This window comes from Zosterops lateralis (assembly GCF_965231275.1).
Source record: "Zosterops lateralis genome assembly, chromosome: 6".
Taxonomy (NCBI): Eukaryota; Metazoa; Chordata; class Aves; order Passeriformes; family Zosteropidae; genus Zosterops; species Zosterops lateralis.
Window position 1 is genome coordinate 2,692,823 of NC_139761.1, and position 60,948 is coordinate 2,753,770.

The 60,948-nt window shown below is 49.0% G+C and overlaps 1 protein-coding gene across 4 annotated transcripts; it reads right to left on the reverse strand.

The window, feature by feature from the left end:
• Positions 1 to 3,144: 3,144 nt before the first annotated feature.
• On the reverse strand, positions 3,145 to 54,482 carry FERMT2 (FERM domain containing kindlin 2). Of its 4 annotated transcripts, XM_083862943.1 has the most exons (18): positions 54,340 to 54,482; positions 52,968 to 53,033; positions 51,449 to 51,617; positions 33,308 to 33,541; positions 23,020 to 23,154; positions 19,411 to 19,443; positions 18,734 to 18,959; positions 18,506 to 18,608; positions 17,928 to 18,035; positions 16,161 to 16,295; positions 14,503 to 14,552; positions 12,224 to 12,348; positions 10,740 to 10,846; positions 10,172 to 10,393; positions 7,799 to 7,819; positions 7,220 to 7,344; positions 6,486 to 6,627; positions 3,145 to 4,568 (listed from the first exon to the last, which is right to left on the reverse strand). In XM_083862943.1, exons 2-18 carry the CDS (start codon positions 53,028 to 53,030, stop codon positions 4,395 to 4,397), a joined length of 2,172 nt encoding a protein of 723 aa, XP_083719069.1. In that variant the 5' UTR covers positions 53,031 to 53,033; positions 54,340 to 54,482; the 3' UTR covers positions 3,145 to 4,394. The 4 variants fall into 4 exon arrangements, with proteins under 4 accessions (XP_083719069.1, XP_083719071.1, XP_083719070.1 ...); XM_083862945.1 differs by lacking the exon at positions 19,411 to 19,443 and having other exon boundaries at positions 54,340 to 54,481; XM_083862944.1 differs by lacking the exon at positions 7,799 to 7,819 and having other exon boundaries at positions 54,340 to 54,481.
• Between the last annotated feature and the right edge of the window lie 6,466 nt (positions 54,483 to 60,948).

A 60,948-nucleotide genomic window follows, 5' to 3' on the forward strand; every position in this document is an offset into this window, starting at 1 on the left:
GACAAGGCATTGCAAGGTCAGATAAAGCTCTCGCATCCCCTCTTGGTGCAGCACCGGGAATTTGGGAGATGATTTTACCCACAATCAGGGCAGTGCTGCTGACCACCCAGGAGCCCCTTCCCGGCCTGCAGGCTGGAAAGTCTCCAGTGTGCTTCCCGAGACACTGCAGTGACTCATCCGCCTTGGGTTTACTATGGATTCATTTAAGGAGCTTTTCTTCAGCCCCTGCTCACCACAGGAAAGCCCCTGGGGCGGGCGGGAGGGATGGGAGGGCTTTTGGGAACCAACATGTCCTGGGTATAGGGAATAACCCAACTCCTTTTGGAGTGCTCCGGGGTCAGTTTGTGTCCGGGAATCGCAGTCATGGAATGTTTTGGGTTGGAATGGAGCTTAAACATCATCTCCTTCCAACCCACCCCCTGCCATGGGCAAGGACACTTTCCACTATCCCAGCTTGCTTCAGGCCCCATCCACGCAGCCTTGAAAATTCCCAAGGATGGGAAACCAGCAGCTTCCCCAAATGTCCCTTTTCCATCAATTCCTGTCGGCAGGATGTCTCCATACCCAGCTCTCACCCCTTCCCTGCTGCAGGGACAGCTCTGCTGGGGAGATATTTCTTTTATTTCTGTGTTTTTAAAATATCTGTGCGTCTGCAAACCTCTCCCGCATCCAAAACTCCGCCGATCCTGCTCCTGCATTCGCCCATCTGCACGATATTAAATTACTTGGGGTTTTAAACGCTGTAGGAATCCCAGCCGACCCCCCAGGCCATGCCTGCCTCACACAGGCATCCAAACCCCCCTCTGCATTCGGAAAAGCGCATTTTCAGCCTGGCAGCCGGTTTGCATCAGTACCTTGCCAAAAAGTGATTTATTTTTTCCTTTTCCCCTCCTCAAGGTCCTGGAGCGGGGTCAAGCAAAAGGGAGGGACATCGTCCCCCTGGCCCTGCTGCTGTTGGAGGGCTGGAGTTGTCCCATTTTCAGGAATCTCTGCCACTTATTTTGTTAAACCGAGGTTAGAGCAGCCCCGTTGGTTTTAAATCTCCCTCCCCATCGTGTCTTTATCACTGGAAGTTGGAAATAATTCCTCTTTCCCAAGCACAGCCCCCGGGTTGTGGATGCCAGGCGGTCACAGCTTTTCCTCCCCGAGGCTGAGTCACCCCAGGGGCTGGGGACACCCACGGGCTGGCTCCTCCTGGGTTTTGCTTTGGGTTTTAATTTGAATTACCCAAAAGAGACAACCACAGAGAGATTTCCCTCTGTCAGCAAAATCAATCTCTGTGTCTTCTTCCACCCAGTGCTGGAGCTGCAGGATCTGGGATTGCCTGTGCCTTGTCTTGCCAAGACCTCCCTCATCCTCTGCTGTTGGTTTTAATGCCCCAACACCCCAAACCCACCTGGCCTGTGATTTCCACATCCCTGGAAACCCTCTGTGCCCACCACATCCTGGTTTTCCTTTGGCTCAGGATCATGGAGCAAACAACCACAAACCTCTTTGTCCTCGCTGCTGCCTGTCCCTGAGGTGGATCATCCTTCCCTTCCCGTGGGCTCCAGCTCTCACCATTTCCCTCCTTAATCCCTTTTCCAGTGTGTTCCTCACGCCTCCTCCTCACCCCTGTCCATCCTCAGCATGTGGCCATTCCCATCTCTGCCCTATTTGAGCTGATGTTCCTCCAGATTTTAGGAAAACCACGTAATTTTATTTTTAATCCTGCTCCACTCCAACATCTCATTACCACTTGCATCCCTTCATCCAAGGAGAAATGAAGTTTTCCTCTAGGAAAGATCCTGGAAAAGCCAGCAGGCTCCTTTGGATCACCCTGTGGCCTCTTCCCTGTTTCCTGCAGCTCCAGCCCCACTTCCCACCCGGCTTGTCCCAGCTCCCACCCTCGGGGGGCCTTGTGGGGAAGGGCTGTGGTTGACAGCAGCCTCTGCCTTCCCATGGCCCTTCCCCGACCTCCTCTCTGCTTTTCTGCTCAGCGTTTCCTGCCTCATCACCTCCCCCAGCTGCACATCCAGGCCGAGCCCTGCCTGGGGACGGACGGATGGACCGAGGCCACTTGATCCATCTTTTCACCTCCCCATCCTGCCTAACCTCAGGCTGAGCAGTAGAAGGTCAATATTTTTCAGGGAGCCATCCCCATCACACTCACACCCAGCTTTTGGAGCTGTTCCAGCTGTTCCTGGTGCTGCCTGCCAGGAGTGTGCTCACCTCCCTGCGCTCGCGTGTCGGAGCTGCCCGGACTTGCGGCATCCCCAAGAATGAGCCCATGGCCTTGGGGCAGGATTGGGAACATCCCTGGCATGTCCTGGGTGCTGCTCCACCCTGGCTGTGCTCTTTTTGGAGTGGGAGGAATGGCCCAGCCCCACCAGGCCACCCCTTATCCTTGGATTTTATGGGGCAAGGGTGCAGCCCGTCCTGGGGCATGGGGTGTGAAAGGATCAGTGCAGAAATGGGGAGGTGAATTTGTGCCAGGGGAGGCTTACATTGGATATTAGGGGAAATTCCTTGATGGAAAGGATGGTCAGGCACTGGAATAGGCTGCCCAGGGTGGCAGTGGAGTCACTGGAGGGATGTAAAAGCTGTGGGGAGGATGTGGGGACATAGTTTAGTGGTGGGTTTGGCTGAGATCCTGTGATTCCCTGAATCCCTGGGCTGCTTCCCACTGCCTGGGAGTGGGAAGTGGGATCTAAAGGAGACTCAAAGGGGACCTTCAGGAGAGCTGGAGAGGGACTTTGGACAAGGGCCTGGAGGGACAGGACACAGGGAATGGCTTCCCACTGCCAGAGGACAGGGATGGCTGGGAGATTGGGAAGGAATTCCTGGCTGTGAGGGTGGGGAGGCCCTGGCACAGGGTGCCCAGAGAAGCTGTGGCTCCTCTGTGCTCCAGGCCAGGCTGGACAGAGCTTGGAGCACCCTGGGACAGTGAAAAGTGTCCCTCCCCTTGGCACTTAGAGATGATCTCTAAGGATCCTTCCAACCCAAACCAGAATTTTATAACTTTTTTGGTGGCATTTCTTTCAGCAAATAAAGCAGCAGGAGGGAGCCCAAGGCAGGCATGGGATGCCCCCATCCTACAGGAATTGTTCATGGCCTTCCCACAGCACAGTTAGACCCCAAAAACCAGGAGTGGCAGCTGAATGTTTAAATAAAAGATTTGACTTTTATTTAAAATAAAATGTATTTGAACATAGTCTTGATAGCACGGACTACGGGAACGCAACACTGGTTATTCCTTGGCATTAGGTGGGCACGGGATCCCTCCTCATTAGTGTTAATGTGGGAATGGCTTCATGAACCTGGCAGTCCTGGCCCCAGGGATCAGTTACTGAGGGTGTTGTGGCACAGCTCTGGAATCCCCTTTAACTTAAATCAACATTTACCGGACTGAAATTGGTATTTTTTGTGTTTTTTTTAATTCCTTGGTTTGTCCCCGTACCCCTTCCAGACATCCTACAGTTAACTGCTGATCTATGCAATATCCTAGCTGGCTTGTGAGACTAGTTACAAAAAACTGTACAACTTTATAAAATTTGTGGTTTTTTACATTAGTTACACAAAAAAACCTTTACTTCATAAACCTTTTACTTCATATCATAATGAAAAAATTTGCATATCAGAGGCAGAACAGTGACTATGCTGGTGAATACTAAAAAGTGTCATAATACAATACGGTGTACAAATAAAATTAAAAACAAAACAAAAAAAAAGAAGACAATATAAATGATTATCAAAAGGCAAGTTAAACAAATAAAACCAAGCTATAACAGACTAACAGAAGATAATCTTCGAGGCCACACAAAACTATCCTCAAAGTCATTTCAGGCACCTTCAGAGTCCTGGTGTAGTGTGAGAGGAGAGATGGCAGCTCTGCTCGGGAGCAGGACGACTTCAAACAGGTCAAATGTACAGAATAAAAACACAAAAAAAAAAAAAAAGGAAATAGAACACTCATGCATTAAACATGATAAATAGACTTCATATAGGTTAGCCCTGGATGGCTTTGCAAGAAGATGGCTTAGAGTTCTCTTCAAAAATTGGCTTTTTAAAGTCAGTTAAATCTTTATCCTGATCTGCCCATCGGAGTTTGGATCTGTGGGTCACCCTGCCCAGACACAGTCTGGTTATAGCAAATTAACAGAAGTGCTCGTTAGTGCACACAGATTAAATGCAAAAAAAAAAAAAAAAAAAAGAAAAAAAAAAAAGAAAAAAAAAAAAAAAGAAAAAAAAAAAGAAAAAAAAAAAACCCCAACCAAAAATCCAATTATTAAAAAAAAAAAAGATATATTTCAAGCTTACTTTATTAAGCAGCATTATCTCAAAGGACAGCTTTGGAAAGTTAAACATGAATATGGCCGTGGGGGGTTTTCCTGTGGGGGCGAGGCTGGCGGGGCTCACACCCAGCCACTGGTCAGTTTGTAGAACATCTCCTCGTCCAGGCTCTCGTTCTGGTCCTTGGCCCTCGTGGACAGGAAGATGTAGCCCCCGATGAACTCGTGCACCACCTTGCAATCCACCTCGGTGCAGATGAACGACACCCGCACCTCGTCCGCGAACTCCACCGTCACCTGCGGGGCACACACGGCTCAGCCCCGCCCTGCCCTTCCCCAGGGAAAGGCTCCTGCCCTTCTCCCTCATCTTTCTGAGTGTTTGGATGGTTTTTTTCAGTGCCCAAGCAAAATTATGTGGTGCCAATGTAGGAGTGAGCCCAGAAGAGGCTCCAAGGGCTGGATTTCCTCTGCTCTGGGAGGGCTGGAGGTGCTCACCTGGAGAGGAGAAGCTCCAGGGAGAGCTCAGAGCCCCTGGCAGGACCTAAAGGCGCTCCAGGAGAGCTGGAGAGGGACTGGGGACAAGGGATGGAGGGACAGGACTCAGGGAATGGCTTCCCACTGCCAGAGGGCAGGGTTTAGTGGGATATTGAGAAGGAATTCCTGGCTGTGAGGGTGGGCAGGCCCTGGCACAGGGTGCCCAGAGAAGCTGTGGCTGTCCCTGGATCCTTGGCAGTGTCCAAGGCCAAGTTGGACAGGGCTTGGAGCAGCCTGGGACAATGGAAGCTGTCCCTGCCCATGGCAGGGGTAGAATGAGTTGATCTTTAAGTTCTCTCCCAACCCAAACCATTCCAGGATTCTGTGAATGGTGATTTGGCCTTGAGGATCCTTATGAGCTCCTTGCCCCTTTAAATATCCTATGACTCTTATTCAAATATTTAGATACTGAAGTACCTTTTCTTGCCTTTTTATTGTTTTCTATTTATTTATCCATCCATTTATTTATTTAAATTACCATTACCCCTTGTACTCCCCCATGACTCAGAAACAATCCCCCAGTGTGTTTCCACCTCTCCATGGTGAGCACCTGGCCACACTTTCCCTGCTTCCAGAGAAAAAGAGATTGGGCACAGACCTGTTGAAATCTGGGCTTTCTTTCCACTTTTCCCTGGTTTTCTAAGTTGAATTTTGTCCACAGAAATACTTTATGGGGGCTGGGGGAGCTCATTCTGGAGTGACTGAACAAACCATTCATTTATTGATGCTCTTTCTCTTTTTGTCCACCCCGTCACTGACAGCTCTGCAGGAGGGATGGGATTCCCAGCAGAGTATCCAAGCTGGATAATTGGGATATCAGGGCTTGCAACTGAGTCAAAACAATGACTCTGAGGCAGAGGGGGAAACTAAATAACTTTTCCAGCAACTCTTAATGAGCTGCACACTGCAGGGGAACAGCCCTCATGTATCCCTGGCAATTTAAATTGGGTGTTCTGCCAAAAAGGAGCCCAAAATTTTGTGCATCCAAATATAACAGCACAGGAAAAACCCATCTCAGAGCCTGGGGAAGTAACTACTCAGGTTTTTTTTTTTTTTTTGCTATTTACATGAAAGTCTGAGTTGTATAGCAAATGAAAGGAATTTTAGTATGGATAAGGCCCTGTATATTTGTGTTATGGGTTAGGATGGAGCATCAGGGCTGAGGTTTTAGTTCATTTAGTTGTGTGGGGTTCAGAGAATGGAGAAAATAATTCCTGGCTACATGAGAGAAAGATTCAGGGTTTTATGAGAGAAAGATTCAGGGTTTTTTCTTAAGGGTCACACACAACTCCACCAAGTGCCTAAAGGGACTCCAGGAGAGCTGGAAAGGGACTTGGGACAAAGGATGGAGGGACAGGACACAGGGAATGGCCTCCCACTGCCAGAGGGCAGGGATAGATGGGATATTGGGAACTGGGAATTCTTCCCTGTGAGGGGGGAGAGACCCTGGCACAGACAAGCTGTGGCTGCCCCTGGATCCCTGGAAGTGTCCAAGGCCAGGTTGGACAGGGCTTGAAGCAACCTGGGACAGTGAAAAGTGTCCCTGCCATGGCAGGGGGTTGGAACAAGATGAGCTTTAAGGTTCCTTCCAACCAAAACCATTTGGGATTCCAGGACTCTGGGAGTGGTGCCTCACTGACAGGAGCAGGGGGAGAGGACGGGGGTCAGACACCATCTCACCATTTTGATCTCCCAGTTCACGTTCCACTGTTTCATGTTGCTGAAGCGCCAGGTCTTGACGGCGTCGCCCGTGCTGGCGTCCATGCGGATCAGCCGGTTGTAGGCGATGCCGATCAGCTCATCCTTCTTCCCACCCTGGAACCTGGCAGAGGGATTGACAGAAACAAGCCTGTGAGACACAGAAACCTGGCAGCTGGCTTGACTTGTAAAATCATTTTTACAAATCTTTAGAAACTCATGTTTTTAATTTCAGATACAGCGCGACTTCCCCAGCCAAGGACGTGCACAGGATGGTCTTCTCCATGGGAAGGGGTTGGAATGAGATGATCTTTGAGGTCCTTTCCAACCCAACCCAACCCAACTCAAACCAACACAACCCAACCCAATCCAACCCAGCCCAACCCAACCCAACCCAACCCAACCCAACCCAACCCAACCCAACCCAACTCAATCCAATGCAACCCAATCCAACTCAATCTAATCCAATCCAACTCAATGAAACCAAATCCAATTCAACCCAACCCAACACAACCCAATCCAACACAACCCAACCCAATCCAACTCAATCCAATCCAACCCAACCCAACCCAATCCAACCCAACTCAACCCAATGCAATCCAACAAAATCCAACACAATCCAACACAATCCAACCCAACCCAAGATGATTCCAAGATATTTAACACACTCCCTGTATCCACCATGGAAACTCCCCCAACCCCTCAGTCCCACCCACCTTGCATTGAAGTGCGTGATGCCGAACTCCGGCAGCGACTGCCAGGCTTGGATAAAGCGCATCTTGGCCTCGATGAGGCTCATCTGGGCCACGTTCTGGTGAGCCTCCAGGATGCGCGCCGTGATCTGCGGGCGGCGAGACACAGCAGGGTCAGGGGACAGGGGACCTCGGTGCCACCTCCGTGTCACGCACATGGGAGTGGCTCCGAGTGCGGATAATCAATAGCTCCTCCCCTGAGGTTTTATTTCAGCTCTGAGCTGCTCGGAGCCCACATGGAGCTTCCCATCTCCAGATAACAGAAAAGCAAACACAGCTCAGAGCTGTCTGGAGGCAAAGAGCCACTCATGCTCTTGGGGAACTTTAAGGATGTGAGTGAACAACAAGGCAAATTTCTGGTGTAGGGTTTCTATTTTCACCCCAAAAATCACTGGGGACTGTTATAAAAACCAACCAGGGCATGATTGTCACAGGGGAGGATGCAGGTTTTGTTAGTGCTTTCATTGCTGCTCTCTAAACCAAAGGGGTTCTAGATTAAGTTTATTTTAAGTTTATCTTAATTTTATTGTTGCTGTCACTTACCAAGTCTCTTACATAGCCTGGCTGAAGATGGCAAGGCGAAATGAAAAAAAAAAAAAAAAAGAGAAGGAGGCAGAAAGAAAAAAAAGCAATCAGAAATATGGCAATAAAGCAAAGAAAAAGTGTAAATTAACTGCAAACCAAAGTTCAAGCAAAAAAAAAAAAAAAAAAAAAAAACCCAAACCAAAACAAACCACATGCACAATTCCTTAGGTGGAAAAGCAGCCAAAGGGAATGTGAGCAGGGACAAGCGAGCAGAGATTGGCCACTCATGCCGGCCCTGCTGGAGCACTGGAGTGATCCCAGCTGGGCCCTGGTGTTGTGGAGAGATGGTTTTGGTCCTGAGATGGTTTAGGATGGATTTCAGGAAAAGGTTCCTCCCCCAGAGGGTGCTGGGCACTGCCCAGGCTCCCCAGGGAATGGGCACAGCCCCAAGGCTGCCAGAGCTCCAGGAGTGTTTGGACAGCACTGCCAGGGATGACCAGGGTGGGACTGTTGGGGTGTCTGTGCAGGGCCTGGACCTGGACTCTGATCCTTGTGGATCCCTTCCCACTCAGGATATCCTGTGATCCTGTGGTCCTGCTGGGGGGTGAAGGGGAGGGTGAAGCTGCCACTTCAGAGGTGGGTTCATGTTCTCACTTCCTTCTCCATGTCTCTACACAAACCCAAGGCCACTCTCTGGCTGGGGAAGCTCGAGAGGAAGCTCAGGAGCTCACTCTGAGCTCAGCAGATCCTTCTACTTGGGATATGTGGGGAAATGATTGGGATTCTGTTTCCAGGGAAATATTATATTATTTGGATAAAATATTATATATATTGGAATAACAAGCATATGAAAGGAATATCAGTTGCGCTTCCCAGGGAAATGTCTGCCCTTGCTGGCTCTGACACCAAACTCTGGCAGGGCATCTGAGAGCTCTGAAAATCCTTATTTTGGGTTGGTTTTTGTTTATTTAAGATTTAGTGCTTCCAATCTCAACCTGCCAACCCTACACTGCTGCATGTGGAGACAAACATCACCCCAGTGGGTCTGGGGCCGGTGAGGACCCAGAGGCTCCATAAATCCACAGCCAATTCCCATTCTAGTACCTCCTGTGGGCTGCACAGCCTCCTCCTCCCCCTCCTCCTTCCCTGTGCCGAGGCCACTAAAGGACCCTTGCGGTCGAATTCCTGACATTCCTGCAGCCTCCATCCCTCATTCCTCTCAGCAAACATCCTCTGCTGCTCCAAGCTTTGCTTCTGGCCACCAAGGAAAATCCTAAATCCACTGCTGAGCTGATGGCTATGAGGGCCCTGGTGTCCACACCATGGCCACATCCTGACTGGGATCATCCCCATCGTTCCCATCCCTGCCATTCCACGGATTTTATTTTTATAACCAGGATACCTGCACAGTAAGCAAGTTTTCCAGGCTAATATTTTTCCAGGTGCCTCACTTTTACCAGAAACTTAGAAAGTATTTTATATATATAAATATATGTATCTATATATATGTTAAAATAGTATATTTATGCAGCCTCTCCTCCATCCAAGTGGATATAAAGGCTTATTCAGGAGAATAATAAGGGCTATATAAAATATAACTCCACTGCCAGGAAATCATCGTGCTGTGCCAATAAAAAGTTATATTTTTCCGGCTTCTCTTACTTGAAGCCTTCTTCTGGGCTTGGAGAAATCATATCCAGCCCCAGCCAACAGCCTGAAGGATTTAAGTCACCAAAAGGCCACAGAGCAATGCTTTCCTTATTTTCACTGCCGTTCTGACATATAATTCTCTTCAAGAGAATCCTGCATTTATTCCCAGTGTGGAACAGTTCAGCCCTGTCAGGCAGGGATCGGATGGAGCGTGGATGGAGTTCAAGCACGAGTCACAGCAACTCAAAACCAAAGCAATGTTCCAAGGACTGGCATTTGGAAGCAGTGGAAAAGCAAAGACAGAAGTATGCAAACCGTGTTACAGCCAAGTGTGGATAAAGCACTGCAAGCAACTGCAACTCCGCTGATCCCGGGGATTTCTCCATGGATTCTGTGCAGGGGAAGGGGTTTTAACCCCAGCACCGGGCAGAGATGGGGCAGCAGGGGCCAAACCATTCCCGGAATGTGTGTAAAATAAAGATCAACCAATTTCAAATCTATTTCCAATTGAAATTCTCCGCCGCGTCCGTGCGCTTCACAGAGCATGTGGCAGGACCCCGGTGCTGGGTGCCATCCCCAGGTGCTGGATCCAAACCACACCCTTCAGTCCCATCTCATTTTAGTAACCACGTGCATCCCAGTGAGTGAGGACATTCAAAACATCCAAACCACGCCGTGTTAAACACCAGCCACTGCCGGGGACGCGCGTCCAGCCCGACCAACGCCGACAGCAGCCCCTACCTGCTTGTTCTTGTACTTCTTCAGGTAGCGAGGAGAGACCAGGCACTCGGGGTTGATGTCAGTGTTGATCTGCTCTGGGATCAGCTGCGGGTCTGGGTTCAAATGCTGCATTTTCAGGAAGGACAGGATGTTCTGCACTTCCATGCCGTAGGAGCTGTCGGCCATGGTCTTGCCCTTGGAGGCCAGGCGGCAGGCAGCCATCCAGCTGGCGTACTGCGTCTCCTGCCCCCCAAAACAGGGACATGTGTCTGTCACAGCCATGGGGGGACCACCAGACCCCTCAAAAAACACCCTGTGGAACCCTCATTCCCCTCCCAGCCTCAGGAGGCTCCAACAGGAGCAAAGACGGGCAGAAACCCAACCAAACCCAACCAACGTGTGGCCAAAACCCAAACAACAAAGCCAAGGCTAATTTTCTGCTCCAGAAACTCACAGGTGACTTGGAGCACATTTGGAATGCTGAGATCAGACAGGTGAGAGCATTTTCTATTTGTTTTTTAATGAACAACACCTGAGCAGGATGGTGGGCAAAGGGCAAAGAGGTGGCCAATCCAAGAGATGAACTTACGTTGTCGCAGCGCAGCCAAATCTCGTTCATCCCCTCTGCCACTGGAATCAGGAGTTTGATGTTGAACTTCTGACCAGAGATGTTCACATCAGGGGTAACTTCACATCCTGCAATGAGCGAGACAGTGTTTAGCAGGGGTGTGAGGAGGTATGATTTAAAAAGTGGCAAAGAAAGTGAAAATAGGAAAAGAAAAAGCAAAGCTCCCTGACTCAAGAGTCTCCAGTGGCATCTCAGGGCTGCCAAAGGTTTGTCCCACACCTCTGATGGGATGAACATTCCACACAACAGAGAAAAAAACCTGTGTCAGATGTCCCTTTTTCCAAGTGTCAGGAAAACAGGGAGGGGGGAAAAGCAAGACCTGATCTGAAAGCAATGAAGCCAAAGTGAACACGCACCCACAGAACTCCTGGATCCTGCCTGGAATCAGAAATGGATCCAGTGCCTGGCAAACACCCCAAAATCTCAATGAAACGATAGGAAAAGGTGACTGGACGGGTGTTGCTGATACCCCTCAATGTTATTTATGAATGATGGGATGCCATGAAGTGTTTCAGGCCAGACTGGGTGGGGCTTGGACCATCCCGGTTTAGTGGAAGGTGTCCCTACCCGTGGGAGAGAAGTGGAACTGGATGGGCTTTGAAGTCTCTTCCAACCCACACCATTCAGGAATCCCTGAATGGATCCCAAATCCCATGCTTTGGCTGCTGCAGCCAGCAGAGAGGTGTGAGTATCCTGCTCCTGGTGCCTGGAGAGAATTCCAAGTGGTTGTGTAAACACAGGGGGCGATGAACCGACTCAGCTGCGGCGTCAACGCCGCCTCCCAGATTTCTGGAAAGTGCCGTCACAGCAGATTTGTCAAAAGCTCCCAGAAAGGTCCTGGGGGCCAGGCCTTGCTCCCACAGCAGCCTGAGGTTGCCTGGCATCCCCCCTGCTCCTGCCTCCACAGGGAGAACAGACAAACTCACTGCAGCTCCGTGGCTGCTGGAGCAGGAATGTTTCACTTGACGTAAGGACAGGCAGCCACTGTAGGAATTTCAACTCTGGAGTGAGGCTGCTCCCAACCAGCAGCAGGGAAAGGAAGAGAAATAAAGGCAGCAGAGGAAGAAAATTGTCTGTTCCTTCCAGTTTCTGCTGTGGGAGTCAGTGCAATCCTTTGGATAACTGACAAAAAGGAGAAGTGCAGGTGGAAAGTTGGAAAAAGGTTTCCTCCAACCCAAACCATTCTGTGGCTCTCCAAGCTCTCTCCCCAAGCTACTGGGGGGCTGGTGGTGCTTACACATGGGATCACACTGTAATCACACTTAGAAGGCCAAGTCTGTGCCACAATATCAAACCCAGCCACCTCATTCCTTTACACACCTTTACCCAACCCCGAGATGGAATTCTGAGATGATAAAGTAAGTGGGAAAACAAGATGCAGGAGGAGCAGCTTATTCCTGGAAGAAAAAGCAGCTTATCTTACCCTGGCCTTGTGCTTCTCTTACCTCTCAGGTTCATCTGGTGAGCAGGAGTCCCGTTGGATTCCTCTTTGCTTTTGTAGCAGGAGATGGAGGTATCTTTGAAGGTGCACCAGTAGGGCTTGTAGCCTTTCAACGTCAGCTTCTTGGGCCTGCAGGACACATCTCACTTGGTCTGAGCTCCTAAAACAAGCTGCTCCCCAGGAAATCTCAGTATTTCCTCAGAATTTCAGCCCTGGCAAGCTGCTGTCAGCAGCCTGGGTTATTCCCAACCCTGCCTGGGGGCTCAGCCATCCCTTCAGTGCTGGCTGGAGGAGCTGAGCTCCAGTTCCAAGTTTTGGGCTCTTCAATCCCAGGGAGATAATTTGGGGCAAAGTGGGGGGAGCTGGAGGACTGTGCTACAAAAACAGAGGAGTCCATGAACCACAGCAAAATCTCCCTCTCCAGCCACCACATGAAACTGGAACCACTCTTCTGAGGCTCTGAGGGGAAGCAGCACTTCCAAGGACGTGTCGGTCACGCACACGCCTGAGTGCACTCCTTGTTTTCTTTTTAAACACTCCACAGCACAAAAGGTTCTGTTCTTCTCTACAGAAAGCCATGGATTTTGCTCAGTTCTGCAGGAGAACTGATGGCCCTGCAAAGTGAAGCAGCCTGAACTCACCCCAACACAAGCCCAGAGCCTTCACCGAGCTCCAAGTATCAGAATATTTTAACCTTCTCTGGTTTCTAAACCTTTTTCTAAGGCTGGATCTGCAGCCTCTGATGCATTTATTGTATTTTCATGTCAGAAACAGCTGCTGAGAGTGGTTTAGATGGGATATTGGGAAGAAATCCTTCCCTGTGAGGGTGGGCAGGCCTTGGCACAGGGTGCCCAGAGAAGCTGTGGCTGCCCCTGGATCCCTGAAGTGTCCAAGGCCAGGTTGGATGGGGCTTGGAGCAACTTGGGATAGTGGAAGGTGTCCCTGCCCATGGCAGGGGGTTGGAACAGGATGGTCTTTAAACTCCATTCCAACCCGAAACACTCTGCAATTCTATGATTTTATCTGGCAAGGGCAGTAACCTGGCTGGCAGGGGAGAGAGAACCATTCCAAATCTCCACAGCCCCACCAGGCACATACTGGGACACGTTTATAGGAGTTAAATATATGGAACACAAGGAACATGCACTGCTCCCCCAATTATCCTCTCCAGCTGAAATGTGACAAGAGGCACATCCAAAGCTGGGACAGCTCTAAACATTGCACCATTTAACATTGGATTTCTGGCACTAAAGTAACACCTGAGCCAAATTTTTAGAAGCAAACAGAATTCTGTGTTCAATCTGACAGCCCCAAACCCCAGCCCCAGGGTTCAGGGCTTGCACTGAGTGAGGAACCAGCAGCTCCTGGCTGCTCCATGCCCTGGCCCTCCAATTTGCAGGCAATTAGCTCCCAGAGTGGTGCCTAATTTGATTGGCAAATCAGCAGATCAAGGGGAAGAACAAGTTTTTTGTTTGTTTGTTTGTTCAAGGGAGGGAAGAAACAGGCACTGAGGCACAGCCTTGAAACTTTGCCCCAATTAAGCCAGACCACAAGCCCAGACAGAGGCAGAGACCGCGTTAATTCACCTCCAGAGAGGGAGTTTTCAGAGCAGAGAGTGCCAGGTTCTGGCTCCAGAACCAAACAATTCATAAAATAAAGGCTTGTTCCAGAGCTACTTCACTGTCTGCAGCATTTTTTTTCCCCCCCACTATCCTACAGCTCTGCTGTGAAATCCCATCAAGTGTTTCCAGCTTCCAGAACTTTCACTGCAGCAGCAATAAATTGCAAAAGACGGTCGTGGCTGCCAAAAATGTTCCTCCAAGTCCAGACGCTGCCGTTCCCCAATTCCATCAACCACCAACCAAAGTGTCAAAGAGAGTCAAAGCAGGCAATAAAAACCCCCTTAAATCCTGAGCAAGCTGGGAGAGGGGCAGAGTCAACTTAACCTGCTCTTTCTGGCATGGAGAGACCGGGACCCTGGCTGGATAGAATTCCTCTGCCTCCTGCACACCAGGAGAAGTCTTTGAGGGAGGTTTTTAGGTTTCGTTCCTCATTTTAGGATGGTTTGTTCTCTCCTGGGCATTAAATGTGTTAAAGAAACATCTCAGCAGAGCAGGAAAACACCTTGAATTTTGTATTTAAGAGCCAATCAACCTAAGTGTTGAATATTTTGAATATCATAAGGCCGAGAGATAAAAAAAGAAGAGGAAATGAAGAGGCAGGCCCATTAATTATTCACAGCCATTACCAGTTCCACAAGCAGCTCTTCCCATCAGCACTTACTTGAAGACTTTAATGTAGTCGGCGAGCTCCGGGATGGAAGTGATGTCACCCTGCAAATCAAAGATTATCCCATTCACTCCCAGCAGTGGGATCAGAAGTAAAGGGATGTGGTGCAGAGGAGGGAATCAAAAGCACCATCAAGGCTTAGGGGTTGTGAAACTGCTCCTGAGAAAGCTCCAGCCACTTCCCAGGAGAAGAGAGCAGTGAAAAATCCAAGGCCCAAGCTCTGCTGTTTTGAAAGCAGAGGACAAGGCTTGGTTTCCCTTTGAGGAATTCCTGCTGCTGCTGGAGCCAATTCCCAGCCGCGGGGTCACGGGCGGTCACAGCAGCAGCGTTTGCACAGGGAATTTTCTCCTCCCTTCACTTATTCCTGATGCTCCAAACAAAAGGGGAAGAGGCACCTCTGCAGAGAACTGAGTGGGGAAGGGATTTCTAAGCCTGGAAAGATTTTCTTTTCTCCATAGAATTTTTTAAATATTGAGTTTAAATTAATTTTTTTTTTTTTTTGCATCAGGGAGGTACTTGCAATTCCCAGGAACTGGAAGTAAAAAAAAATATAATTTGGGGGACAGGGAAAGGGAGGATTGCTCCAGGAGCTTCCAGCAGCAGGACAGTTTACTTTCAGTCTGCAATGAGAAACTGTTTACAGACACCAGAGGGAAAAAAATGCAGAATCTAAACAAACAATCCAGTAATTGCCCATTATCCGTATTCAATTACTCGAATGCATCTGGAAATGGCTCCTGCTCCAAAGCCCTACGGAAAGGGATGGGTTTTTTTGGATGAATCATTGTCCTCTTCACTCCTGTCTGGCAGGGACTGTTCCTCAGTGATGTGTTTCAAATCTGGTTTTGCAAAAGGAATTAGAAAATATGTCGTGGTGATAAAGATTTGTTGTTATTTCTGGTTTGTACTGCAAAGCTCTGCTGTTGTTAATGCCAATAAAGCGTCTGAGGATGGATGTAGCTTCAAAAAGACCCGTCATAAACACTTAAAAAATTATATGAAGTGTAAAAGTGGAAAATTTCAGAGATTTTAGGGTTGGAAAGAGATGGTTTAAATGTGCAAAATGCCTGGAAAAGCTGTGCTGGGCCAAGGCTGACAGGACTGAATCCTTTTAATGCACTTTAATTTTCAGGCTTTATATTTTTAAAGGTGGAAAACCAGTGTTAAACCAGCTTCAATATCAAGAAAAAAACCCTAAATGCTCTGAAATACAGACCTAGGCTAAAATCCAGCCTAATAAAAATAGGGTTTCATGAGCCTAAATTAGTTCTGAAAATCCAGCAGCTGCTTTAGGTGCTGTAAAACCTGAATTAGAAACAGTGGAAGAGGAACCTCAACGTGGAAAACTCAGTTATTTGGGAAAGTCAGTAGTGAGGATAAAAAACCAACTTAATTTTTATTTAGTTTTCCATTATTTCATCAGGAGGATGGCTTGGTGCAGGGGGGATCAATAAGATCCTGGCTCCTCCAAGACTTTTCCAGATGCTGCCTGGGGTTCCCTCTTTCCAGAACTATCTCTTGGTATCTAAACCCCCTGTATTTTAAAGAAAATATTCTTGGGGTGTGGGCAACCTTCTCATGAGAATTAGAAGAAAAAGAAAAGGGAAATAAATGAGGTTGGATGATTAGAAAAAATTCCCTGCGGCCCTTACCAGGATTGTTGACGTCTTGCCACCTTCCAAGGTGATTTCCAGGTCCGAGAGCGCGGCGTCCACCTCGTCCACGTCCTTGTCACTGTGGTTCAGGTGGTTTTCCGAGGACATGATGGACAGCTTGTTGATGTGGTACTGGAAGGCAAGGCCAGGGTCACACCTGGATGCTCCTGTGAGCCCAGGATCCCACGGGATCATCGTGACACAGCTGCCATGTGTGGGAAGCGGAGTGGGAAACCAGAGTGGGAAACCAGGAGCAAAGACCAGCAAATGCTGGGAGGGTTTGCTGGGTCAGGAATGACCATCTTGGATGTTTCCAGTCCAAGGAGTCTCCTGGCACTGATCTCTGAAGGAGATCTCTGGACTCTGCAGGGCAGAGCTGCTCCTTCCACCAGGCTGAGGTTGAAAGAGACCTCTGGAGGTCACCTGGTCCCACTCCCTGCTCCAGCAGGGCCACCTGGAGCTTTGTCCAGGACCACATCCACCTGCCTTTGGAGTAACTCCAGGGATGGACACTCCACAGCCTCTCTGGGCAAACTGTGCCAGTGCTCAGTCACCTCCTGGTATGAAGATGTTTCCTGATGTGCAGAGGGACCTTCCCATGTTCCAGGCCGTGTCCGTGGCCTCTGCTCCTGCCACTGGGCACCTCTGTCCACCCCCTTTCCTGCCTCCCACAAGGTGTTTATGGATATTTGTAAGATCCTCAATCCCTGGCAGTGTCCAAGGCGAAGTTAGACAGGGCTGGAACAACCTTGGATAGTGGAAGTGTCCCTGCCCATGGCAGGGAGTGGAACAAGATGACTTTTAAAGCCCATCCCAACCCAAACCATTGTAGGATTTTACGTCTTTGCATCTGTTTTCACCCCAGAAAACCAAAACATCCATAAAGTCTCACAGGAAGGACCGTGCCCAACCTACTCTGGAGCACATGGATGTAAACTGAGTCATTATATTTCTCCTTTCCTCTCTTATTTTTCCTGGGAGGAGCCCTTGGAGCAGGCAGCCCTGCTCCTGAGGGGGATATTTCTGCATCCTACAGCTTCAAGGTGTGCCAGACCACACAGAACAAATGCCTGCCACCCCTCTCGTGGAAGTCAATAGCAGGTGGAGCATTTATGCCAAATGACACTGAGTATTTCATAAAACCAGATAAATAAATAGTTCTGGGAAAGCCACAGATTATCCCCAGCTGGTTTGGGGGCAGAGAGCCAGAAAGGCACAGTTCAGTAACCCCGTGTTCGTATGGGATGGGTTAAGAAGGACAAAACTAAAAGTTAAGATAGATATAAATATATTTGGTAAAAGCAGGTCAAGTTCTTTTTCATGAGGGATAAGCAGTGGCAAATATTTAAATTTATCTCATAAACTCCAGTGAGGATCTAGAGATGGGAAATGACCCAACTTCTACCAGCATGAGAAGGCCGAGCTCCCACCAGAGACAAGGTGAGGCTTAAAACATGATTTTAAACTGAAGAAGGGATGGTTTAGATGGGATGTTGGGAAGGAATTCTTCTCTGTGAGGGTGGTGAGGCCCTGGCACAGGTTGTCCAGAGAAGCTGTGGTTGCCCCATCATTGGAAGCGTCTCAAACCAGGTTGGAGCACCCTGGGATAGTGGAAGGGGGTTGGAACTGGATGAACTTTGTGGTCTCTTCCAACCCAAACCATTCCAGGATTCTGTAACTGTGTTTATCACATTAACGAGCAGAGAAGTCTGCAAACACAACCAAGTCTAACCCACCCCAGGGGCGCCTGGGGCTGTCCCTCACCTGCAGTGCTGCAAACATCATCATCTCCTCCTCCGTGCACTCGATCTCCTCCAGCAGGATTGCCCACTTGGACTGCTCGTACAGCTGGTTGATCCTGATTGCGTCGTACTGCGGCACAGAAACGCGGAATGCTTGGAAAACCGGGAGCTCAGCTCAACACAAACCACGCCACCCAGGTGCTGTGGTGGATCCAGTACCTGGATCTGGAAGTGGATCCCTGGAAGCTGTCCCTGCCCACAGCAGGGGGTTGGAATGAGATGGTCTTTAAGGCCCATTCCAACCCAATCTATTCTGGGATTCTGTGATCTCTCATCTCAACACAACACTTTGATCTATAACTGAACATCCTCTGCCACTGACAAGAAGTGGCTTTAAGAACTCTTTAAGCACCTCTAGCAACACCTAAAAACCCTGGTATACAGGAGCACAAATCCTGGATTTGATGCCTGCACAACCAATTTTCAAACTTCCACGTTCCCTGGGAGATTTACCAACACAACAGCACGTTACAGATCCAGGCATCCTTTGCTCCAAAGGATGGAAATCTCAAAATGCAAGTGGAACAAGGAGCTCTGTACCTTTGGATTCAGGTCAAAAAAGCTGTAGTACTTGAACCGGAGTAGCAAAGCCTCGTTTTCTTTCACCTCCTGCTCCATCAGGGATCGGGATGAATCCAGCCACCTGTGAATTGCCAACACGGGATAACACACAGGGAACGCTCCGGCAGAGCCGCCGCGACGCTCTCGAGAATACAATCAAAAACCAGCAAAAACAAACTCCCCCAAATCCTCATCTCCTGAACTCACCCTTGGTTGATTTTGGCCTTATCAAGCAGCGTCTGGGGCTTGTACATTTTGGCTAAGGACTCCGGGGAGGTGACGGGCTGGCTCACGGCCAGGATTCCCGGGTTGCCCTCGGACAGGGCGCTGTCGCCGAACCAGGCGGACGTGGGGGACAGGGGGCTGCCGTCGTGGGCGTCGTAGGTCGGCGTCATCGTTTTGCTATAGAGTCCTGGGCTTGAATAGATATTTCCTACCAGCGAGGGGAATAAAAGCCGGGAATTAGCCTAGGGACAAGCCCTGCCTGCTCCCGGCCGTGCCGGCTCCGCACAAACCCGGAGCCAGCGGATGGAAAACCTTCCCTTTCCGTCTTTCCGCTATGGGAAAACACTGCGCTGCTTGTTCTCCCGTGAAAACCTGTCCCTTGCCTCTCTCTCGGCTCTTCTCCGAGAGCAAAACTGATGGAAAACTCATTCCAGCCCAAATGATGGGAAAAGACTCAGGTCTCCCACACACCGGGAAGCTCCTGCCCCCTGAGTTTCTGTGGCACCTGGGACATGAGTGGCCCCCGACTTACCGGCATTACCTGTTGCTTAAAGATTTTTGGAAGTCAAAAGTTTTTAGAGGAGCAGGAAAATAAACTAAGGGTGCAGCCAAAGAGACCACAGGCAGAGGGCAAAAGTCCTATTGAAGGTGGAGCTCACCTTTGACGGGGCCGATGTAAAGAATATCGGTGCCTATAGAGAGGGAAAGAAAGGAGGGAAAGTGAGAAGGCGAGAGAAAGTCACCCGGAGAGCAGGAGAAGGACAGAAGCCAAAAATGAGCGTTTTTGGAAGAGGGCAGAACAGCACAGGTGAAGTTGAACCACCAAAATGGAGCGTTGGCAGCGGCGCTGGTGGCAGCAAAGCGACTGAAGTGACTTCCTGTTATTTTATTCACGCTACGAGGGCAGCCGGGCATGGAAATGTGGCATTCCCGGATGGAAAAAGCTTGCTGAGGTGACCACACAAATTCAGGATTAATGTGCTGAGTGGTGCGATGTGGTGGTGCCAGACTGATCCCCAAAGCACATGTTACACCCAGGCCTTTTGAAGCTTCACAGCTCGTACCGATTCGGAGCAGACATGAAAACACCCAAACATTTAAAAATTATTAATGTGAAGAGAAAAAAAACCCAAATCCAGCTCAGCATCTCATAGCTCAAAATAGCTGAGAGCTTAACAGAGAGGTTGTGGTTGTCCCGTCCCTGGAAGGGTTCCAGGAGAGCTTGGATGGGGTTTGGACAATCTGGTCTCTGGAAGGTGTGGAATGAGAAGTGCTTTAAGTCTCTTTTAAGCCCCTTCCATCCTAAACTATCCAATGAAACAGCTCCTCTTCACCTCACAGGGACACTGAATTTTTATATAAAATCCAGATTTTCAGAATAAGAGAGGATCAACCACTGTCTCCTAATGCCAGGAATTCCAGTGCACACACATTCCACACACTGGGCAAGGAGCTCACCCAGCATCACCTGCTGGGCACAAATCTGCCCTCCAGAACCAGGAGGTCCAACACCACACTGGATTTTTGGGAAAGGGCTGTGTCCTTCCTAAATCACGAGCCTGGAGTTCAATGCACCCAAGCTCCCTCCCAGAGCTTTGCTGAAGGTGTTGATGGTGACAGAGTTGAGATGCCACAAACAAAGACTTTTGTGCCACCTCCTGCTGCTGCACTCAGCCACCACCTTGGGCCACGCTTCCAAACCACCCCCCCCATCCTCATGGACAAGGAATGACAGAAAACTGAGCTAGGCTGGAAAAGTCCAAGACCAAACGGATGGAAAAACCTTTCTGAACCTTCATTTTTCACAATGGGCATCTCAAGGAGCAGGAAGAACGGTGTGAATCAGCAGCACCAGTATCAGTGACAGCCAACATCATGGCTAGGAAACTCCAAATAATTACAAACCTGATTCTAAACTGCCTGGCAGGGTGGAAAATGTAAGTGAAAACCACCAAACAAGGATGCTTTTAATGCTCCTGCTTGTTTTGCTGGCATCCCAGTCTGGATGAGTCATTTGGGGACCTGTCACCACCATGGGTACCTGTCACCAAGACAGATCTAACAAACCAGGCATGAGCAAAAACCCAGCAGGAATGGTCAAGGGACGGAAAAATCCACCTTTATTTGCAAGGAAAAGGCCAGGGATGATTTCCAGGTTTTTAGACAAGGTACTTGCACTTTGAGGTCTGGGACTCCACAATTCTTAGGGTCCCTTCCAACTTGAGCTATCCTGTGATTATAAAAGCAGCAGAAAGGTGCTCTCCCCATGGATTGTTACTGGAGCAGAAAACTCCAACAAAAAACAGCCCTAAACCCCCATCACCATCCACAAACCCCTTCCCAAAAGAGCTGTTCCCTCCTCCCCATCCACCCTCACTGCAGCTTCAGCCTTCATGTGGCTTGAGCACACAAGGCTGAGCATCAACTGGACCAACAAAAGAAAATCCCACTTTTTGCCCCAAATTCTGGGCAAGTTTTTCCATGAATATCCCCCACATTCCTTGACTGAGTGTCTGCTCCATCAGAGCAAAGCTTCCCCTGCACTGTTCTCCTCAACTCTTTCTCCAAACACCTGAAACATCTCAAAAGAAGCTTCCCTTAAAAAAAATTTGCCCCAGGCAGGCAGTGTCATGGAAAGTTCCAGCAGAAATAGCTACAAATTTGGCTAATTTATATAAACGAGTGACTACAGGTCTTCTAATGGAAAGTGTTGGGCAACACATCCTGTGGGTGTATTGACAACTCTGCCCACCAGGATTTAAATGGTTTCACTGCCAGGTTTGGGGTGCTCAGGGACAAAACACTCCCAAGAAATTAAAATCAGCACCTCCTGAATTATTGATTAGTTTTCCAGAAGCTTTCAGCACACAAACTGATGTTGGAACAACACTAGAAATGATTTATTTAGATGAAACTCACGACTTTTATCGAATGGCACCTGAACAGGCAGGAATTCAACCTGCTGTGAGTGATTTCATTCACAAGGAGAGCAAAACCAGTCAAGTGACTCATTGGAAGAGCCATAAATAATTAAAACAGACCCCAGCTTTTGCATACATTTCCCCCAAAGGAGGCCAAGTCTTTCCTATTAATCTAACAGAGATGCTCTCTGTGAACATTGGCTGTTGGAAAGGTTTAGAATGGACTTTCAAGATGAAAATGCCAAATGGAAATGAAAATTGACTGGAGCCTTGCCCAAATTCTCTGAGCCAGGAGTGGAAGAGGACAAGCTCAGAAGTATTTTTAAGTAGCTGAGAGGAGAAAGAGTGGGATCAGAGCAAAAGGAGGATTATTTTTCCTTGTTCCAGACCCATGGTGCACATCACCCTGTGCAGCCAAAACCTTCCTTTCTGCAAGCCCTGTGCCACCACTGGCATTAAACACACTCCACGACCTTCCCTGCAGCTGATTTAACATCAATTAATACAACTTTACAACTCCAAAGTAGTTTTATTTTAATTAAAGTTGCCCTGCTGCCCTTGGATTGCTGGATTTAAACCCAAAAGCTTTGGCAGCCAGACACGTCTCTCCTGCTCACCATTGCAACTTTCTCCACAAATCCATTTGGGATAAAGTGCTCCCACTTGGCCAAAATTATGGTTTCAACTCCTGCCATTTGCCTTCAAGACACCAGACTTCCAGCAGCCATGGAAAAAAGCTGAAAAACCCTTCTGCTTGCAGACACCTGCATCAATTTTCTGCCTGTGGTAACTGCATCAGGGATGTTACTTCATCAGGGATGTTACTCCACCAGAAATTCCCTTCCCAGTCTTGCTCTGGATCTGGAATCCAGATCTGGCCAATCACCCTCCAGCAATAAAGGGATTTATTTAGCATCAGAGTCTACAGCTACACCGTTCATGTAAGGCAACACTAAAGCAATTAATGAAACACTGCCCTTGCTGGGCTGTAAATACGGAGTAGAAGTGGCACAGCCTAAACCACGCCAGGAATGTGACATCAGGAACTACTTCCCATTTAACTCCTTTCTTAACAAGGTAAGAAAAGCTCTCAGCAACAGGATCTGAGTGTTCAAGTGGCCACACTCAGGCTCTGGTTTGTTCTGTGAAGCCTGGGGTTGCTCTGCTCCCGGGAATGCGTGACAGCTCCAGCTCCAGACATGCATCCGTGTGACCGAGTGCTGCAGCCCGCCACGACTTGAGCCATGGATTTGGGGTCTGTTTCTTGCACAGACCTCAAGAAATTCAATCAGCCCCACGTTGCTGCGCCAGTTTTTCCCCTGCTCCCATTTTTTTCCCCCAGCTCACCAGACCCCGGCGTGATCAGCGGCCCCTCCAGCTCGAAGGTGTCGTCTTCGCATTGATCGTCCAACTTCTTCTTTTTTTTCTTGGATGGATCTCTGGGTTTCCTCAAAAGGGAGAGTTCTTCTGGATGCCTGATGTCTGGAGGGGAAAATGGACCACTTTTATAATGGCAGGATGGGAAAAAGGAGAAATAAAGAGAAAAAAGAGGGAAAAGAAGAATATCCTTCCATCAGGAACAACTTCCAGCAATGTCCAATATCACTCTTGGAGGAATTTCCTGCTCTGTAATAGTTAAAAATCAAGTTATTTGGATATTTTCCCTGCAAGCCTGTTGGAAACAAATACTGTCCTTGGCTGGAAAGGTAACACAATATTTGGATAAAATGTGGAATTTCCCAGGCACAGCCACTCAAATGAAAATGAGAGCACTGGCAGAGCCTGTACCAGAACCTAGTAACACCTTCATACATTACATGGAAATTATAAAAGTAATAAACCCCCGCATTAATAATATAAAATTATAAATAAAATATAATATAATACGCAAGAATATATCAAGAACATAAAGAATTAGAAACAGAAATAGAAATAATAGAAATCAGCACACTTAGCCACGTAGGTAACAGGCCAGACCCTCTCACTTCCACAGGAGCGATCCAAGAGTTAAGACATTTATTTACACATCAGACTGAAAAGTTTAAAGCCTATAATCTACCCACTTTTAAAAGAGATTTTAGCTGAAGTGTTTCTTTTTCACAGCAGTCCTCTCCAAAAGGAGAAAAAAGGGGGAAAAGAAGAGTATCCTTCCATTAGGAACAACATCCAGCAATGTCCAGTATTGCCCTTGGCTGAGCACTTCTGGATTTAACCATCTTTTATATTGTAGGTGTCCCATCCCAAAACATTATCTAGCTTTAATTCAAGTTTTATTTATATTTATATTCTTGTAGTTACTTACACACAATATTTATATATAAAAATTGTGTATATATATTGATATACACTCATTTTTAGAAAGCATCATTTATTTTAAGCTTTATATATATATATATATATATATATATATATTTATTTATTTATTTCAATCATATCATTGAATCCCAGAATGGTTTGGGTTGGATGGAACCTTAAAGTCCACCTTGTTTCACCCCCTGTCATGGGCAGGGACACTTTCCACTACCCCAGGTTACTCCAAGCCTCATCCAACCTGGCCTTGAACACTTCCAGGCTAAAAATATATAGATTTAGATATCTATATGGATTTAAAATCTATAAAAACATATAAAATATATAGATTTTTATATATTTATATTTTATTTTATACATAAACTTTTTGAACTTATAATTTAGCTCAATTTCTGCATTTAGAGATACTTATTCCTATATTATTTATATTTATTCCTTTTTACATAGAAGCTTTATCTAATTTCAGCTTTAATTTAACCCTGATTTATTATCACTCCACGCACATCATCCCACTAGAGCCGCCCCCACCACCTGCCCAACTTTTTTGACCATTTCTAGCAATAAATACCCAGGGGCTGAGTGCAGGCAGCTCCACACATTCCCATTTATCCCAGCCAGCTTTACCTCATGGAGCAGGAATCTGCTGGGACAACCGGGGTCACACGCAGGGGACAAGAGGCAGCACAGCCTAAATCGAGGAGTTCCCCTGGTATTTTGGAGCAAGGCTGAGGCTCTGAGGTTTATTTATGGTGCATTAGCAACTGCTGGAGCCTCTCAGCTGGAAGCACTCAGGGAGGCCAGGAAAAGGCTCCGGGCCAGGCTCGGATTCTGGAAGCAATCCTGGAATCATCCCAGGGCTTGACCATCTGATATCAAAGAGACTTTTTATAGCCCCTCAGTTGTTCCCGATGCTCCCGGCGGGGATACAAAGGATCCAGGGTAAGTTTTGGGCAGCTGCTTTCAAGCAGCACATGGCTGCAGGGCATGGAGCAGGCAGCACATCCTCGGGATGTGGAGCATCCCAGCAGGAATTCTGTGGATGAGCGGCAAATTCCGATGGATGCGCCACAGACTCTTTACAAAACCCACCGAGGCAGCTGAGGGAATGGCTTTACACTGAAGGTTTAGATGGGATCCTGGGAAGGAATTCCTGGCTGGGATGGAATTCCCAAAGAAGCTGTGGATGCCACTGGATCCCTGAAGTGTCCAAGGCCAGTCTGGAGCAGCCTGGGATAGTGGAAGGTGTCCCTGTCAATGGCAGGGTTGGGATGTGATTTGAGATCCCTTCCAACCCAAACCATACTGGGATTCTGTGGGAAGGAGAATGGCCTGAGCCTGGAAGGTGAAGTTTCAGAACTCAAAATACGATCAGAAAGGTGGCTTTGAATCTCCAAGAGAGATTTTTCCAGCTCTTGGATGAAGCCATTTTGCTGCCTGCAGCATCTTCTTTTCCATTTGCCTGCAAGATCCTGCCTGTGCCTGCTGTCTCTGACTGAAGGGAAGTCCTTGGCCTTTTTTTCCTGTGCAATCTCTCATTTCTCATCCAGCCCCTGCACAGCTCACCCAGCCCAGCTGTGCTCATTTATCTCCCACCCTGAGACAAACTCCAGAGCTGGGATTAAACCCTCTTCCTTCACAAAGCACCATTTGCACCCTGCAAACTGACTTAAAAAAAAAAAAAATCTTCCCTACATGGTGTAAAATTCCCAATTTATGCTTTTTTGCACTACATCCACCAAGGAAATCTTGCAGCTGCTGCATCTTTATCCACCAAGGTGTGTTGTGGTGGGGATCCCAGAGGGGTTTGGGTTGGAGGGGAACTTAAAGCTCATCCCATTCCACCCCCTTCCATGGCAGGGACACATTCCACTATCCCAGGCTGCTCCAAGCCCTGTCCAGCCTGGCCTTGGACACTTCCAGGGATCCAGGGGCTCCCATTCCCACAAGAAATCAGATTTATGGTTTTCTTACATCACCCTCATATAGAACATGACATCATTGACTGGAAAGGCTGAGTATGGACCAACTTCCTCCAAAAGTGAAATTATGGGAAATCACACTACTTTCTGTATTCAGTTCTCATAAATACAGATAATAACATGAGATAAAGAGAAAAAAATTTATGTAGAAAGAAAATTAATGTTCCAAAGAAGCTTCCAGCATCCAACTTCCTTCCCCATTTCTGGCTTCCCCAAAGGCCAGAGGGCTGGTTCACTTCTTTAATTCTTGAACATAAAAACACCATAAATTTACTTGTAGCACAGACAGCATCAAGGGGAAATCCTCTCTTTAATGCTGATCCAGCCACCCTCCTTCAGGAAACGTGTTTTGAAGTGGGCTATCTCTGGGAAGTGGGATTTCTCTGCACTCCATCACTGCTCCCTCCAACCAATGACTCATAAAAATTACAGCCTTTGTGCATCACTCTGACGAGTCTTAGAAAAATGAGACCTCAAACCTCATTCTTCTTCCATTTCAGACTGAAAAACCAAAAATAAAGTTTTGTTGGTTTTGTGTTTTTTTTTTTTTTCTTGGAATGAATGAATTCTGTGGATGGTTTTTCACAGTGTAAGTTTACAGAACGAAGCATCTGACTTATCTGCAACATAATTTCTCTCGAGATAAAGTTCTGCAAAACAGACCAGAGGAAAAAAAAGAAAAATCCAACAAAAAGAAACTAAAGAAGGACTTACATAACTTGAGGAGTGCCTGGAGATAAGGCTGTGGTTGTGCTGGGCACTGGGCAGTATCTGATGGAGCAACTCCTCACCCCCCAGCACAGTTTACTGGGTTTGTACATTCAGTACATTTTATTATGGGTTCTTCAGATGCCCAGGAACTTAAATATTTATCTGGACAAAAGCCAAGCTCTCCACTCACTGCCTGGGGCCCTGCAGCTCTCTCAGGACATCCCACAAAGCCTCTGGAGATGCCCAAGGAGTGCTATGGCTGTGGAATCAGCTGGGGCTGACCCTGGAAGAGGTTTTTCTGGAGTCTTCCCAAATTGTGGGTGGAAAATCCAAGTGCCTGTTGACTTGTGGATTTGTCAAGGGAGCAATGATCTGCAAAACCACCCAAAAAATGGGGTCAGCGGGGTTTGGAGGAGTGTGAATATTTGTGCCAGTGGTTCCCAGAGCTGAAATTGGGCACCACCAGCCCAGAGAGACCCAGGAGGAGAAGGAAAAGGAGGAGGAGGATGCAGGCAGTGGTGATGGAGCCAAGCATTACTGCCAGGCCAATAAAAAGAGCCATTGGAGAGGCAGAGTCAACAAACACTTGAATGTTTGGATGTTTTTTTCCATAAGTGGGACGAAATCCCCAGGGCTCCCGTTATCCGGATGTCTCTTGGAGCACAGGCAGCATTACAAGCCTTGCCCCTGAAGTGGCTGAACTGCAGCTCCAGTCCCAATTAAACTCCATTAATTTAATCCCACAAACAAGAGAAAAAACCAATCCCCTTACACCCTTCCCTCTGCATCAGCCCATAAAGAGCAATCCAGCCAATTCCAAGGAAGGCAGCAGCACTGGCTTGGCCAGCACGTCCTAATGTCTTCAGGATGGAATTCTATTTAAAGGGTCTCAGTCAACAGCAGAGTAAGGATGAAAAAATTCACTGACTCACACGGTGACATAAAACCTGCTGCTCCTCCACACGCAGAACACAGCTGGGGTGGGGACGGGGGGGGGAGAGTGGAGAGGATTTTTTTTTCCCCCTCCATCTCAGACACTTTGTAATTAAATCTGGCTATTTCCCTGACCCCAGTTCCTGGGGTTGGTCTGGATGCTGCACGACAGCTGAGCACGGGCAGGCAATAAAAGGGGAAAAGGCCGCCGTTGGCAGCCCAACACTTGGGCCCTGCAGTTGAAAAAAGCTGAGGACGTTGCAATTTGGCCGCCTCTGGAAATGGGAAGATTTCCTTCCACACCCATTCCCTGGACATATTTAGAAATAGCTGTGCCACTGCCAAACCTCTCTGCTCGTGGCAGGGAAAGGCAGCAAATCCGCTCTCGGTGTTTTGCCGCCTCTGTCTCCCCGTGAATGCCAGCCCTGAGCATCCTCCTGATGCTCCTGAGCATCCACAGCCTCCATCCCAAAATCCCAGAGTCATTTAGGTTGGAAAAGACATCCAGGATCATCAAGTCCAATCTGTGATTCATCCCCACCTTGTCCCCAGCCCAGAGCAGTGAGTGCCACATCCAGTCCTTCCTTGGACACCTCCAGGGATGGGGAATCCAAACTTTCCTGGGCAGCCCCTTCCAATGCCTGACCACCCTTTCCATGAAGAAATTCCTCCTGAATGCTGGTCTTGCTCCCCAAATTCCCCCTGAGATGCTCATGTGCATCTATCAGAACTCCATGATTTTAGGGAAAACACTCCTTTATTTACCAGCAGGGTGTGAAAAAAGAAAAGAAATTTTAGGAGGTTTGCAGTGGCCAGGGATGGCAAAATTCTCATCCTGGAGTTGGACTTGATGATCCTTGTTGGTCCTTTCCAATCAGGATATTCTATGATTCCACAAACTCCAGACAGCTTTGCCTCCTGGAAAGCAACTGGGCCAGGGATGCAGCTCCATGTGGCTGCTGTCACAGAGCCCTGGGAATGCATCGTCCACCAAAGGGTTTCAGTTGTGCAAAAAAAAAAAACAACCGACCAACAAAACCAACACAAAAAAAAAACCAAACCACAAGAAAAACCCCAAAAAAACAACAAACAGTGGCTTTTTATAGAAGTCTTTTTGGCAACGCAGGGCGTGGAAATATTGCAAATACTTCAGGAGTCAGAGGACGTTCTGTCCTGGAGCGGGGAGCGTTTGGAAAGGGACAAAATAAAAAAAGGTAGGGTCACATTTGGTGTTGCCTTCCCTGGGCTGGGCTGGGCTGGGCTGGCATCCTGCCACTCCCAAATGCCACTGTCACCAAATGCCACGGCCACCTTGGCTCAGGTTGCATTAGTGGCTGGAGGCCAAGGCAGAGAAGGCTGGCTGTCACCTTGCCATCACTCACTGAGTCTCAGGAACCTCCTTATTTTTGGGATGATGGGAACCAGCCCATCACCCTCATGGGACTCTCTGCATCCTCAGCTCCACAAACTCCTCAGGATCAGATCACCCCCACCCTGTGCAAGAAGGGGAGATGGGGACTGGAACAAGATGGAATGTGGGCATGAAAACTGGAACAGCTGGGCACAGGATGCTCCCCAGACTGGGTTTTCCAAAACAGGTGACTAATTCACACAGACTGTGAGGCAGGGGCTGGGTGTGAGGCTCCACCAGGCTCTGGGGAATTAAAAGAGCCTGAAGGGAATTTCTCTGTCTTACACAGCCTCAGGGTGGGTAGGGATGGATTGGTCATGAATTTTGGAGTGTTTCCTCTCAGAGCTGCCTCCTCCCAGCTCTGGCACTGAGTTGTCCCCTCTGTGCTCCCATGAACATCAACCAGAATTTTCCCTGCTCCTCTCCTCAGGCTGGAGGGTAGCAAAGGTCCCAAATGTTCATAGCCAGGAGAAGAGGAGAAGGAGGGGAGTGTTCTGCTGTCACAGCATCTCCCCTCACTCTGCAGCTCCAACATAAGTCGTGTCCCCAGGAGAAGGAGCATTGCTGGGGCAGGAAACGCCGAGGCCTGGGAAAAAACTCTCACACTTGCATCTTGCTGTTTTCTTTTCCTGTCCCACGTGCCCACAGAGCAGAGCCTGCCTGGAGTCTCTTGGAGCTCCTGGGATACATGGAAAAAAATACAGGCAGAATGCTGGGAGGAAGCAGCTGCAAAGCATCCACTGGGCTGGAATCAAGTGAAGCCATCCCAGAATCCAAGAACAGTTTGGGCTGGAAGGGACTTTAAAGTTCATCTCATTCCATCCCCTGCCACAAGCAGGGACACCTTCTACTATCCCAGGGTGTTCCAAGCCCTGTCCAACCCAGCCTGGGACACTTCCAGGGATCCAGGGGCAGCCACAGCTTCTCTGGGCACCCTGTGTCTCACCGCCCTCACAGCCAAGAATTCCTTCCTATTCATGTAGGAAAAGAGGATTTTTCCATTTGTTGTGATGTGTGAGCATCTCCTACCTCCCCAAATCCCACTTCCAATGAGGATATTCCCACTCACAGCAATAAACTGCTGTGTTCAGCCCCATCCAATTGCAGTTGGATATTTGATGGGCAGTTTTCTGGGTGGAATTATCTCCCAGTGGGATGATGAGAGCAGGGGAACATCCCATCCCAACCTCCAGTGTCTTGCTGCCAGCCAGGCGGGAAGCACAAATCCCTGTCACTCCGGAAAAAGAAAAACAAAAAAACAACCAAACCAAAGTGAAGTTTTACTTTCTCTTTCTCTGGTCTTTAATTGCAGATCAAAGCTGGCCCTTCAGGCTGGAGCTGCCTGCCAGCAGCTGCTCCCGGGCAGGATTCCAGGCCACCCTTTGGATGAGGGCTGCCCATCCCATGCACTGCCCGCTCCTCTCCTCCTCCCTGCCCTGCCGGGGTCAATCCGTGCCTTTAACCCTCCTGGAGTGGCTGCTGTGGGAATCGAGGGGCTGCAATCCAGCCACTGGCAATGAGATTGGGTTTTTTTCCTGCTTCACACGACCTCCAGGAAAGTGAGAAGGGTGTGAGTGGCTCCAGCATCTTCCCACAGGCACCTCCTGGGAGCCCCGGGGAGCTGCCCTTTGGAATAACTTCCCTCTGCACAAGAACACAGACTTCTCTTTAAAAATCAACCACACTCTGCAAGGGTCACACCTCTGGGTAACAATTTAAAGGGAACAGAAGCAAAGGACAGCCCTAAATAATCCATCCACGGGTGTTCCTGCCTGTGTAGAGAGGATTCTATAAATGCAGCCAGCCAGAGTCCTGAGAACATCAGGAATTACTTCAATTACTCATTAATGATGCTTTGTGCTGGAGTTACTGAGGTGTGTGATTAAATGATCCAGGGCAATGACAGCAAACAGGTACAGCCAAAATGTGAGAAACTCCCAGGCACAGTTCTGTCCTAACCTCCCTGGAGCCCAGAAATCAAGGGATTTCACAGACAAGGACTATGCTGGGATCACTTTTCCCCTCCACCTTGAAATACCTGCTCAGTTTTCCTCAGAGAGACAATCAGCTTGATTAATATGGGATATGAGAGCTCTCTGCAGCCACGCTGTGCAGGGATGCTGAGGAGGGCAGAGAAAGGTAATGGAGAAAAATGGGGCAGGATAAACACAACTGGGAAGGGAAAAAGGACAATCACAGAATCACAAAATCACAGACTAGTCTGGGTTGGAAGGGACCTTAAAGATCATCCCATTCCAAGCCCCTGCCATGGGCAGGGACACCTTCCACTATCCCAGGGTGCTCCAAGCCCTGTCCAACTTGGCCTTGGACACTTCCAGGGGCAGCCAGAGCTTCTCTGGGCCACCCTCACAGCCAAGATTTTATTCCTAATATGCAATATATATATTTATAATATATGGTCTTTATATTAATGTATAATCTATGCTTTTATATTATATATATTAAGTATATAAATGTTAAAATACATTAAATATGAATAGTGGTATTTCGACACCTATAGCAGCATTTTGATTCCATATAAAATGTATTTGTACAGAATTTGTACAGAATTTGTATTTATACCTCTGTGGTGCTGGGAAGAGCATCCCAGCCCCTCCAACTCCAGCACTTCTTCTCCCACATCCCCATCCCTCTTCCCTCATGCCAAGCTCATGTATCATCTTCCCAGTAGCTCTGCTGAACATCTGGCTCCCAGGAAACACAGCTGGGAGGGCTGAACAACTTCATCACTTAATTCAGTTTGTGTCTGTCCTTAAATAGCTCAGGCTGCTGAGAGTCACTCAAAGGAAAGTGAAATCTCCAGTAAAAGCCCTAAAATCAGGAACTTCACTTCAATATTTCAAATGCTGCAGAAGGGAAGTCAGCACCACCATTGATGGATGCGTCCCTGCTCCAACCTCTGTCTCCCAGAGGCTTTTCCCCCCTCCCAAACCTGTAAATATCAGGATAATTCTGCTGGTTTGGCCATAAACACCCCCAAAAGCTCTGCAGCTGGAAGAAAAGGCTGCTTCAGGCCCATGTAAGGTTCTGACAGCATCAGTGACAGATCTCCTGTCCCGTGATGAACCGTATCAGAATTTCCTGACATGAGTCACTGCTGCAGAGATTCATCAGCGTCCAAGCCTTGGGACCTCCCTGTCTAGCACGACATCCCAAATGCCAGTGGGACACGGGGGTGGGGGAAGCAAAAACCACTCAAGAAATAATGCTGGCTAAGCCTCTTCTATTTTAAGGAGAAATTGCCCAATATTTACGTGGCTTTTTTTTTTTTAAACCCAACAAAACAGGAAAGGAACAGCAAAGATCCATAACCAGCTAAAAATACCAACCAAACCACGGATGCGCCGGACACGGCACGTAGGGATGAGCTCTTCCTGCCTCTCCAGACAACTGGGTCAGCCAAGAGTATCCTCAGCTGCTTTCTGAGAGCAGGAATGGATTTGCTACTGCTGAGGATGGGTTGTAGGCTCTTTTGGGAGGGGAGAATTCCAGTATGGAGAGTTTCCTGGAGTTCTTCAGGGTGGAGTTGCCATCTCCTCATTGGGTTTTTTTTTTTTGGTGGGCAGGAGGAAACACCAGGTTTTGGGATGAGGAATTTGTGAAGATGGGTAAAAAATTATGCCTGGCAGGGAATGATCCCTCCTTTCTCCTGGGCTTCTCCTCCACCAGGAAATGAGGGTGAAGAGGAGACAGCAAGACTTGGTTCCTTCCTTCCACCAGACAGTTTTACAGTGGAGCATCACCACTTAATCTCTAATATGATTTTCCACTAGGAGAGAACCCACAGGGCTGGCAGATTTCCCATTTCAGGGTTTGCTTTTCATCCAGCACATAAATTTGCAGGGGGGAAAAAAAATAAAAATCACAACCCAACACCAGCAGCCTGAACATCAAGCAGGGCTGGCACTGCCTCACCTGTGACAAACCCAAGGACAGCTCTGCTATGGAAGAGAATTCAGCACAAAAAAAAAATTGCATTTTTTAATCACTTTTTGGCTCAGTTAGTCCTGTTATTTAAGTATTTACACACCAAAGAGTAGATCTGGAAGGGAAAAAGAATGGGCAACTGGGCTGTTTTATGTTCAAGTGACTCCTGGGTGCTCAAAGCCAGAAAACACCCAGGATTTATCAAAGTGGCTCCTGAGTGCTCAAAGCCAGAAAACACCAAGGATTTATCAAATTTACAGGACAAACACTGTGCACCAGAGGAAAGGCAGGAGCCAAACCAACCAGGAAGCTCCCCAGGGGGGTGTTTTTTTTCAGCACTTACTGAAGGTTTTGCAGATGTCAGAAACAGCCTTGAAGACCCTGTCGGAGAAGTTGACTTTCACCTTGACGTATTTCATGTTGGGCAGCTGCAGGCGCAGCAGTTTGTGCTGAGGGGTGAACTGGAGCTTGGCATCCGCCTGGATCCCGTATTTATCCAACGTCCAGTGAGTTTTAAGGAGCCAAGTTTTCTTCTTTTCCCACCACAGCGCGTGATCCGACCAGTCCTTCTTGACATCTGCAACAAAGAACCCATTTTTTAACCCCGGTTAAAAGCGGGGCCAGAACGAGGAGGACAAAAGAAGTTTTAAAATGTGCTCAGAACTGAGAAGGAACTGTGGATCCAAAAAGCTCCAACAGCTCTTTCTGGATACAAGTAACTGCTTGTTTTCAATACTGTTTTGATGGGATATAAAAGCATGGAAGAAATAAAGGGGAATGAGGATGAGACAAAACTGTCCGTGCATCACCAGCCTGGCAGGGATCCCGCCTGGAACACGAAGCCAAGGGGTCATGAGTGACCCAATATCTCCCCCAGCAGGGATTTTTGCACAGTTTTTGGGGTTAACTATGAATTCTTGGGGTTTTCCCCACCATTCAGGATACCTGTGCAATCCAAAGGTGAACCAAACCACCTCGGCACACACAGAAAACTGAACCAGGAGAAGGTTTGCGAGGAGAAGTCAACGAGACTTTCAGTTTCTACAAAAAAAACCCCTGAAAATTCCCAACTGAAACTAAAAGTTACTTCCCAAAGGACCAAGCAAACTCAACAGCCACATCTCCTTCCAGCAGGGATGGAACCATGGGGTCCTTGGAGGTCACCTCCAGGTTGAGAAGCCTTTGGGGAACCAAAACATGGTGATAACTCCAAAAGATAAACCCTCTGCAATATTTTTCACTAACACCTGGCCCTGCCATTTCTGCAGAGCATCTTCCACTCTGACAACCAGCAACAGTGCATGTCCTTCCACCACACAGGGGAAAGAGAATGGAATGATACATAATATAATGATATATTCAGTAATAGAATAATTCAGTTTTCAGCTCCAGATCCCTTGTTTTCCCTCTGTTCCCTCCAGAACTCTCCTGGATTTCCATCATGAAACACCAGTTTAACCCCAATTAAAACCACCAGCTGACATTTATTCCAACAGCTCCTGTCTCCATCCTTCAGCACCACAGGGCATCAGCCAGAAAGGCAGGAGCAATTCTAGAGAATTGGAGGATTTCCAGGATTAGGTAAAGTCCCAGCAGACACAATGCCAAAGGGACTGAAGGTCCCAAGGAACACACTTGGGACCAGCACCAACATCTGGGATTCTTGGTGTCCTATACAGGAGCTGGACTGGATGATCCTCGTGGTTCTTTCCAGCTCAGGATATTCCATGATCCTGCGATAATGAGGATTATCCCCATGAGCCACATCTGAATTCAACTGAGATGAGAACAAGATGACAAATGAACTTTTGTCTGTCCCTATCTCAAACCAGGATCTCCAGCTCGGGGTTACTGAGAAAACCCAGCAGGAGCTGGATTTTTCCTTTGAACTCCTGGTTTAATGGCACAGTCAGGACTGCAGAAAGTGGAAACGTTCAGCTGGACTTTTCAACAGCTTTGTACAATCAAATTAAACAAAACCAAATATAGAAAAGCATGCAAACTTGCACAAGCCTTGTCTACCCGGAAAAAAATCCAAGAAATCATTACAATGGACTCTGGTAATGAAGTCCAACTTCTGCCCTACTGAAAGAGTTGGCACCAAAAATCAGGGGGAGGAAAAAACCAAAGGCATTTGGAATCAGTAACATTTATGCCTGACAGAAGATTTGGGTTTACACTGCAGATTAACCATTCAGACCACGGAACAAAAACAAGTCTCTGGGCCTGAGAGTAATTAACACTTTCAATTAACAGTGAGATGTTGGTTCTAGCAGGAAGGGGAAGGTCTGTGCCTGTCCCACGGGGTAGTTATATATAAAAGAGGCTGGCAAATGTTTAGCAGCTGCTTTGTGGGGTTGAGTTTTACACACTGACAAGAGCCTTGGATGCTTTGCAGGGATCCAGGATAGCTTGGAGCAATCCCTGCAGGCCAGGGAATGCCAACAGCTTGGTTAAATCTGATCAAAGGTTTATAAACCTTCACCAGAGTCCCAATTCATGAGTTACTAATTTGTTGGGGTTACAGCTTGACAATGAGGCTGAATATTTCAGCTCAGGCTCTTCCCATCTACTACCATCAGTCACTGGCCACTTCATATTATACAACCTATCACATAAATCAGCTTATTTGTATTTATCAATTATTATCAATTTATCAAATGGCCATTCATTCATCAGAGCTCAGGTAAGTCTCAAAGTACAAATTCACCTCAGAGATTCTAGACCTGGAATTTAGAAGTTTACTACAGGTTGCAAATCTTAGTGATGTTTGTAGACCCAGCAGCTCCTCTGAGAGGAAAAGCTGGGAAAATTGGGATTGTTCAGCCTGGAGAAGAGAAGCTTCAGGGAGACCTAACCGTGACCTTCCAGTACCTGAGGAAGCTACAAGAAAGATGGGGAGAAACTACTGACAAAGGATGGAGTGATAGGACAAGGATGAATGGATTCCCACTGCCAGAGGGCACGGCTGGATGGGATATTGGGAAGAAATTCCTGACCGTGAGGGTGGGGAGGCCCTGGCACAGGGTGCCCAGAGAAGCCCCTGGATCCCTGGAAGTGTCCAAGGCCAGGTTGGACAGGGCTTGGAGCAGCCTGGGCTAGTGGAAGGTGTCCTTGCACATGAGGGTGGGACTGGATGAGCTTTGGAGTTCCTTCCAAGCCAAACCCTTCCAGGATGAGCTGCACACAAGAAACCACTGCCACCCTTCCAGGCAAGGAATCCCCCAGGTGAAGGCAGCAGGGATGTGGAAGCTGGAGCTGTCAGCATCAGCTGGAGCGTGGGCTGGGCTCAGGGAGTTCCAGGAGCCCAACCCCAGCAGCAACACCCTCGGGAAAGGGAAGCACGGCGCTTCCTTCCCGGCCTCAAAAATAAACCCTACTCCTGGCTTCCCCCACCTTTCCCTGCAGCCTGAACCCAAACCCCTGGAGCCTGAGAAGGCTGGAAAATCCAGCTGTGATTTTTTTTTTTTTTTCAGGCAGAGCCTGGTTTTTCATTTGCCTCCCAGAACTGTGCCAAGAGGCAGCGACGTGCACGAGGGACGTTCAGGATGTTTTGTACAGCAAAACCCACGGAGCTGTTCTCCTTGGAAAGCCATCCAGACAGTCCTGGGAATGCAAGAGGCATTTTAAATCACACAAACTGCTGCAGAGACCTCTGCACTGAGAGAAGGAGTGAAGGGCTGCTCTATAAAGTGTTTTAAACCTGAAACATCCTCAGCTTTCAATCCACGCCGGCGCCTGGCCGCAGTCACATCCCGCCAGCTTGTCCAGCACAAATTACAATTGCAGATTTTAATTCCCACAGCCACCACTAAATTCCCATCTACAATCCCAGCAGCAATAAGTCTGAATTGAGATGCACACGGGGTGTGTTTTAATTCTGGACTTGCTGTAACACAGAGACCCCACAACACAATCAGCATTCAAGCGGCAAGGCTGAATCTGGGTGAAGGGCAAACAAAATTGAGGCAGTCCTGCCTGATAGCCCATTTATTCCATTTATCCCAATTATCTCAGGACTTGGCTGCTTCCAAACGCTCTCCCTCTGCCAATCCATGGTTTTTTAAAGTCCCTTTCCTGCAGCAGCAGCAGCAGCTATTGAAGCTCCTTCCTGCAGAAGCTCTGCCGTCACTTGGCAGCTTCTCCAGGCCAGCTTAGGACTTACAAGCAGTAGGATACAAGTCTCCAGTGCTGTATAAACACTGTATTTTCCTTGTTATTTTGGGATATCCCCTGTTGCAGATGGGCTCTCCTTCCTTGCACTGCTCAGGACAGCAGAACCCTGATACGACCAAATAAATCTATTTTTTTCCCTTTTTCCAGTGTATGGTAAATCCCACTGGATGGGTATTTGGAAGGCAGGGGTGGTTCTCACCTCTGGGAGAGGCTTTCCTTGTTATTTAGGGAAATTTAGAGGCTTTTCTGATTATTTGTTTATATTATAGGGGTGGCACCAGATTCTCTTTCACAGCCACATCCAGGATTAAAAATCCATAGGGCAGCCAAGACCCTGCAAATGCCTCCATCACCTTAACATTGAGGGATAATAATAAATAATAATAAATAATTAAAAGGCTCCTGCATAAGCTTGAGGAGGTACAGTGGGAATTCTGCAAGCCTGCCTGGATTGGATCATGGATTTTTGGGTGATTTTTGGAAGCAGAGGGTTTGCAGCTGACGCTGTTTTCCCTGGATTTCTCTCCACCTTTAAAGAAGCAGCTGGAGCAGAGGCTGCAGCTCATTCCTTAATTACAAATGATGGCTTTTAGAGCAATGGATTCAAGTCTTCAGCATCCCCACAGGAACAATCCAAGAGGACCAGCCCTCTCTGGAGGAAAAGGTGCCAAAGCCCATCCATCCCACTGAGGGGTTTTCCACAGGAGCAGAATGAGCTCCACAGTTTTCCCTGGCTCTCTCCCAGGGGTGGGTTTAATCAGGATTATCCCTGCTCTGGTCTAGGGAAGCTGATGGGGCAAAATGCCTTTCCATTATTTTGAATTTATATATATGAAAATAAAAAAAATTACATATATATATATGTTTAAACATATATATACGCACACATATATTATATATATAATATATAATAATATATTTATAAATATTAGATAAAATTATATTATAAAAATATATTTATATATTTTAAATTTATGTATCTTACATATAAATATATAAGATATATTATGCATATAAACATTTACCCCATATATATATATATGTGCATATATAAAAGAGACAAAACCTAATTATACACATATATAATTATAAATAAACACACAAAGTAACTGCATACAAAATATATCCACATATATATACACACACATATATATATACATAGTTAAATGCCACACAAACAAACATTATATTTATATATATATATATCTCCAAGATACAGTGCAGAGACTGAAACCAACTCACAAGCCAAGCATTTCCTCCTGCAAAAAGTCATTTTTGTATTTTATAATCTACACAAAAGCAACCCCAAGTTTTCCACCTTTTCACTGATTTTTGTGCAGATGGGCTGAAACTCCTCGAGGGTTTTTATATTAAAAATTAAAATAAAAGTGTTTTGGGGTTTTTTTTGGGTTATTTTTGGGTTTTACAATTAATATGCACTTCAGACTGAATTGAAAAAATACAGATGTGGACAAAAAGCACTGAGTGCAGGCAGCTGATTAAAGCACCTTTAAACACAAATTCCTGCTGATAACACCTTAATCCAGCCCTCACAGCTCCGAGGGGCTCTCCAAGCCCCGGGCTGGGTGTTGGCTGTATCCACACCCCACTTGGGAAACTGGAGGAAGAGGAGAAAAAAAATCCTTCAAAGGAAAAAAGACTTCCAGCAATAAATAGCTGGGAATGCCCTGGGTGAGCTCAGGGATGGGGGATACCCTCTCCTGCTCTCCTGGGATGCAGTGCATGCCCACTGAGCATGGAAAACAAACTAAAAGTATTAAAAAACTTGAGAAGGAGAGAAATTTAAGGCTGAAAGTGAAAAAAAAAGAGAAAAAAACACTAAAACAAACCATCAAAATTCATTGCACAGAACCTTGTGTGGTTGCTCTGGTGGGTTTTCCTTTTCTATTTGTCCAGGAGGGAGGAAAGCAAAGCCTCACAGCACTAACAAAATCAGGGAGGAGGGCAAATATTCCTAAAATATTCAGAAATACTGAAAAAAAAAGGTAATTTGGTGCAAGGAGCAGGACAGCAGTGATGGGGAAGGGCAAAGATAAAGAAGAGGAAAGGGAGAAAAAAGAAAAAATAGGGGGGAAATGGAAAGGAAAGGAAAGGAAAGGAAAGGAAAGGAAAGGAAAGGAAAGGAAAGGAAAGGAAAGGAAAGGAAAGGAAAGGAAAGGAAAGGAAAGGAAAGGAAAGGAAAGGAAAGGAAAGGAAAGGAAAGGAAAGGAAAGGAAAGGAAAGGAAAGGAAAGGAAAGGAAAGGAAAGGAAAGGAAAATCCTGAGTTGGCAGGGATAAACAAGAATCATCAAGCCCAACTCCTGGCCCCAGACACCACAATAACCAAGAGAGTTACTGAAGGTCCCAAAGATCTTTCTTAAAAAAAATTATATTTATATTTATTCATATTGGTAATATATTTATTTTATATAAACATATATGTATATAAAGTGTAACACTCATATATATGTGTAGCTGAACCCATTGCTCCTCCCTCCAACCCCCTCCCTGCTCCCAGTGACCTCTGGAAACCCAGATTCCTCTGAACATGCCAAAGCCACTCCTTCCAGGATAATTATGGAGCCATAAATAAATAAATAAATAAATAAATAAAACAGAGCTATTTTCATTTATCAAGAGTCCAGCAGAAATGCTGATGTGTTTGCTGGGTGACACAGTCACTGTCTTGGGGCAAAATCTATAATTTTAGGAAAATATGAGTCTTTCTGGAGTGCACTGGAGTAGAGCCCCCTCCATCCCCCAACGGGGATTTAATTACAGAGCAAAGTTCAAAATGGAACAAAAATCCCTTCAGCCTCTGGTCACAACACTTGAAAAATTATACTTTGAAATGAGGAGATAAACAGCCCATAAAATTATCATCAGATTGGTGCAATAAAGCTGCAGCCAGAACAAGCTGATGCTCCCAGAGCTAATGGGGCTTGAGAGGGGTTTTAATGACATCTCCCACCTGTATTTGACACATGCAATGGAAAAACCCCCTGCACAGCAGCCACCACCTGTGGAAGGGATTTTAGCCATGGAAAACTCAGAATGGCACCTGAAATTCTCTTGGATCTGCCACCATGGGCAGCCCTCACCATTGTTGTCATGGAATCATGGAATGGTTTGGGTGGGAAGGGACATTGCAGCTCATCCAGCCCCACATGGGCAGGGACACCTTCCACTGTCCCAGGCTGCTCCAAGCCCTGTCCAGCCTGGCCTTGGACATTTCCAGAGATCCAGGGACAGCCACAGCTGCTCTGGGAATTCCATCTCAGCCCCTCCCCACCTTCATAGCCAGGAATTCCCAATCTCCCAGCCATCCCTGCCCTCTGGCAGTGGGAAGCCATTCCCTGTGTCCTGTCCCTCCATCCCTTGTCCCCAGTCCCTCTCCAGCTCTCCTGGAGCCCCTTTAGGCCCTGCCAGGGGCTCTGAGCTCTCCCTGGAGCTTCTCCTCTCCAGGTGAACATTCCCAGCTCTCCCAGCCTGGCTCCAGAGTAGAGGAGCTCCAGCCCTCAGAGTATCTCCATGGTCTCCTCTGGATTTGCTCCAGCAGCTCCATGTCCTTCCTATGAGGATCCCACATCTTTATGCAGCAAAGTCCAAAGCAGAAGGAACAAGAGACCTGCAGCCTCCACCTGCCTTCTGTTAACAAGAGGAATGAGCTGGGACTAAAAATCTCCTCTCTTCAAAACCATTCCCCCTTATCCTATCACAATCTGCCCCTGCAAAAAAATGTCATCCCACTTTAATTTCAGGAAAACAACTGTTCAGGAGAAGACCCACAAAAAGGGATGGACCTGGTGCTGGAATTCCACTCTGAGAAGAATATTCCTTGCATGAAAAACAGTTTGACTTAAGAAAGTAAAAACCAAGCACCAAACAAGCAGGGACAGACAAAAGGAGCCTTGTTCCCAACTCTGTGATTCCATGAGCACAACCCAGCTAAGGAGACCTCAGGGCACACGCTCACGGCAAAGTCTTGACGTCAAAGCCCCCGTGTGAGTGACACAGAGTGATTCAAGAGCAAGGAATAAAGGAGGAGGGAGAGGGAAAAAAAAAAATTAAAAAAGCCCAGTGGAGGAGACTGAGCACATTGGGATGCAATGCTGCATGTGGATGTTCCATGTGTCTGTCCTTGCTCAGGGAAATTACGGAGTGTCTGCTGCTAATGAGGGAACGCGCTGCTGGAAAAACAAGTGGGATTCTTTTATTGCCTTTTATTGGGATTCTAAGGGAGCTTTGCAATGGAAAGTCCGTGTCTGGATGAGGCAGGGGTGGTAACTGGAGTCCTGAAGAGCTGATAAATCAACTCCAACTATCCCAAAATGCTGCTCCTGGCAGTGCAGGGCTCGAGATGCTCAGCCCATGGGATACAGGGAGAAGAGCAAATCCTAACAAGCCTGAAAGCCACTGTTTTTCTAAAGTAAACTCGAGGAAGGAAGCTCTTTCCAGTGTTAATAGGATTGCTCAATTAGCTTACTTGAAAGTTTATTAACTTGGATTGCATCTTGTTCCACTCCCCTGCCATGGGCAGGGACACCTCCCACTGTCCCAGGTTGCTCCAAGCCCCGTCCAGCCTGGCCTTGGACCCTTCCATGGATGTGGCATCACATTTTCCTGTAAAATCTTCCCTGTAATTTTTAGCTTTTCAGATATTTGGTACTTTTATGTTCATTTAAATGCTTGCACAGCCACCTCCAATCCTGTCTAAACCCCTGAGTAGGGAGAGAAGTTTTCCAGTGATGCTGAAATCCAGCTGGAATATTGGGAAACTCTCCAGAGCTGAGGTCACCTCAGCTCCCCAACACCCCCAGCACTGGGGGCTCAGAAAGGTCTCTGCCAGTGCTGTGGCAGAATTCCTTTAAATCTCTGCACCAGCAACCCAGAGAAATGTGGATTACTCATTTTTCTATGGCACAGAGGAACGCAAGGATGGATTAATTTTTTTTTTTTTTTTTTTTTTTTTTTTTAAACAGGATCTTCACAACTTGATTTTGCCAACTGTTCCCCCGCCCCATTCATCAAGCAGCCCTCCAGAGGAGACTTTTACTGGCTTCTCCTGCCTCCATGGAATCGTGAGAAATGGCAGAAAACTCGATTAAGGAGTGTGGTTTCCATCATTCATCCAGCACAAAAAAGGAAGGGAGGAACGGAGAATGGAAAGGAAGGAAAGGAAGGAAAGGAATGAAGGAAAAGCACTTCTCCAGGGAGTTGTCCTGAGGAGCAGCCCAGCCTCCCTCATCCCCCAGCCCTGGATCGTGCTCCCTTCCCTCTCCAAAAAGGACAAGTGTCCCAGGATGACAGCAGCCTGCAGTCCTGACTCATCCCCAAGGAATGTGCAAGCCAGAGGAGCTGGTCCTGCCAAAAAGACATCACACCCAGTAAGGGAGCCAGAGGATGTGTCCTGGGAGGGATGATGCATCAGGCAGGGAAAGGAGGATGATGTGCAACCTGAATTCTCAACTCTGAATTCCCAACCTCTCAGCAGGCAATTCCCCAAGTGCTTTAATGATGGTTAATCCCAGGTTAAAGCTTAGATCCATGGAAAGTGAAGTCTGGAGCCTTAAGGACACCTCAGGCAGCCTCACCCCACTCTATAATTGTAAGTGTTGGTCCTTCTCTTACAGATCCATGTGGGATCATGACTGGAAGAACAAGGCACTGGCAGAGGGTGCCTAGAGAAGCCGTGGCTGTCCCTGGATCCCTGGAAGTGTCCAAGGCCAGGCTGGACAAGGTTTGGAGCAGCCTGGGCTAGTGGAAGTTGTCCCTGCCAAGGCAGGGGTGGAATGAGATGGTCCCTTCCAACCCAAACCATTCCATGATTTCTTTTTGGTTCTGCCTGTTGCCCCAAGCTCATTAATGAACACAAAACACTTTTAAAGGTCTTTAACACCTCCATTGTTTAGCCTGGAGCTGCCTCACCCATCACAGGCCCAAGTCCTGGCACCAAAGCCCTGGGGCAGGACACGAGGGATGGGACAATTCCTGCTGCAGGAGCTCTGGAGCTGGAAAAAGCTCCACAAACCTTTGTCAGGAAGGGAAGCTGAGCAAGACAGGGACAAAGCTTCTTCCAGGCAATTTCACAGAGCCCTGACTTTCTAAATTAATCAGAGTTTCAGCAATTAACCCTTCCTAAAGTACATGTTCCTGCAGGGAGCAAGGGAGAAGAAAGAAAACAACCACCAGCCAAGCAGAAGAGATTTAAAATCCACTGGCAAGGTGGATTTTTTTGGGTGCTGTCAGGATGTTCTGCAAGCTAAAAATCAGCTGAGGTTGTAAAGGGGAAGGTTCCTGCAGCTGCTGGTGTGGCTGGTTTTTTATGTGCATCCCCTCCCAGAACTGTTCTCATCCTACTGGCCAAATTCAGCCACGTTTTACTAAAAAAATTGAGGTTTCTCAAGATCCCACCTGGCCTGGGAGAGTGGGATCAGTGCCATGCCATGCACACAGCTCCCAGATGAGCTTCACAGCTGAATGGCCACAGAGTGGGAGCTGCGTGCAGAGGTGTTGCAACCTCGCTGGAAAATAGGTGAATGAAAGAAAAAAACAGGATCAGTTCTCCAGGAATAAAAACAATGAATAAATAAAAAAAGCTTTCCTCTGGTTTTCTGGGTACTTCTCAGAGTCTGTCCCAACAGTTCTACCTGGTAGAAGCTTCAGCCTGGATGAGAGCAGTGTGTCAAAAGCAAACCTGGGCAAGAAAACTAAATTACAGCAACTCTGCTAAAAAAATTCCATCCAACAGGAATTTGAGGGGGTCTCAGCATTTTTCCCCAAATTACACACCATAAATCCCTGAAACATTCAGAACTGAATCCTGCCAGGTGAGTTTTGCTCAGTTTGTATCTCTGCCCCTTTCTAAGCAATCAGTTAATTCACATTTCAGAATGAGAAGGAAGAAATGCAACTTCTCCAAGATGTTTTCACACCACCAGACTTTTCCCCCTAAGCACACCCAGGGCTGGATGCTGGGCTGAAGTCAGTGAGCTCCACAAGGGCTGTAAATCTCCTTCCTCCCCCTCATCTTTTAGAAAAACCAGCACTAAAAAAACTCCCCCAACACCCAAACCAGGAGCTGGTGGTGTTGGTATCCCTGGTGATGTTGAAACAACTGAAGTTTGCAGTGCAAACAATCCCTCATCTTTCCCAACTCAGTAAACATTCCCCACATCCACAATTTCAGGCAGTTCTCCACAATCCTTTTTTTTTTTTTTTCTCCTTTTTTAATCACATCAAAGACCAAGGGTTAAAATCCAAGTGGCCTGGTTTGCTGAATCATGGAATCACAGAGTGGTTGAGGTTGGAAAGGACTTTAAAAATTATTTAATTCCACCCCAAGAGGCACCTTTCAGTGGACCAGGGTGCTCCAAGTCCACCACGGCCTTGAACATTTCCAGGGATTCTATTCTGAGCACAATTTCTTTGAGTTTTTGTATGGTTTAGACAGACTCAGCAGATGCCTGGGTGGAACACGAGTCCTGATGGAGAGGAAAATGGAAGAAAAAGGGAAAGGGGAAAAAAAAAGCATTAAAAAAAGGGGAAGTGTGTGAATATGATGATTTCTATGATTTTTCAGCTCCCCACACCAGCTTCCCCACGTGCCTTCTGTCAAATCGAAACCTGAGGGAGCTGGAAGAGGAAACTACTGATTTGGGCTGGGTGGGAGCAGCAAAACCCAACAACTTCCTGTCTGTGGTGTGACAAACCCAAGCTCTGGGATCTGCAGAAGCACCAACAACAGCCTCCCACCCCATGCTCCTTCCTCTCCCACCAGGACCTGTGAGCTCTACCGGGCTCTTTCCAGCCAAATCTGATGGCTCACAGTGACAGAATAAAAAAAAAAATAAAATAATAAAAATAAAATCTTAATTGTCTTGATCACTAAAGGATTGTCACCACACTGAGTACAAATATTAATTGCCGTGACTGCAGCTTGGAGCTGCCTTTATGTGGCTTTTACCTCTCCTCAGCCTGAATTCCTCTGTCATTGGCAGCTCAGCTGAATATTCCACTCAGGCTCACAAAGAGGACTTTATTTGAGCCAGGATCAATCTGAGCCCACGTAGGAGCTTCCTGGAGTCCAAAGCTGGATGTAAAGGAATGAGCCAGACCCTCATGGATCAATATACATGGCTGGGGGGTGTGTCCACAGCACTGTCACTTAAATGTCACCAAAAATGGGCTGTTTGGAGGGTGAGGAACAGCACAGGCCACAAGTGAAGGGATTCATCAAGTGGCAATATGGAAATGCAGGGAATGGGAGCAGGTCTCCTTGAGGATGCTGCTGAAGTGGAAGCATCCAGCAGGCACCAATTCCAACTCAGAACAGCCCAAAATCCTGCCTGGATGTGAAGCAGGAGGACTTTGGTGCTCAGCAGGTGCCAGATCCCCCTCTGTGCTCACCATCCCACTGCCTGCCAACTGCTCAGGTTTTCCTGTTTAAAAGCTTGGGAAGAAATTTCCCAGGGAAATCTGGAGCAGGGTCAGTGCCTGCCCAAACCACAGCAAACACCACAAATGATGTTTGTGATATTATTTGGGACAAGCTCTCAGCACCCAGCCCCACAGGGAACACAAACAGCTCCCCGAGGACTGAACAGCACTTGGAGTCCTCTCATGGTTGTCGTGCACTCAGAAAGCAACACTGAGGAGTGACCAGTGCTGATTTTGATGGAAAAAATCCTTCTCATCTCAGGTGGCAACTGATGGGACAGATGAGCACCTGTGGATGTCCCAAGTGAAGGTGTCCAGGTGACACTGTGGGCACAGATTGGAGAAACTCCCCGAGTCACACCTGGCACCAGGTACTGATGCTCAGACACCTAATTCTGGGAAGTGTGGCCACAATCACAGAATTCAGAACGGTTTGGGTTGGAAGGGAACTTAAAACCCATCTCATGCTATAGGAGGGGACACCTTCCACAATCTCAGGCTGCTCCAAGCCCTGTCCAACCTGGCCTTGGACACTTCCAGGGATCCTGGGCATCCACAGCTTCTCTGGACACCCTGGGCCAGCCACTCACAGAGAAGAAATTCCTTCCCAATCTCCCATCCATCCCTGCCCTCTGGCAGTGGGAAGCCATTCCCTGTGTCCTGTCCCTCCATCCCTTGTCCCCAGTCCCTCTCCAGCTCTCCTGGAGCCCCTTTAGGCCCTGCAAGGGGCTCTGAGCTCTCCCTGGAGCTTCTCCTCTCCAGGTGAACATTCCCAGCTCTCCCAGCCTGGCTCCAGAGCAGAGGGGCTCCAGCCCTTGGAGCATCTCCATGGCCTCCTCTGGATTTGCTCCAGCAGCTCCATGTCCTTCCTGTGCTGGAATCCCCAGAACTGGATGCAGCATTTCAGCAAAATCCAAAGCACAGAGAACAAGCCACCTCCAAGACAAGCCCTGCAGGCTCCTCCTGCCTTGTGTTTACAACAGGAATGAGCTGGGACAAGGATTTCTGTATTTCTCTCCCATAGCCTCAAGCTGTTTCCAAGAGTTCATTCCAGTTGCAAGGCAAAAAAAAAAAAAATCCCCAGCAAGTCTCACGAGGGCCTGGAGTGTTTATAAGCACAGCAAAACCTCAAACACAAACCTGGGCAAATCAATGACGCTGCACTTTGTTGGTGTTTTATTCATAAACCTTTCAGGCGTCCATTAAGGAGAGGAGACTTCACAGGCAGAACAACACTAATATTTAGAATTGATCTTGTGAGGAATGGAGCTGAAACCTTTGGAAGATAACACAGCAAAGCCTATTTGATGGTGAAAAGAGCCCCTGGGGTGGATCCCAGACACATTTGCAGGCTGAAATCACTTTGAAAAAGAGCCTTAAGTGCTACAACCAAAACTGCATAGGACAACTCCCCTGTGCCAGTCCTCAGGTGACATCCCACCCTCTCCCAGGTGACAAAGGAGACAAAGGAGGAGCTGCCAAAGGGAACAATGGAGGTTAAACCAGTTGCACAAACCCTTATCCCAGCTTCAATTCACAAAAAAAACCCCAAGGCTTCAGGAGATGTCATCACTGTCTGCCATTGTCAGCCTGTCTGAGGGCAGAGGGTTTGCTTTGAAATTTATCCATGTCAGCTCTCCTGCCCATCCCAGGTCACTAAAATAGGGATGCCACCACACTATCCATCCTTAACCCCTTTTGGTCCAGAAGGACATCTATAATTCCAAATCTTGCTGGTTTGTTTTTTTTTTTCCACTCAATTATCTATTTTTCTCAGGTACAAGCCCAAAAAGGTGCTCAGTGCTCCCAGCAAACCCCAGGAGCTGGAATCACCTACCACTCATATCCTGCCTGTCAAAGAATCTCAGAGAGAAATCCACATTTCCATCACAAAACTTCTATCCACGGACTTTCTGAATCTGCTCAGTGCACATTTAGGTCATCTGTCTTAGGCTGTGCCTCTGCCAGACACCATTTGTCCCCCCTGCCCTGTTTCTGTCAGCTATTCCTTTATTCCCACGACCAGACAGAGCATCCCCCATATATCCCACAGAATTCCATAAACTCCACAGAGCTCCTCCCAAGTGCCTTTCACAAAAAAAAAAAAAAAAAAAAAGGCAGGATTTTTTTAATTCCATGTGTTTAAAACAGCCTCGAGTTGACAACAACAATAACCTGCGTTCACTTCCTTCCTTCCTCTGCTCCCAGTGATTTTAAACCTCGCTTTATTTTTTTTTTATTATTTGTAAGTCAATAGTGGCAAAATTCCTAAAAAACCTTGAGAGAGAGCACCAGGAGTTTCCAGCACAGACCCCAGACCTCACAAAACAACTAAACACTGCTGCTCTTAAAACCTCAGCAGGTTTTTTTTTTTTTTTGCTTATTTTTTCAGAGATGACTTTGCCAAGAACTTGGCACGGCTCAATTAACGGAGTGGCTTAATCCAGAGGGTGATGAATAACAGGGGAGCCAACAGGTCATTGCAATTCACTTGAGTTACCAGAATCTCTATCTGCTGCTTGGGTTTCCTCCAATCCCTGCCTGCAGCAGCCACGGATTTTAATTGTCTGTTCCCAAAGAGTCCAAGTGCAGCCACTCTGCACAGGCAGGGACAGAGCCCATGGGATTTATGGATACCTGCAGAGCTGAAGTTAAGGAGGAGAGACTTTGCTGGACTCCTGCTTCATTCCAACAGGGTTTTTACTGCACTTTTTCTCCTACAAGCATCAATAAATGCTGATGTAAATCAAGATTTAATTTTTTTTCCTTTTTCCAAGCTCTCCTTGCTGCTGGGAGGAGGGAAGGTGTTTTTCCCCACTGTTCACTGATGGTGAAGAGCTCCTACCAGCACCCGACATCCACAGTGTGTGGCTGATCCCTGCAGGCCACAGAAATCTCCTTTCCAAAGCCTGTAGGATTTGTCCCAAAGGATGGAGCAGGCAAATCCCAGCCTGAGGCACTGACCCACCTTCCTTCCTTCCCTCACAGTGTGCAAGTGGAACAGCCCATGGGAGATCCCACAGGGAAACACAGAACTGCAAGGAAACTTTATTTTTAGGAAATTTCCTTAAAACTCACAGCAGAAAATCTGCCTGGCAGGAGAATAATATATATAATATATATATTTAACACTGAAAGTTGTTGAAGTAAGGAATTAAACAGAGGAATGACAGTGAGGAAGAGGTTAAAAACTCAGGGAAAGGGTTTTCAATGTGGAAAAATTGCAAAATGAATTAATGTGGAGACGAGGCAGCGCAGAGGGCTGGATGAAGGGAGGCATTGAGGAGCAGGAGAGGATGAGGAACCCACCCCGCTCCGCTCAACCCGACCCCGCTCAACTGGCAGCAGCTCAAAGGAGCCATAAAAATAATGAGAGGGCTGGAAGAGCTGACACGAAGGAAGATTAAAAGGAACTAAATACGTATAGCTTGGCTGGGCAATGAAATCCAAGGAGAAAGGGAAGGCAACAGCTGGAGACATCCATGGATCTGACCATCAAGGGAAGGGAGACACTGGGGCTCAGCCCCTTGGGGAGCTCCATCCCCTCTCCCCACGCCGCATTCCTTCCCTCTCATACAATCCCTAATTTAACAAGTAGAGAGGACTCAGCCAAACATTTAGGGGGGGAATGGATGGATTACGTCAGGAGCTAATTTAGGTCCTCGCTGGGCTCTGGCCTTGTGCACATGCCTGGCTTTCCACACTCTGGATCTGCTCCGGCATCTCCAGCATCGCTCCTTCACTCACGGGTGGATTTTTTATCACCTCTAGAAACCTGGTTTGCTTTCTGCACAGAGCGCTCAACTTCAGCCAAACTTTCTGCACCTCCAGCGTTTAAAGTAAAGAAAGAAAAGCAGAATAATAAAATGAAGTTTTCAGGGGATTCAGGCTACCTCCACCATGAGACCCTTTGATGCGAGCGCTCGCTTCCTTTCGAAACCCAGCGCATTTATTATCCATCCCTTCCTTCCTGCGACTCCAGATAATTAATAAATCAAAACCTAAGCATGGAGGAAGAGGGGAAGATGGGTTTTTCTTTAAAGCCACACCAGGCGGGCTCCGCAGCGGAGCGGGACCTGCAGCTGACAGCTCCGCTACTCCCACAGCCGCAGGCACGCGCGGGACCTCGCAATTAATATTTTATTTGAGCAATTACAGCCATCAGCCCGGGCTGCACCGCTGAGTCAACACAGCCGGGCCATAAAGAGACAAGGGGGAGGAGGAGGAGGAGAAAGAGGAGGGTTCTGCGGGGCAGGGCTCCCCGCTGCCACTGGGGACTGAGCCCCGGACACGTCCCGTTTGTTCCCACGAGTCCCGGACAAACGGGCTCTTTGTCCAGGTGTGTGCCCAAAGCCACCGCCGTGTCCCCAAGGTCTCCTGGCCCACATCACCCTCGGGAGCGTTTTGCTCGCACGGAACTGCGGGATGAAGTTTTGCTGTGAAGCTGGAGCGCTCACAAACCCCCATCCCAACACCCCAAGGCGAAAACGGAGCTGATTCCTAAGTCTGTGTAAAATCACGGGTGTGATGGGACTGAGGCCTCGGGGTGGTAAAGTTTGGCTGGGGGAGGATGTGAGAGGGAGAAGGTGGGGGGCTGAGTGGGGGGATCTGGGGGGCTCCCTGGTGCTGGGAGCTCAGGCAGAGCACTGGGAGAGGATGCTGGAGCTAAAACAGTACTGGGACAGGATGCTGGGACCTGGGGCAGGGTGCTGGGAGCCAAAGTACTGGGAATAGGGTGCTGGGAGCTAAACCACAGCACTGGAGCAGGGTGCTGGAGCACAGCACTGGATGCTCAGCCACTGTAATGGGGCAGGGAGCTGGGAGCTAAAGCACAGTGCTGGGAGACAAAAATACAGTCCTGGAGCAGAGTGCTGGAGCACAGTACTGGAGCAGGGGTGCTGGGAGCTAAAGCAGGGTACTGGGTCAGGGTACTGGGTCAGGGTGCTGGGAGCTGGAGCACAACCCTGGAGCAGAGTGCTGGGGGCTAAACTGGGGTACCCAGGCACTGCTAAAGTGGGTTTTGCACTGGGCAGGGTGCTGGGAGCTGGAGCACAATCCTGGAGCAGGGTGCTGGGAGTTAACAGCACAATACTGGAGCAAAGTGCTGGGGCTAAACTGGGGTGCTCAGGCACTGCACTGGGCTGGGTGCTGGGGGCTAAACTGGGCAGGCACTGCACTGGGCTGGGTGCTGGGGGCTAAACTGGGGTGCTCAGGCATTGCACTGGGCTGGGTGCTGGGGAGTAAACTGGGGTGCTCAGGCACTGCTGAAGTGGTCATTCCACTGGGCAGGGTGCTGGGAGCTGGAGCAGGATCCTGGAGCAGGGTGCTGGGAGTTAACAGCACAATCCTGGAGCAGGGTGCTGGAGCATGGTACTGGAGCAGGGGTGCTGGGAACTAAAGCAGGATACTGGGTCAGGGTGCTGGGAGCTGGAGCACAACCCTGGAGCAGGGTGCTGGGAGTTAACAGCACAGTACTGGAGCAGAGTGCTGGGGCTAAACTGGGGTACTAAGGCACTGCAACTGGGCTGGGTGCTGGGGACTAAATTGGGCAGGCACTGCTAAAATGGCTATTGCACTGAGCAGAGTGCTGGGAGCTGGAGCACAACCCTGGAGCAGGGTGCTGGGAGTTAACAGCACAACCCTGGAGCAGGGTGCTGGGAGTTAACAGCACAACCCTGGAGCAGGGCACTGGGAGTTGGTTATTGCACCGGGCAGGGTGCTGGGAGTTAACAGCACAGTAACCGGAGCAGAGTGCTGGGAGCTGGAGCACAATCCTGGAGCAGGGCACTGGGAGTTAACAGCACAGTAACCGGGTGCTGAGCACTGGGAGGATGCCGAGCTGGCCGAGAGCTCCCGGCCAGAACTCACCGAGCTTCTCGACGAGGCGCAGCATGACGCCGCCGATGTGGATCTCGCCGGTGACCCTCAGGGTGACGTCGCGGCCCAGGTCGGTGACATGGACGCTCAGCTCCCACGTCCCGTCGGCGTAGCAGCCGTCCGGCATGCGGATCCCGTCCAGCGCCATGGCCCCGGCCTCCTGCGCCGGACCCAGCGGGAAAAGGGGGCTCAGCGGCAGCGGGATGGGCCCGGCTGTGCCCGCTCCGCGCCCCGGGGCAGGGCTGGGGGCGCGGTGGGGCGGGATCGGGGCCGCCGCCGCTCTGAGGGGCCGCCCGGGAGGAGCAGCGCGGGAGGCGGAGGGAGAGACAGAGGGGAGGGAAGGAGGGAGGAGAGGGAGAGGAGGGAGGAGGAGGGGGATAATAATTAAAGGAAAAACGCGCCTGTGGCTGCCGGGCCCCTTGGCCTTTTATGGAAGCGAAGGACGGAGCAAGTGGGGGCCGCTCCAACATCCGGGAATCGCCGGGGGGCGGCCCGGCCGGGATCGGACCGGCCTGGCTGGGGATTGTCCCGGCCCGGTTTGGGATTGTCCCGGCCTGGCTGGGGATTGTCCCGGCCCGGTTTGGGATTGTCCCGGCCCGGTTTGGGATTGTCCCGGCCCGGTCTGGGATTGTCCCGGCCCGGTTTGGGATTGTCCTGGCCCGGTTTGGGATTGTCCCGGCCCGGTCTGGGATTGTCCCGGCCCGGTTTGGGATTGTCCCGGCCCGGTTTGGGGTTGTCCTGGCCCGGTTTGGGATTGTCCCGGCCCGGTTTGGGATTGTCCCGGCCCGGTCTGGGATTGTCCCGGCCCGGTTTGGGATTGTCCCGGCCCGGTCTGGGATTGTCCCGGCCCGGTTTGGGATTGTCCCGCTTGGGCCCGGCCCGGCCCGGATCGGCCTGGATCAACACAGCTCGGCCCGGCCCAGCTCGGCTTATCCCAGCCCGGCTCTGCCTGCCTCATCCCGGTTCGGCTCTGCCTATCCCGGTTCTGCCCACCCCAGCTCGGCTTTTTCCCAGCTCGGCTCTGCCTGGCTCATCCCCGGCTCTGCCCATCCCGGCTCGGTTTATCCCGGTTCGGGTCTGCCCATCCCGGCTCGGCCCGGTTTATCCCATTTCGGCTTTTTCCCAGCTCGGCTCCGCCTGGCTCATCCCCGGCTCTGCCCGTCCCGGCCCGGTTTATCCCGGTTCGGGTCTGCCCATCCCGGCTCGGCCCGGTTTATCCCTTTTCGGCTTTTCCCAGCTTGGCTCTGCCCTGCCCAGCCCGGCCCACCTAATCCCGCCTCAGCTCATCCCAGTTTATCTCATCCCGGCCCGGCTCAGCTCGTGGCCATTTGTCCCAGGGCATCCAAAGGGGGAAATTTGGGACCCAGCTCAGAGAGCATCCCTTAGTGCTTGGCATCCCAAACACTTGTGGGTTCCACGCCAGCCCTACCCACTCTGCACCCTTTGTGGTGTTTTTTAACACTGGCCACAAATTTATAGGAAAAATCCTTCCCATTTGGCAAAACCTTACCTTGGCATAGTAGCCCGTGCCCCCGTTGAGGCTGGGAGATGGTTCTGTTCCCTCCATCCTCATAATCTGTGTGAATATGGGAAATGGGAAATGTCTTCAAATAAAAGGGTCTGAAGCGGCACAAATGGAGGAAAAAAAAATATTATCCGCTTCCTGTAGCTCCTCCACCCAGCGATACACACATCCCGCCAAGCAGCCGCGCTTCCTGAAAATCCAACGCGCGGAAGGGGCTGGGGTTTGAGCTCCAGAGCTGTGGATGTGTCCTGCCCCTTGCCAGGTGATGGGAAACCACATCCCAGCAAAGCTGTGCCTGCCCTGGCAGCCTTGGGATGGTTCTGCCAGCCAGCCCAGTGCTGTCTCCATCAACATCATTCCCAGCTCCTGGTGAGTGGCGGTGGGAGCTTTAGGACTGTGGAATGGTGGCATGGTTTGGGTTGGAAGGGAGCGTAAAGATCATCCAGTTCCAGCCCCCTGCCATGGGCAGGGACATCGTTCATTAACTCAGGTTGTTTTGGCACCATAGAGGCAACAAAACCTCTTAACAGGATGGCAAAATTTTTCCATTTTTCCCTTTACCATTATAATGGAGATATTTATAAAAGCTGTTCCTCTGCCTTAATACCTAATACACCTTTAATATCTTTAATACTGATAAAACCTTTCCTGAGGTCACTCTGGGCAGACTTAGCCAGGTTTTATCCAAGGGTTTTTGCTCTGATGCTGCCAGAGGGAAACTGGGTGATGCTGCAGCAGGTGACTTTTTCCCCCCCCATCAAACCTTCCTGGGGCCTCCATCCCTGGTCAGAGGAACCCCCATTCCATCCCCCCAAAATGTGGAAGCCGGAGCGTGATTTGGAGGGTGACTCTGGAGCGCAGGCGAGAGCCGGTCTGGAACAACAAAGCTTTCCCAGATGGTATCTCCGTGTTGCTCCAGCCTCAAACAATAGGGCAATAAATAGAAAGGGTTACTCTCGGCCCGGCGTGTTGGACGAGGTTCCCAGCTGATGCAATTGGATACGGCCCCGCGGAGCTGGTAACCTTTTCGTACAGCTGGCTGTGCGCTGAGGAAAGGCTGACGGCTCCTTCTGCTCCTAAACCCTCTCCCAGAGTTTCCCTTTCCCTGAGGAACCCCCTCTCCCTGCCCTTTCCATCCCAGGGGCTCCTTTCCTATGAGGAGGGAGAGGCTCCTTGAGCTGCGAGAGGCAAAGCAAGGTCAAAAATGCACCGGCGCAGCTCTTGCGTCAGAGGCAGCCAAGCATCCCCAGGGCTCTTCCCACTGTTTGCAACAAGTCCTCGCTCCCTACGAGCAGCAATAGCCAAATAAGGTGCCGAAACGCATGGCCGCTTCCATAGGGATTGGGATGATACCTACCAGACCTGCCCACGCCGCAGCTCCCAGCCCCTCTGCCCCTTATTCCTGGAAATCAGGATTTTTTTCCAGTGAAATGGCTCCATGGGCATCCTTGGGAAACCAGCGGTGAAGCTCAGTGACAATTTTCCTGTCCCCAATTTGTTTTGTCCCTTTTTTTTTTTTTTTTTTTTTTTAAGCTCGTGACCTCTATTTTGGGTTTTAAAGTGTTACGGGCAGTTGTTGAAAGCAGCTGGTGTTCCCTGCCTGTGTTCCTGCCTGGCTGCTCCGGGCAAGCCGGTCAGACTGGCTCTTCCCAGGGTGACCAGCCGTGGAACTCTGCAGCTCAGTGCCTTTGCTGGGTGACTGGAGCTGGGAGAGCAACAGGACTGGGTGCTCAGCCTCTCTCCATACACAGAGACAGAGAAATTCCCCGAATCTCTGTGTAAACAAATGCTCTGTTTCCTCAAATGCTGTGAGCACAACATGCTCTGACCTGGTGGTGAGCAGGCTCCTGTCACCTCTCTGCTTCACCTGGGTCTTGATATTCCCTGTCTACAGCTTCTTTCTTAAAAAGGATGAAGTTTCAGGGAGAAAGTCCAACCAAAAAGGAGAAATGCAGATGCTTGTTATTCCCTCCACTTTTTGTGACTCCAACACTTCTCAGTCCGTATTCTCCCTTCCAAACCACTGCCACTGGTACCCCACTCTTCACGTGGGGTTTGCAAGCTCTTTACTTCACAAAATCATGGAATTGCAGAATAGTTTGGGTTGGAAGAGACCTTAAAGACCATCTCATTCCAATCCCCAACCTCTTCATCCCCTTCTGCCTCCAGGCGTCTTTTGGAGGCAGCCAAGGCTCCCTTTTCACAAATGACCATTTCCCAGCAGGGACAAGGTCACACTCCTGGCAAAGGAAACATGCTGGGTAACTCTGCTTCCTTGTTTATTCCTGGCCACATTCGCTCTTCCCTGATTTTGTCATTTCAGAAACATCCACATGACGTGGCTCTTCTCTTTTTCTGGATGTAAAGGCAGAGCAATGACGTGTCCTACGAATGTCCCACCACCTGGGTCGTGCATGGAGTTAATCCAGTGTTCCCTAATGAAAGGATGAAGGATATTTATGGTGAGGATCTTGAGGAGGCACAGGAGATGGGGAGGTTTAGACTTTCTAGGTTGTGATTGTGATTTGGTTACTCCAAGACGCATCCAAGCTGGCCTTGGACACTTCCAGGGATCCAGGGGCAGCCACAGCTTCTCTGGGCAGTCTGACCCAGGACCTCCCCACTCTCACAGCCAGGAATTCCTTCCCAATATCCCATCTAACCCTGCCCTCTGGCAGTGGGAAACCATTCCCCTCATCCTTTCACTCCATGTCCTTGTCCATGTCCCTTTTCTGATGGCCAAGGCCACATTGAATGAAGCCAAGGACTAAGACTCAACACTGTCACAACCATCCAGCCTGGTCCTTCATGCCCAAAGGTTCCAGAATCACAGAATAGAATACTGGAATAGTTTGGGTTGGAAGGGACTTTATAAATAATCTCTATCTCCCTCTGCCATGGGCAGGGACACCTTCCATAGACCAGGTCACTCCAAGCCCTGTCCAGCATTTCCAGGGCATCCACAGCTTCTCCTGGCAGCATCTGAAATAAACCCTAAGTGTAAGATACAGCTATGCTGAGATAAGAGGCACAAAGCTGGATTGAGGTTCCTGTTCCTTGACAAGTCAAGCTGAGGTTTTGAGGCCCTACAGCTACAAATTCCCCTCTCATTTTCCTGCCTCTAGCTCCTGAAATCAGCCACGGTGCACTGGAGCCTGCCAGGCTTGTGCTGCAGGACAAACCTCCCTGCAGGGCCCTTCTCTGTCCCCTGTTCACCTTCTTTCCAGGTATTTGGGTTAATTAAGCTCTCAAAGCCTCAGGCTGGGAGGTTTTCTCCTCTGCAATCAGCTCTTCATAACACACCACTCCACTGGGTCTCTGGCTGAACCTCTGTCAGGTATTGCTTTCCTGCTGACATTAATTCCTGTGCTCTCATTTATCTTTTAGCCCTTTTCTGTGTCCTTCTGATGTTTCCAGCTTCCAGGAGTGACCTCCACTGAGTGTGACTCTTGCTTTGGCCCACAGAGGAAGCAATGTGCACCAAATCATTTTCTGGTCAGTTGTCCCCAGTGTCAGGAGTGTCCTTGAATTTTGTGTCCTCCTGGAAGGGCTGGCAGGTTCTAGAGCATCCTAAAACACCACTTGGAGCCAAAGGGAGTAGTCAGCTGAACACTTGAGTCCATGTGATGGAGAATTTGGATATATCCCAGGTAAATTCTCCTAAAAAGCAATTCATCCCCAGGGCTGCAAAATATCCCTGCACCTCCCTGCCTGGTGCCTGAGTGTCTCCCAAAGCCATGCCCAGGAATCCCTCCCATTGCTGATCTTCCTCTGCCTCACCTGTGCCTGACTGATGGTTTTGGGACCACTCATCATCCTCACCTTGTGACTTCCTATGGTAAATGCTGCACAGGGATGCAGGAATTTGTCCCTCTCAGGTGCTGCTGTCCAAATCCATCTTTCAGGCATCTCCAGAACCCTCAGGGATGTTGGACCATTGAATCCATCCAGTCCAAAGGCTCCAACATCTCCCACACCCCCCCTTCTCCCACAATATGCAACACATTAAACCACTTTCTATTGTCCATCAGATTTTTTGAGCCTTTGCCACTCCCGTTCTGGCTTTTCTCCACCTCCAGAAGGCCTCCTATTCTTCTGCCTTTACAAATGCCAAGTCCAGGCTAGAAGGCTGGGCTTCTCCCATGGAGCTGGGGCTCAAAGAAAATCCAAATGTCAGGCAACACTCAATCACCACCCCTGGGGCTGGCGGCTCTGGGGTGTCAGAAGTAACACCCTGAATCATTTATCCACAGTTAGTCAGCAAGAAGAAACACCAAAAATCCCAAATAATTCATCTGATGGCTCTGACATTTCTCTGGGCAGATAGTGGGAAACATCTATTTGGGAGTGATTTACTGGAGGGAAAAAAAAAAAAAATTAAAAATCCCCAAATTCCACCATCGATTATTCACAGCTGCTCTTCAGGCTCTTTTGGGGGAAGCCACATGAGTGGGAACTCACCCTTTGCTGGCACCCAGCACCCTGCAGGTCTCCCAGGTCATGAAGGAGGGGAGGAAAACTGTCCCCAGCACCCAAAGGGACAGTCCCACACCCAGCACCACCAAGTGCTGCAGCATCAGCCCAGCCCTGGCACCGACACATCCCGTTATCTCCCCAGCCCCAGCTCTTCCCTCCCCAACGGTTCGGGAAATTGGCTCCCAGCCCATCAGTTTTCCCTCTCTGAGGGGGAGGTGGAGCTGCTCTGACAGGCTTTTTTAGGGAACTGAGGCCTGGGGCATCCCTGAGACACGCTGGACAACTCCCACTCTGTGGATGCGCTCTGGTGTTGCTCTGGAGCTTGGCCAAAATCCTGAAATTGTGGAATGGAGAAGGAAATCCCCAGCAGTGCTCAAGGGACATGAGGATGGGGATGGCTTTTCCTACTGTGGAGCCCCCAGGAGCCCCAGCCTGGGCCACTCATCCCCTCTGGATGGCACTGGGATGTTCTGTGCTGGCTCCACCACCAACCCACTTCGTACCAGTGTCCTATCCCCACCCCACAGCCCCCAAAAATGCTCTGATCTGGGTTTATTCTTCATCCCCATGATGAGGGGTATGACAGCAGCAGCTCAGGGGGGGGAATGGCAACACCCAGATGTTGGGACACACTCGTGGACCAATCATCCCCCAAAATCCCACACCTCCCTTTCATGTGGCTTCCTGAGAAGGACCCATGTGGCCTCGAGCTCCCTAAGGATGGAATCCACTGCCCCCCAAGCCCAGCCAGAAGGAAGGAGAAGCTGGCAGCAGAAACACCACCTCTTGTTCCCATTGCCTGATCCCAGAAACATCCAAAACCTCGGGAATAAGGGACTTGAAGCAAGCCATGCAGGTGCAGGGAGCTCTCCAAGGCTGCTGCAAAGCCCCCACTCCGAGTGTAGCAGCAGCCCCATAAATCACACCTGTCCTATAAATCACACCCTGCGGGTAAATCCCACCCCTGCTGCGGGAAGCTGCAAGGCTGGAGGAGGAGGAGAGGAGGAGGAGAGAGGAAAGGAGGAGGAGGAGAGGAGGAGGAGAGGAGGAGGAGGGCACCAAGGACGGAGCTGCTGGGCTTTGGCCGCCTTTGCTCATGTGCTGCCAAAGACCAAAAAGCACCAAAGGAGAGTTTTTATTGATTCCCACATCAGAGCTCTGTGAGAGCTGGCTGATAACAGGTCCCTGAGCAAAGCACAGACACCACAGGGCTCTGTGGGGTGTTTAGAGGCACAGCCCTGATGGAGAAAGACACTTTCACCCTGTGTGAGGCACCCAAATTTGCCCCAGACCCCAAATCACAGGTCCAGGGGGAGCAACTCAACATTGTCCTCTACAGCCTCTTCACTGGGGTGTCCATGGGGCTCTCACTGGGGTGTTCATGGGACTCTCTGCTGTCTTATTTTTAACTAAAAACAATGATATCTGCCCATAGCAGAGGGGTTGGAATAAGATGGTCTTCAAGGTCCTTTCCAGCCCAAACCATGCTGGGATTTGGGGATTCTGTATCCTGGCTCTTCTTGCTGTGTGTGAGCACCCAAATTCCCTGATCATATCCTGCAATAAATGGCTGCAGCCAAGGGAATCACAGTGATTTTTTTTCATTTTCCAGACAGACTTGGGGACTTGAAACCCCTGAGGATGCAGAGCAGGGATCACTCTGCCCAGGGAGGCTGGGATAGTTCACTTTGTGAAAAAGCCTCTGAGTGCAGCATTGGTTAAAAAATAACCCCAAATTGCTTCCTTTTGAAGGGAAATTAACACTGGGAGGGAAACAGGGGGGGGTTGTGCCCTGATGGACACCGAGCTCAGATTTCCTGGTCACATCCACATCTCCTCACCGTGGATCACTTCAGCTCTCAAGTGTTCTGAGCTGAAAAAAAAGGGATTTGGGGAACATAACCAGAAAACAAACCCATCTATGGAAAGGGTTGATACCTTTTATTTGCCCTTTAGACACCTGAGATGCCCCGAGAAGCTGCAGCACATTCAGGAACCTGTTGTGCTGGGGGAAGGGAGAGATGGATGATGCCCAGACAGCTGCACGGCTTTGTGCTTTTCCAGCTCCAGCCTCCACCGGAAAGATCGGATGGTAATGCAGTTAGGGCTGGAAAAATAGAGACAGAGCAGGGCAGAGTGGTTTAATAAGGTCGATGTTATTGAATCAGCTGGGTGGGATGAACTTCGTCTCTGAGCAGAGCACTCTGAGGCCATCAGCAGCTCTCCTAGAAAAGGGAGGTGGGCTCTCAGCTGGTTGGGAATGGGAAATTGTGTTGGGGATCCCCCAAATCCCATGAAATGGAGGTGATTGGTGAGCTCCTGGAAGACATTCCTGCAGCCAAGGGTCCTGTGGTGCTCCTGATGCAGCCCCCAAAAATTCCCTGCAAAATTAGGGTCAGGTGGGCTCATGGAGGGCCCCACTGAGGACCCCCAGTCCCAGTTCCTCAGCAGATCCTGGTGGGACACGAGAGTGACCAGTGAGGAAAGGCTGAAAGAATTCAGGCTGTTTACCCTAGAGAAAGAAAGAATGATGATAACATCTGCAGGTAGATAAAAGAGGGTTTATCTAGAGAGGGAGGGAGGGATGGAAGAGGGAGGAAATGCCCTGTTCTGCCTTTCCACAAGGGATGGGCAAAAAGCAATTTTGGACAAATCACCTGGAGGAAGACTCAGACTGGCTCTTTGGGGGAGGATGTTTAGATGTGAGGGAGTGAAGGAGTGACCCCACCATGAGAGGGTTTTAAAAGCCAGAAACAGGAGTCCTGTGTGCCCACTCTGTGCCAGCAGGGCTCTCTCACCTTCTCTGGCCAGAAAAACCTTTTGACAGCTCATTGCTTTAACTGGAGGATGCTGGAGCTGCAACAGCTTCATCCCAGCTTCATGTGGCAGCCCTGTCCATGGCAGCAGGGTTGGAACCAGGGGATCTTTAAGGTCCTTTCTAAACCACCCTGTGTTTCTGCAATTCTCTGCAAAGGTGGGTTGAAGTTAATGCCAGGCACAGCCTTGCTCAGGTAAATCTCAGCATGGACACTCAGCAGGAAAAGTCCAACCCAGTCCAACTTTCAGGAGAGGAAACTGCAGGAACCAGCTGGGGCTTGGAAAAGGGGGGAATCAAACCCCTCCAGCCAGGAAAGAAAATAACCCGCTGGGATCCAGAGCTGCCTGTCAGTGCTGGCTGTTTAAACATGGCAGAGAATCAGAGCGCTCGAGGAGCTGGACGTGTGTGCAGGAGGACGGGAGGTGGAGGTGGGTGCCAGGATTTTCTGGCAGAGCTGGGTTGGAAATATCCTTCAGCTCCTCAGATAGGAGATTCCGGCGCCGAAGAATGCGCCGCGAGACGCGGCCGTGGGAGGGTGGGAGGAGAGGCCCAGGCCCGTGGCAGCAGGAGAGGAAGCATCCTGGAGACGAGGAGAAAATCAGGTCAGTGCTCTGAAGTGGCTTCATCAGGAAGCTCTTGGGAAGGGGAACACAAAAGGGGGGATTTGGTTCA

What these genes read in the sequence shown, in the direction of transcription:
- FERMT2 (XM_083862943.1), bottom strand. Translation starts at nt 53,030, where the DNA reads ATGAGGATGGAGGGAACAGAACCATCTCCCAGCCTCAACGGGGGCACG. An exon ending in GCTGATCACGCCGGGGTCTG is followed by an intron (nt 19,444 to 23,019) that starts GTGAGCTGGGGG and finishes CCCTCTCTATAG; the next exon opens with GCACCGATATTCTTTACATC. An exon ending in AGAAGTACAAGAACAAGCAG is followed by an intron (nt 7,820 to 10,171) that starts GTAGGGGCTGCT and finishes TGCCATCTTCAG; the next exon opens with CCAGGCTATGTAAGAGACTT.